Here is a 72,089-nt window from a genome sequence, read left to right as displayed (position 1 = left end):
ACTGTGACAGAGGAAGATGCAGTGAAGCTCATACATGGATTAACATCTCTCTGTAAAAAAGGTGGCTTCCATCTCCAAAAGTGGGTCACAAATAACTCAAATGTGTTTGCACTTATTCCTAGCAACATCAGAGCAGTGGGTTTGGAGAACATGGATTTGGACAGGGACCAACTCCCTGTGGAAAGAGCTCTGGGGATGCAATGGTGTGTTCAAGGAGATACGTTCAGCTTCAGGACTGCAGTGCAGGAACGTCCACACACTAGGAGGGGCATCCTTTCTGTGGTGAGCTCTCTTTACGACCCGCTGGTTTTTTTGTCTCCTTTCATAATCCCTGCCAAGTTACTGTTACAGGAGCTGTGCAGAATGAACTTCAAATGGGATGAGCCAGTTCCCTGTGATGTCTCTGAACATTGGTCTGAGTGGCTCTCTGAACTTCAACATATGAGTGGATTTAAAGTGGAACGGTGCATTAAACCCAAAAACTTTGGAACACAATTGAAAGCAGAACTGCATCATTTTTCAGATGCTAGTCAAATAGGATATGGCACTGTTTCATACTTGAGATTGGAGAGCACTGACAATGTGCATGTTTCATTTATCACAGGCAAAGCTCGTGTCGCTCCTCTAAAGCAACTAACCATTCCACGCCTTGAGCTTGCTGCAGCTGTGCTTGCTGTTCGAGTGAACACAATGCTGTTGAAAGAGCTACAGTTGCCATTGCAAAGGTCATTCTTTTGGACCGATAGCACTACTGTTCTCAAGTACATCTTTAATGAAACAAAGCGCTTTCACACATATGTTGCCAATCGTGTCAGCACCGTAAGAGAATCCACAGACAAAGATCAGTGGAGGTATGTAAACACCAAAGACAATCCTGCAGATGAAGCTTCTCGAGGACTAAGAGCTCAGGAGTTTGGAAAAGGAAAATGGCTAAAAGGACCGGACTTTTTGCACTTGCCCCCCACCAGATGGCCGAAACTCGACTTGGACGCCTCTTCCATTCCATCGGATGATGCAGAGGTGAAAAGGGAACTTAAGGTGAATGCTGTTACAATACACAGTGACAATCCCCTCAGTCAGCTCATTCACTATTTTTCATCCTGGAGAAAGCTTAAAACATCAGTGGCCTGGCTGTTGGAGCTTAAAGAAAGACTTTTACTTTTGAGCCGAAAGAGAAAAGAATATGTGGTCAACCAGAATGAGAATGTGGAAAAGGAGATTAAAAAATTCAAAGCCGCACTTGGAAAATCCAACTTGACACCAGAGCGGTTGGAGGAAGCCGAAAAGGCAATAATTCAGTTTGCGCAAAACCAAAGATTCAGTACTGAAATTTCCTCATTAAAACATGACCCAAAGACTGTTTTTAAAGACAGTCCTCTGTATCGCCTCGACCCCTTCATCGAAGATGGCATCCTCAGAGTTGGTGGACGTCTGTTTAAGTCTGTTCTGCCGTGGGAGGTAAAGCATCCTGTGATTCTGTCAAAGGATTTGCATGTTTCCCAGCTCATATTGCGTTACATCCATTGCCAACTTGGACATGCTGGACGCAATTACATGCTGCACAGATTGAGACAGAAGTATTGGATCATAAATGCCAACTCTGCGGCCAGGAAGATTCTCTCACAATGTACAGTGTGCAGAAGGTACAGAGGAAAGCTTGGAGAACAGAAGATGTCCGACTTACCGGAGGAACGAGTTGTGCCTGATAACGCACCCTTTACAAATGCGGGAGTGGACTATTTTGGACCATTGGAGGAGAGGGAGAACTGTGCTGAAGCGATATGGAGTGATATTTACCTGTATGAGTAGCCGCGCAGTACACCTTGAGGTGGCACACTCCCTCGACACAGACTCCTGCATTAATGCTGTGCGAAGATTTATCTGCAGAAGGGGACCTGTGACAAGTATAAGGTCAGATAATGGCACAAATTTTGTTGGTGCGAAGAAGGAACTGAGGCAGGCATTGGCCGCTTTAAATCACTCTAAAATTGAAAGGACTTTTGTGCAGGAAGGAATGACGTGGAGTTTTAACACCCCAGCTGCATCTCACCAAGGTGGCGTTTGGGAGCGTCTGATTCGCTCTGTGCGCAGTGTACTTACCTCTGTTATTGGACATCAACTGCTGGACGAGGAAGGCCTGCAAACGCTGTTTTGCGAGGTGGAGGCGATACTCAATGACCGGCCAATAACTAAGGCTTCAGAAGATCCCAATGATTTAGAAGCGCTTACTCCAAATCACATTCTCCTGTTAAAAGGCAAGCCCATTCTGCCATTAGGTCTGTTTGAGAAATCTGATCTGTACATTAAGAGGAGATGGAGGCAAGTGCAGTACGTTGCGGAGCTTTTCTGGAAAAGATGGACAGCGGAGTATTTGCTTGTAATGCAAGAAAGGCAAAAATGGACGAAGCAAAAGAGAAACTTTATTCCAGGAGATATTGTCGTAATCGCTGATGCCACAGCTCCAAGAGGCTCATGGATGATGGGCAGAGTGCTAAGCGCCATAGCTGACTCCCGAGGACTGGTTCGCTCTGTGAAGGTCCAAACGAAGATCAGCGTCCTGGACAGACCAATAACCAAGCTCTGTCTTCTCTTGGAGGCTAATAATTGACTATACAACTCATTCTTTCTCCTATCTCTGTCTTCCATCTGTTTGTTTCTTTCAGATATGGAGAATCCGAAGATGTGAAGATTCCAGTTTAATGCTTAAGCTACAATTAGAAAATAGCTCCTTTGTGTTAAAGCTAAGGTTAATTGTGGGTAAAGTACCGTTACAATTAGGGGCTGGGTTGTTGGAGCTATATTTTTATTTTTGTTTATTTTGGGTTTAAGTTAATTTATAGCCTTACTTATTGTTGGAATGCATTAACGATGCATTCCAAGTATTGTTCTTCGAATCTTTATTTCAACTTCTTCTATTTCTTCCGCGGCACCTTTCAACTCCTTCACACTTTCAGCTATTAAAACCGTTCAAATATTAAAATGTTCAGCTCCTTTCTGGCTTGAGGGCTATGACTTTTCAGCTTTCTACCTCTTATGCTTGAATTTATATAAATCAATAATCATTAATATTTTAACATGGTTTTCAAATGGAGTTTGTATTCAAATCCTCCTAAACTTCTTCAACTCTCAGATTTTTCAGCTTCGCAAATCTTTCAGCTACAGACACCATTTAAACTTTCAAATGTTGACACAAGTCTTAACTATTTTATGAAAAAAACTGCTTCTTGATATCTATTGTACTTTTTTCATAATCACTGATTATGTTTCACTAGTTCTTCGCTCCGTTTCTGACTTTTACATGAGTGTGTATTGCGTCTGCTAGAGTGGAGAGCTCGCGGGCTAGAGTGTGGGGCATCGCAGGAATCTGGTTAAAAAAAGATGGAACTTCTGTCCTTGCAGCCAAAGTATACACTCTAGAGGCTTAATTTCTTCAGATTAATGAGGGTATGGTTGTGCTGATTGGATTAATGCGTTCATGGAATCCCAGAGTTTTTTAGTTTTGGCGCAAGGAGTGTTTGAGTGACACAACCTCTGCCAAAAGCCCCATAGGCTCCAATACAAATCTGCCGACATATTTCTCACAAAAATCCACAAGGTACACGTTTTGTAAACGGCCATAGGAGCCGTATTTATTACCGGACAGACATAAAAACACATCCACGCGTTCGGTAGAGTCTTGGGTCTCATACAAACGCCGTATTTTTTAGATAGCTGTTATAGTTTTGCGCTGGTTCTCATTTGTTTGAGGTGTGGATTCTGTGTAACTTGCTGTTCTGTGTCTGCCCTCTTGCAGCCGCACAGGTGCGGCGTTGTCGTGGTTACGAGCACTCACATGCTGCAGGATCTGTCTGTGGCTCACAGCTGCTCCTTGTGACCTGATTAGTGGAGTCACATGACGCAGCTATGCTTTCTGTCAACAGACCAATTTGATAAAGACACTGGCCCCCCCTCCCCCCTCCACCCTGACCTCTTCTCACTGTTAATCACTCAGTCAGTATGTCTGTCTATTTCTCCTCCTCTCTCTCTCCCTCTATCTCTTCCTCACCACCCCTCCCTTCCTCACCCTCTCACCCTCCCTCCCTCTATCTACACCCCCCCACCCCACCCAATCCAATAATTTCAAAATAAAAGCCCCATGGAGGGAATTTTTACTGTAATGTTTGTGATGAGGCCTATTAATTAAAAACTTCTTAGTTTGAATAACAAACATTCTGTCTCCCAACCCCCCCTCACCCAATTCCATCATTACAAACTAAAAGCCTCAATGATTATCTGTACCTTAACCATGAAGTGGTTTCGTTGAAATACGCATTGCTCTTTCAAATACTACTATAACCACTACGAATATTACTAGTACTTCTAGTAGAACTACAACTGATACCTCTACTACCATACTACTAGTATTTCTACTGCTATTAATACAACTACTACTAATGTTATTAAAAATACTACTATGGCTAATAGTATCAGTATTCCAGCTGTTTCTACTGCTATTGATACTAAACCGACTTCTACTGCTAGTACTAATACCCAAATTACAACTAACATTACTACAAACAATTTTAAACCTCTTTTTATTCATCTCAGCTTTTGTTATTTCTGTACTTTTTAAAATTCATTTAAGCTCCTGCAACTTCTGTTTTGCAATATTTCACATTTATTTCAGCTGTTTTCATTTCTGCTTTTTCAGCAAATCTATTGAAATTCCTTTCAGCTTCTCCCATTTCTGTATTTTCAACTATTTCAAATTAATTTCAGCTTTTCTAATATCTTTTATTTCAGCAAATGTATTCAAATTCCCTTCAACTTTCTGTATTTTCAGCTATTTTTAAATATTCAGCAAATGTATTCAAATTCCCTTCAACTTTCTGTATTTTCAGCTATTTTTAAATATTCAGTGCAGCTTTCAGCTTTTTGCATTCCAACGCATTTTCAGCAGGAAATGCTTTTTCTAGTTTCTTTTTCTTTTCCTGTTAAAGTTAATTTGGTGTATTTTGTATTTATGCTTTACTCGTATTGTCGTTTATTGGTCACATGGTGTTATGTTCATTTGCATAAGTAGGTCAAGGTGGGAGGTACTTCAGGCACGAGGGCATATGGTTTTTTACCAGCGTGAGAGAGGCAGCAGAAATGTCTGTGAGCTTGCTTATGTGTGTGAATAAACCGCCTCAAACTCAATCTTGTTATGGACTTTGCTTTGGTACCTCTGAACCTGCGTAAAGCCTAACCATGACGTAGCCTCGAGTGGCCATTTGAGAAGTTTGTTATTATTTGTTTTTGTTTAAATTTATGGACAAATAGCCACTACAGTCGGGTTTAAGGAAGTTCCTGTGTTTCCACAGCACCCCAAAATCATGTACTACACCAAACGCATAGCGAGAGTCTGTGAACTGTGACCGTTTTACCCGTAGCCAGTTTACAGGCCTCGGTCAGAGCGATGAGCTCGGCTGCCTGGGCTGAGAGGTGACATGGCAGAGGACCTGAACACAGCACACCTGAGTCAGAAACAACAGCAAAACCAACACAATTTTCACCAGACTGAGGATCGCGGGAGGCGGATCCATCCACATACATTACCATGTCGCTGTTAGTTAGTGGAGCGTCCACTAGGTCAGGGCGAGGAGTGCACTGAGCTTGGAGCTCAGCCAAACAGTTGTGGTCCTCCCCATCCCCAGGAATAGGAAGTAATGATGCAGGGTTTAGGTTAGTACAACGTTTATAGTGACATTCGGCATGTCCAGGTGTGTAACGCAAATAACGAGCCGCAGAGAGGTGAGATGATTTCTGTTCGAGGAGAATCAAAGAAACCGCGTGCGGAACGAGCAGAGTGAGTGGTGCGTAACCCACTATGTCACGTGAGGCAGTGAGCGCCTCTTCAGCCGCGGCCACAGCGCGCAAACATTGTGGCAGTCCTGCAGCGACAGGGTCGAGTTTTGCGGAGAAATACGCAACCGTGTACACAGTGAGTTCTGTGAAACCCTGTAGAGGCGGAGCGCAGAACGAGTGGATCGATTGTCTCCTCCCAGTCAGTGAGAGATTCACACTGAGCCACAAATGGTCCCAAATCCCTCCATTGGTCAAGGCGTCCTTTAGACAGTGAGACATGGGGATAGGAGCCGGGAACTTGAAACAGTTCTTTCTGTGTGGGAGACAGAGAAACAGAGACAACAGATTTACAAGTTGACCAGTACAAAGTAGAACAGGCAATTGCATCATTGAGGGCCTCAAAAAATGTCTCTTCAAAAGAGCCGTCTGGACCCTCTGAGACACATGTTGTGCAATGCAGGTGTTCAGGGTTCATACGTCTGCATGAGGAGAAACCCGTGCTTCACCAGCCTGGCTCAGCCTCCGAGCTTCATCGATCGGGATCCACCACTGATACACAAAAAGAGGATTAGAGGGAGCCTTTTGCACCATTTGGAGTGCTGCTCTACGCCGAACCACTTTAAGGCCGTCTGGAGATGACGTCAAACAAATACCACATGAACACATCAAGTCTCTGCCCATCTGATTTATGGGACAGAGTGAAGAGAGTAAAAAAGAAAAAAGTTTTACTTTTATGTCAGGGTTTAGGTCAGTCTCGTCAGAGTGTACACTCGCCATAGGTGCAGTACATTTTTCTGTCACAGTCAAACCAGAAGCCCCTTGAGAATATACATATCGCCCACTCATTTTTTGATTTGGAAAAGGTTTTTCTTGAATTACTGAATGAGTAGCTCCGGAGTCTACTAAAAACGCCAATTCTTTCCCTTCCACAATTACTCTTGTAGTTGGCATATCTTTGTATGCATCTGATGAAAACATAGCATACGTGAGTGGTGGTGGTGTGGATGTATTCTGTTGCTCTAAGTGAGAAATGATGCTGAGCAAAACAGCATGTTGTTCTGTAGTGTGCGTGCGAGGAAGCAGGTCTTCATTGCAGCATTGTGTGTGCATGTGTATGTGGGTGTGCGTGCGAGGAAGCAGGTCTTCGTTGCAGCATTGTGTTTGTGTGTGGTGTGTTTCACTTCCCTGTTTTGGAGAGGCAGCAGTAGTCATCCCTTCACACGTGCAATCTCCATCCCACACACACCGTCAGTCTGAAGTGCCGAATTGTTGACCCCCTCTGTCGTCCATGTGGCTGACGTACCTGGTTTGAACGGTAGGGGCAGTCTTTGTACCAATGTCCTGTTTTGCCACAGAGGAAGCATTCATCGGGTTGCACTTCTCGTGGGGCCCCTCCTTGAAAACGCCCTCTTCTCCCATGATTTATTCCATACGCTCGTCCTCTCTGTTGGTCCCTCCCATAAGTATTTCCGGATGGGTGGGGGTCTCGTCCTCCTTCTGCACCCAGTGTCAACTGTTTTACGGCTTGGAGCATCGGAAGCTGGGCTTTCTCCTGAGTCTGCTTGCTGCGTTTGTCTTGACACATTTGATTTTCCCCATGCATTTTATAATTGTGTCGTGCATGTTTTACCACTTCTGTGAGCCTTGCATCTTCCAGACCCACGACAGAGTGTTCAGTGGCAGTTTTGACGTCTGGCAGAAGCCCGTTCATGAAGGCGTTCTTGAGATGAGTTTCCCACACAGTCATGTTGGTTATGTCTGTGGGCTCCTCGAGACCGATGTGAATCTGGAAGGCAGCCACAAGACGCTGATAGTAAAATGTTACATCTTCGGCTTTACCTTGTTTCGTGCTGTTGATGAGGGCCATGTTGACTGGGAAGGCCGCAACCACAGCAGCACAGATGGCTGTTATGTCTTTGCATAACGTCAGGAACTCTTTTCCAAAAGCCACGCCATTTTTTATGGTGGGCAGATGGGAGGCAGGTGGTCCATCCTGTGGCCCTGGAACTTGAAACATGGGGGCTTGAATATAAGACCCGTCCAGTTTACTGTCCATGGTGGTGTTAAGAAAATCCACAATTCTGCCGGCTGTGCCCCTCCAGGGGGATAGGTCGTGGATTGACCATGCAGAGTCGGGTGGACTGAGCTGTGGGGTCAGGTCTGAATGGGTTGAGGGGTGAGCATGATTTGACGTCTGCACGAACTCACGTTTGGTTAACAAAAACAGTGATATCGTTTTGAATGTTTTTCAGCGTAAAACTCACGCTTCGATATTGCCACGATCTTATTCTAAGGGTAATTCAGTAGAACTCACGTTTGGTTATCAATAACAGTGATATCGTTTTACCTGCTTCAGCATAAAATTCACGTACGCTATTTCCACGATCTTATTCCACAGGTGGAATTCACGTTTGGTCAATAACAACGGTCTTATTTTACCCGGGTAGTCAAGCGATCTGCGTTACGATCTCGGAGAATTTGTTCCGAGTGAAATCTTTACCGTAAGCAATCCTGTCTTCTACTTGTAGTCTAGCGACGTTACGATCTCGGAGAATTTGTTCCGAGTGAAGTCGAACGATCCTATCTACCTTCGCATAAAATGATGCATTAGAAATATCCCGGAATCATGTACTAAATAATAAAAAAATAAAACAAATAAAAACCCAAAATGTTTAAAAAAAAAATAATGATAATAATTGTATTCCCCAGACTATAACAACCACTTGATCAGTCATCCGTTTCCGTTATGTTCAACTCTTACTGTTACTTTATAATTGGAATTTCAACTTCTTACCCGAGTTAGTAGAAATTAATTCTTTTTCGCTGGATACACGTGACGTCAATCAGGACTCCTCTGGTTTCCGCCGGTCCTTTCTCTCTTGTCTAAGGAGGTATGAGGCAGGATCATCAGCTGGTGATCCTGGAAAAGGCCTTTTTCCCCGGACGGTCCCCTGGAGCCTGACGGACGGTCAGCGTATCCTGTTCGTGACGCCAAATTGTTGTGGAATATTTCAATAAAAGCTCGGTAGAAGAGAATGATTTGTCTGATAAAACAGAGTCTTGATGAATGATCAAAGTTGCAAAAAGTCCATTTATTGCTTGCAAGCAGGAGGTCAAATACACAGGCACGTATCACAGTGCTCTGTGGAAATGGCGTCTCCGAGCACAAAAGACACTGAGTTTTTATACACATATGAAGGACATTCTCCGTGCCAGCCACGAGAAGCTGCAAAGCAGGTTGAGATAAGAACCCAGGTGAAGCTGAGGGTAGCACACACACAAGATCCTCCTAAATGGCCGCTGCAAATCATTGTTACTTGACATGAAAGTAAAACTTGGATCCAGAACTTTCGTGCAGAATAAGATATCAACCAAGGCCATGAAGAGGAGTCCTTTGTTTTGAAGCTTCTATGAGATCGAGTCAACCGTCCTCCCTTCTCAGAGCACAGCTGCAAACCAACATTTTGTATCATACTGCTCTTTGCACATCAGGGTCAAATACAGGACACTTGAGACACGGCTTTAGCAGAAAACAATCTTATAACATATTTTTACCATTACAGTACCATAATGACAACCATAATGTCAGTTATAATGTCAGTTAGCAGAATTTAAAGACAGAAAGGTTTTTATCAGAAACTCAGAAATGTACTTAATCTTCCTATTGAATTCCAGGCAGTCAACTATCGAGTAGCACAGCTGGCTCAAGAAAACCAGGTAACCGTTTAAAATTTCATCCATTTATTATTATTTTATATTGATGCTTTTATATGTTCGCACACACATTAATTACATGTTCTCTGTTGTAGTGTGGTGCTTTGGGTACCTTTGATTTCATTTTGTGGCACCGACAATGGAACAACAGTGGAGCAGTCAGTGACCGTGTTGTTAAATGCATTCCTGTAGGTACTTTTAATAATGCTTTATGCATAATGAAACAAATTGTACAAATAAACAAAACACATCTGCCCTGATCATGGATGTTGTAATACATTATATTATTGTTGTGCTATAGGTTGCAGACAAAGTATTTCTGCCGAGAATTGTGGGCCATGCCACTCCAGAGACAGGGAACCATTTCATACTTTGGGTGAGCTATCATTGATTTAAAGGTTTTCATATATATTTTGTCTTATACAACTTGACAGGTAGACATGTTGGTTTTAAATTTTTGGTGACTGTGGGTCTGTTCATCTACATTGTCAGTCAACAAAACTTCACTGCCAGAAACATAGTTTTGGTATTTTATTCTAACTTAAGCTTTAAACCAAAATCACACAGTCCAGTGTCCTTTAATTTAAAATCGCTTTCAAAGTAAACCCAATTATCTCGCACCCTAACCCTGGAAAAAGTAAGTCATGCATCCATCATAACTATTTTAAAACTCATTTACTGTAACTCCCTCCTTTCAAAATGTTTACCCCACACCCCCACCTGCTGATCCCTTCTTATAACAATATTTTGCAGACTGGCTTTGGATGTTGATGATGTTTTGATTATTATTTAAGAAAATAATGTCATTTTTTAGAATGTAGTTTTGACTGAATTACTTCCTCGTAGGTGTTTGACTTCAAAGCCAAACAGATTCGAGTGTATGATTCATTGAGGATCTTCCCCAGAATCACTGACATGGATCTCCTCAGGTAAAGGGAGAGACACATAACGTGTATGTATTTATCAATTCTCGGCATGGCAATATAACAATATGATGACTAAAAAATGATTGTTACTTGTTTCTTTTGTAGAAATGCCTTCAGATGTTCGGGCAGCCTTCAAGATTGGACTGTTACATGTCCTACACAGTGGAAGCAGAACGACTGTGTTAATTGTGGAGTGTTTGTCTGTTCTGTGAGTTGCTTGTTGTCTGAGCTGCTTGTCCAACTGTTCAGTGCATGTATGTTTTGTGGGAATGATCTAAGCAAATTGTTTCCATAGGCCGCAGAAAATGAAGTGGGAAATCTAGAGGTCACTGGGGAGGCTCTCACTTTGAACCAATGCAGGACCCTTCGATTGCACCACGCAGCCCACATGATAAAACATGTCGATGCTGAGGTAAGACTAACTAATTTTAAGTCTCTTAAAATGTATAATGTTAAGAGAAATACTGTGACTACAACAAAGGTCATGATTACACAGGACTTCCCACCAACGGCAGAAGAAAGGATGAAGAAGAAAGTCTGTGAAACAAGACTTCAGGAAGCTGAAGCAAAAAATACAGACTCCAGCAGCCATTGCCTGGCCTGGAAAAAAAATGTTTGTTCCAGCGAGAAACTGGGACAACTAGGTATGTGCAATATTGGTGACAACTCAAACATACTTAATTTATTTCACACACAGAAAAGTTGAAAAGTTCGGTTTTATGTAAGTAACTTATCTTTTAAGGGAAAATGCTCTACATGTGGGAACATTTGCTATTGACGAACCTGATAGTATTTTAAAATGATTGTGGAATAAGTTGTCCCACTTCTGTTTTTTCGTAGGCTTTTCCACAGCCACATCAAGCAAAACAAATGGGTTCAGTGCTCATCTTGCAAAAAATGGCTGCATTTTGAGTGCGCCGGGGTGGAAGGTTACTGCGCATCAAAGGATTTCTTTTGTGGATGCAACATTGTCACAGATGTGTAAGAATAATCTCATGGCTCCTTACATATATGATATAAACATTGTGATATTGGAGTATGTTGGGAAAGTACCACATGAAAAGATTGTTGTCAAATTCAGCCTATGCTTTTCTCTTAAACAGAGACAACATCTTGGAGTCTGTTAAAGCAGAAGAAATACTGAAGGATGAAGAGATAAAGGTAGAGACATACATTGTACATTTTCTCAAGTGAGCTGTAAAACGTTTTTTCATATAAAATGGTAGTTAACAATCATACACACTGTTCAGACTGGTTAAAAACTAAATTTATAAAACATTCATCTTATGTTGCAGGACTTGGAGAGAAAACTGCAGAGTGGGCATCTTCTCTCAAACAGTTCTATTTTTGGGATGGTATATGAAATGCTTTTTGACGTTTTTCCTATTTACTTGTTTCCACAGACAGAACAGATTGTCCAGCGTCTGGACAGCATACTGTCGGTAACTGGAACTGTAGCTGAGAAGCAGCTATTTATTACAGAGGTCATTTTGCCGGAGGTGAGATATAGAGGAAATTAACCAAATCAGCCACTACTGCAACTATTATGTTTACAGCGGAAAATAATCACATTTATTTGTGACTTAAGTAGTTGAGAGATCAAGTATCAATGGACAATTGAAAACACCATTCAGAGAATATAACCCAAACTTACAACTGCAGGATGACTGAGCATCAATGTCTAGCTGCAAGAAGCATAACTTAACTGGGTACATAGGTAATGGAAAGTATCCATTTCAGTGAAATAAACATGTATGATAAGATTCTGAATATTTTTATTGTTTTTGTAGGGCTTGATTGAGTGGTTGCAAAGGACCAGCAACATGTGTCGATACCAGGCAGAATCTCTGCTGCTGGAGAACACATCAAAAAAAAGGTAGACACAACTTTCATTTTAATTGTGGGCGAGCATGAATATGTGCAACATCCCTAAATTGACTGTGACAATGCTGGCTAACAGCGTTTTGCACGTCAAGTTGACATCATTGTAATCACAGAATGTGGTAGCAGTTCATTCAAAGACCTAATTTTTTTCTCAGTGCTGAAGACACGTCAGGGAGTGACCGAGAAAGCAGTGGTAAGAAGTGTTCAAATCGTTGCAGTACATAACCAAGACACAATTACAGAGATGATTTTGAGCACATTTATTTCTGCATTAAAAAACAAAGCAGAGATTATTTTATTTCACCCACTACTAATATTATATATTTTTGTCAAGATTACTAGGCTTAAAACAATACTGTTTTACGGACTTATCTGCTCAAACGCAACACTTGATGGCAGATATCATTCAGCGCATTCACAAAACATCAGAACTTGATTTATGCATTGCATTCATGCACAGTAAAAACAACGGACGTAAAAAAACACCATATAGATGAATCTAGTGATTCTTTAATAAAATACTTTTTAAGAAATACACGTTTGTCTCCCTAGTAAACAATGAAAAACTGTTTATAGCATGATATTGTCATAAACCGGGTACCTTCCTCTTTTTCCTTTCCACCCCTTTCTTGTCATTTACACACACTCGCACCCCCCCTTCACTTAATTACACCTGCTCATTCATTCCCAGCTGCTTCTCATTCTCTCATCTCATCGTCCTCTCTTCCTGCTTCCTCTAATTAGACACTATTTCTAGCCTCCCTCTTCCCCTTGTTCTCCGCCAGAGCATTACCTGTGCACCCGACGTACCTGAGCTCGTTGTCCCGTATCGCCTGCCTTGTTGTGTCCTGACGGTTCTTGCTGAACTATTATTGTCCCGTTGCTAACCTCTGCTTTACACAGCTTCCTGTTTGACGTGAGCTGACTGCTGTCTGGTGCGTCTCCCTCGGCCTGGACCTCGTTCTCTGCTCACTGGGCTTCACCGTTGCCGGCCAAACGTCCGTATTCTTCTGTTTGTGTTTGTGTTCATTAAAACACTTTACGTTCCCTTGCGTTTGGGTGGTCGCTTCTTCACAAGCACAACAGATATAGTCAAAAGGAAATAAATGTCATTTAAAGAATGTCATTTTTCCTTTTACGGAACATCCATCATGAAGGTACTGTCTGTTGCCTGATCATGAAACAATATAGAATAAGGTTAATACTTTAATCCAGCAGCTTTTGTGCAATCACTGGATATCTAAAAACAGTCATGCACACAATCTAGCTCAGGCAAATTCTTTTGTCAACAATTGTAGTCAACATTAATTTAAATGAAAATACTGGTAACTCCTATTATATACCGACATTCAATTTTAGACACGTCTTGATGGCACCCACCCAGTGTTATTGTTTGTTCATATAAATCACATACCCATTGATTAGTTCCCAAAGTAGAGATTGTAACCAGGGCGGCAAGTGATCTTAGTCCATATTCGCTTAGCTGCACTAAAATGGGAAGCCGTTGTATCACTTACTGGCTTTTTATTACTAAAACAATAGATAGATAGATATTTTATACTTTATTCATCCCTCAAGAGGGAAATGTTGGTATCACAGCACCATGTACAGGGAAGAAAATAGAATATAAAGATAAACATAATGTCACATTATATACAATATAATAAGATAGAAATATTCAATTATTAAATTAAATTAAATAAACTCAAACAAAAGAATAACCTTCCAAAAGTCACAATAATAATAATTTGTAGAAGAGGAAAGAGCAGCAACATCACAGCAGTACAGGGTTATTATTGTCATTATTTAGCATGGGATGATTTATTGTGTTATTGCACTGGGCAGGAATAATAATACTAGTTAATAATAGTTAATAGGTAATAATAACTACCAACACTAGTACTTTTAAAGGCAGTATTGTATTATCACATATTGGCAAATTATAAAACAAACATATAACATATTTGGGAAATAAAACGGCAACTGTCGTGGCGCAAAGTCGCGGTAGCTGTCGTGAAGCCGCGTCAATTGCCTCGAAGTTGTGGCAAGTGTCTCGACTTCGTGGCAACTGCCTCGTGAAATCGCGGCAAGTGCCTCGAAGTCGTGGCAAGTGCCTCGAATTCGTGGCAACTGCCTCGTGAAATCGTGGCAAGTGCATCGAAGTCGTGGCTAGTGCCTCGAATTCGTGGCAACTGCCTCGTGAAATCGTGCCAAGAGCCGCAGTGTCGAGGCAGTTGCCACGATTCACTGCGGCACCGCAATCTGCAACAGGAAGTGCCTCGGCGGGTTGCCAGTGCCACGAATAGCTCCTACTGGGACGAAGTGAGAGAGCTTGAGTTTTTGTGACAGGTTGGGAAGTAGGTGTGGATTGCCGTTAAATAGTGGTGGATGTCTCTCTCACAGTGAACCAGGTGGTGGTGGTGCAGCCAAATCTCACCAACACTTGACTAGACAAAAGATGTGTCCCAACTGCCGAAACACTGGTATGACTCAGCTCAGGTACATCAATGGAACGCTCACCTGGCTGATCTGTGGCGTGGTGGGAATCTTCGGGTAAGTAAAGTAGCCTTACACACACACACACACACACACACACACACACACACACACTTTGTAAAGAACCATAATGACCAAATGACAGTTTATGCAACTGAGTCTCTCAAGTGTGTTGAATTTGTGCTTATACTTAATTCAACTTTTCTCTGTGGGTTTTTAGCTATTTAAAAACTCACATGACAATTTAGAACCTCTTATACCAGATTTCAGTTTACTTTAATTTTAAGCTGGAGGAAATGTTGTTATAAGTATTATTTTAACATTATTCTTGATTCAGGTTCTTGCCTTGCATGTGCATTCCCTTCTGTGTGAATTCATGCAAGGATGTGGAGCATTCCTGGCCCAGCTGTGGCCACGTCCTGTACGTTCATAGACGCACTTGAAACAACTCTGCTGAAGCAACAACAAATAAAAATCTGTTTTGTGTTGTTTTGTTCTTTTTTTGTCTGGGAAAATATGTACTGGACATGAATACTGTAGAGAACAGACAAAAAACACCTGAATCTGCTACAGTTCTTTAAAAAAAAAGAAAAAAATCTTGCTTTGTTCTAATTATACACAGCTCTTTCACATCTTTCTGTTTTCCCGTAAGTCTTCACTTATTGTATATGTGTGTTCTTTGTTTTACACTCGACTTTTCAGTAATAAGGGTTTAACTCCCATTTTATCTGCTGGAGTTCTACTCAGAAGAACCTGATCAAGAGCTCTTCCTATAAAGCACATACAGCTTTGCCTTCTGGCTCAGCTCCCTTTTCGTCACACCGGTGCGGTAAAGCGAGTGGAATACCGCCCCTGCTGCTCCGATTCTCCGTCTAAACTCAGACTCCATCTTCCCCTCACTTGTAAACAAGACCCAGACGTACTTGAACTTCTTCACTTGGGGTAAGGACACATTCCCTACCCGGATGAAGCAATCTATCGGTTTCCTGCTGAGAACCATTTCCTCAGATCTAGAGGGGCTAGTCATCATCCCAACCGCTTCACACTCGGCTGCAAACCGGTCTAGTGAGAGTTGGAGGTTGTGATGGATCTACAAGGCGCAGGGAACTTGCGTAAACGCGTAAACGCCACTTAGAGGTGCGTAAACGCTATTTATAGGTGCGTAAACGCTATTTCCAAAATTCTAGAGGTGCGTAAACGGCGTTTATGTGCGTTTACCCTCCACTACAGCCCTGCGTGTAGTTGAGGAACACCCAATCCTTCAACTTGAAGTCCGGCTCCGTGGCGTTGGCTGTAGAACACATGACAAGAGGAGGTGTTAATATTCTGCCACCTGAAGGGCAGTGCATCGTGTGAATGAAAAGGCTGCACCCTCACCCTGCTCTTGATTGCGATGGAGATGGCTGCAGGACGCTCCCTGTGGGGACGAGATGCAGAAATCACAAGCATTAAACTCGTGCTTTTGAGTTGAGCTAAATAATGGCATTTTCCTTGAATTACATTACATGTCATTTAGCTAACGCTTTTATCCAAAGCGACTTACAGTAAGTGCATTCGAACATAGGGTACAAACTCAGAAGAACAAGAAACAAGAAAGTGCAATTTCCTCTAATAAGCCAATTTACAATTTGCTATAGATAAGTGACGTTACAAGTACAATTTAAGTGCTACAATTTGTTAGTCTTTTAGTCGAGGTAGAGTCTGAAGAACTTGTGTGTCTTTAGTCTGAAGATGTGAAGGCTCTCTGTGGTCCTGGTGTCTTCAGAAATTGCTTTGACTAAATTGTCGGCTGATCTTCAAATCATGTTTTCAAGCATCGTTATTTTTCTTTCTTTGCTCATTGATGGACTGTTTGTTGTGTGCAGAGATACATCGCTATCAACAGTACTGAGCACAAATTCTAGGCCTGCTGTCTTTTTGTGGTTGGAAATAAAATGTCAAATTTGGCTCGACAGAAACAAGACCAACCAAGCAGCAGATTCTGTTTCTATACATTTATTCCTTGATTTGTAAACAGTAGCCATATGTTGTTGTTATTTTGCAGCCTTTCAGAGGCTACATATTGAAAACGTTATGTTGTATGTGATGCTGTGGAAACAATATATCCTACCCTGTTGTCCTCCTGTGTGCCCCACTAAGAAACTGAAGACGTGGAAAGAATGGCTCCCTTGGGTGCTGTTGGAAAACTGGAAGAGGCTGGAGAAGGTGGGCCTGTTGTCGGACGTGTCGGCGAAGATGGCGTCCTGAAAGTTGACGCCGTGGGGGAGGATGTTGTAGTTCTCATCCATCCTGCAGAGGAGATTGTCCAGAAGAAACTGTGAGGAGGGAGCTGAAGCGGCTGAGGGAATTATTGGTGTTTTGGCTGACATTGTAGCAAATGAAGTATGTTTTTGCAAATGGCATAGGCCGATGCATTTATGTTTAAATGAGCCTTTTTGCTTTGCAGGTAAAATGTTCGTTTGCAAAACAACTCGCACCGCGATCAAAGATGCAGAAGATAAAAATCTCAAGTCTCCCCTGCTGGAAATACTCTTGGCATACCAAATATTTATATTTAACCATTGCTTATAGAACTGATCAGTGCTCCAAAACAAACAGACAAATGAAAATAACTTTTAGTTGCTATTCAGATAAAATAACTTTTAGTTGCTATTCAGCGTAATGGACTTGATTGTGACCACAATTAAACGTCTATAAACTGTTAAAATAATGTTTAGAGTCCAAAAGAGTGTTGGTACTTGAATTAGGTTCTGCACTTACACACCTAAGGAAGAAGAAGTAGGAGTAGTTCTCCATCACGGTGTGGGACTGGCAGCACAGGAACCCCAGTCCGGTCAGGTTGAGCCTCGATCCAGAAGGCACCTCCAGCGCGCTGCCCCAGGCCTGATCGCACAGCAACTCCACCTCCGCTGTGTACAGCAGCCCTTCCTCCGCGCCCTCGTACCCGAACCCGAACCCGAAGATGCGAAGTTCCTCGTTGAAACGAGTTGAATCTGCGTGTAGTCAACTACTGTTGCTGACGCACTCCCATTGGCCACAAATGATTTATTTATATTCATAAAATACCTTTTCTTCTAATGTTACGCTTGCATCACAGACGAATCATATTAGCGTTCTGTTGCGCCTGCTTTTACTTTGAAAATCTAACGTGCGTACTTCCGATTTAACTGCTGCGCTTCATATTTTGTTTTATGACGTTAGGTAAAGAATGCATGAATTGATTTAACACAGACCTCATACAGCTACTTAACAATTCAACGTCACGTTTGATTGCTATGTTTTGGTCTAGTTTTGTTTTTTAATTAGGCCGCTGGCGGTGATGCTAACGTTAGCTGGCGTCCTCCAGTCCATTGGAACACACACAAAGTAAATCGTCAGCGACGAATAGCGATGTCCAGATTGCACCTTCGTTCACAGCTGAGGAAAAAGTCCGATCCATCTAACTTCTTTAGTTGTGACGCATTTTGTAATGACGATAATCGCTCTGACAGTATATCAGCTGTCAGTCGGTGACGCAGTCGTCGCCTAGCAACCGTTGCACGTCATCGCATTTATCCTTTGATGTGTAACATCTGGTCATAACTTGAAGCTAGAAATATAGGTAAGCCTAGCAACCGTTGCACGTCATCGCATTTATCCTTTGATGTGTAACATCTGGTCATAACTTGAAGCTAGAAATATAGGTAAGAGGAGGTCGAGAAGTGCTTTAGTAAACAGGGAAGATGGAGGACTCAGAATACAGCGTGAAGCCATTTATTGAGTCCTTTCTCAACAGTTTGACTCCAGGACAGATTGAACTGTTGCGAAATGGCACCCCAGACAGCACCACCAAAGTGCTGTTGGCCGACATGATAGAAAACATGGTCACGGTCTTGACAGAAGCCATGCTCAACAATCTAAGGACCAGAAACAGGTCCTAAAGTCAAGGACGTGGGTGACACTGTGATGCAAGGCTTCAAAGATGTCCTGGAAGTCAAAGACGAGATCAGGGATCAGAGCTCAGAAATGTTTAGTAGCATGATCAATGAAGAGGTTAGAGCCAGAGTCAATTCTAACACCTCTGAAACCTTACTGTCTGGGGACATCACTCCACCCACAAGACTCAACGAAATGGTTAATCATGCCTTAAAAATGATAAAAAGGTTTACAGCAAAGCTGAAATTCACAATTCGAGAGCGAAGACAGGGAACCACTTTCAGAGACAGGCTGGTGCCTGACCTGAATGGGACAGATGACGAGTCTCCAGAAACCTCACACGCAGTTGACAACCACAAGAATGTCCCATCAGGCGGCCAGACTGATACGGGAAGCATTCCCCTCCCTCCCCTAGCCCATCAGGTGCTCACGCCTCTTCATCATTATCACCTTCCCCTCCCCCACCAGCAACGACCCTCTCTATTCTGGAGAGAGACGTTAACCGGCTCTTTAGAAGACTAAATCCCCGTAAGGCAGCCGGTCCGGACTCCGTTTCCCCTCACTCCCTGAAGCATTGTGCTGACCAGCTGTCTCCGGTGTTCACTGATATCTTCAACACCTCCCTGGAGACATGCCACGTACCAGCCTGCTTCAAGGCCTCCACCATCATCCCTGTCCCCAAGAAGCCCAGGATCACAGGACTCAATGACTACAGGCCCGTCGCCCTGACCTCTGTAGTCATGAAGTCTTTTGAACGGCTAGTCCTGTCCCACCTGAAGTCCCTCACCGACCCCCTCCTGGACCCCCTGCAGTTCGCCTACAGAGCCAACAGGTCTGTGGACGATGCTGTCAACATGGCCCTCCACTACATCCTCCAGCATCTGGACTCCCCAGGAACCTACGCCAGGATCCTGTTTGTGGACTTCAGCTCTGCTTTTAACACTATCATCCCTGTACTCTGAGAAACTCCAACAACAGTTCTCAGCAAGTGACTCTGCTTCGGTTTGGAGAGTTCTAAAACACCTCACCAACTACAAGCCAAAAACCCCCCACTCCATGAATGACCTCCGCCTGGCAGACGAGCTCAATGAGTTCTACACCTCACCAACTACAAGCCAAAAACCCCCCACTCCATGAATGACCTCCGCCTGGCAGACGAGCTCAATGAGTTCTACTGCAGATTTGAAAGACAATGTCCTCATCCCATCCCCCACAGCTCCACCAACCTGCTGCAGTCCCCCTCCCCTCCCTCCCCTAGCCCATCAGGTGCTCACGCCTCTTCATCATTATCACCTTCCCCTCCCCCACCAGCAACGACCCTCTCTATTCTGGAGAGAGACGTTAACCGGCTCTTTAGAAGACTAAATCCCCGTAAGGCAGCCGGTCCGGACTCTGTTTCCCCTCACTCCCTGAAGCATTGTGCTGACCAGCTGTCTCCGGTGTTCACTGACATCTTCAACACCTCCCTGGAGACATGCCACGTACCAGCCTGCTTCAAGGCCTCCACCATCATCCCTGTCCCCAAGAAGCCCAGGATCACAGGACTCAATGACTACAGGCCCGTCGCCCTGACCTCTGTAGTCATGAAGTCTTTTGAACGGCTAGTCCTGTCCCACCTGAAGTCCCTCACCGACCCCCTCCTGGACCCCCTGCAGTTCGCCTACAGAGCCAACAGGTCTGTGGACGATGCTGTCAACATGGCCCTCCACTACATCCTCCAGCATCTGGACTCCCCAGGAACCTACGCCAGGATCCTGTTTGTGGACTTCAGCTCTGCTTTTAACACTATCATCCCGTCTCTGCTGCAGGACAAACTCTCCCAGCTGCACGTGCCCGACTCCACCTGCAAGTGGATCACAGACTTCCTGTCTGACAGGAAGCAGCACGTGAAGCTGGGGAAACATGTCTCAGCCTCTCGGACCATCAGCACCGGTTCCCCCCAAGGCTGCGTTCTTTCCCCTCTGCTCTTCTCCCTGTACACCAACGGCTGCACCTCCAGTCATCAGTCCGTCAAGCTCCTGAAGTTTGCGGATGACACCACCCTCATTGGACTAATCTCTGGTGGGGACGAGTCCGCCTACAGGTGGGAGTCTGACCATCTGGTGTCGTGGTGCAGCCAGAACAACCTGGAGCTCAACGCTCTAAAGACAGTGGAGATGGTTGTGGATTTCAGGAGGAACAGAGCCCCACCCTCCCCCATCACCCTGTGTGACTCCCCCGTCACTATTGTGGATTCCTTCTGTTTCCTGGGCTCCATCATCACCCAGGACCTCAAGTGGGAGCTGAACATCAGCTCCATCACCAAGAAGGCTCAGCAGAGGTTGTTCTTCCTGAGGCAGCTGAAGAAACTCAACCTGCCAAAGACGATGATGGTCCACTTTCACACGGTCATCATCGAGTCCATCCTCTGCTCCTCCATCACCGTCTGGTACGCTGCAGCCACAGCCAAGGACAAGGGCAGGCTTCAGCGTGTCATCCGCTCTGCAGAGAGGGTGATCGGCTGCAATCTGCTGTCCCTGGAGGACTTGTTCGCTTCCAGGTCTCTGAAGCGAGCTAAAAAGATCGCGGCCAACCCCTCCCTCCATTCCACTTTATTTTATTACCTGTGCACTGTTGTCTTGTCTGTCTACTGTCGCGCACTAACCGCCAAGACAAATTCCTTGTATGTTTGACATATTTTGGCTAATAAATGTTTCCTGATTCCTGATTCCTGATATACATACATATACATATATGTATGTATATGTATATATATATGTATATATACATATATATGTATATACATGCCTTTGTGATCTAAGCACTTGCAACTAATAAACTGGTTATACAAATGAAGCATTTAAAAGGGTCACATATCATTTTCCTATTACATTCCACTCTTTTGATTACATAATAATCACAAACTATGCAATCAATTTAGAATGCCTACTCAAAAAATGTACCATCTGATATTTACCTCATCAATTATCACAATACATGAACATCTGAACATCGCTCACAAAACTTTGCCTGCCACAGAACAAAAACTCCCTAAAAAACCCCTCCGAAATGGGAAAATAGGAAGAAATCTGTTAGGAGAAGATAAAGACTGGAAACCTTCTCACAGGATTTGAGCGTTACACCCCAGATGTCATGTTTACAGTATTGAAATAAAAAAGAAATGAAAACATGTTTAAATCACAATACCGGAACTTGATTCCTTTTCACACAATACAGATATAGAATATTGTGGAAAGGTCATTATATCAATCCTATTTACGTTACATACTAATAAATGCAGGGATAAAAGCTGTTTTTGTGAGAATGTTATTTCTCATTGTTTTAGCAAGCTACTGTGAAACAAAAAACATTTAGAACACCAGGAATGCACACAGACAGTGTGTCACTATGTCACTACGCGTATGTGTCGAGGTCGTAAGTGTTCAGCTCGTCAAGGGAGTCCGAGTCACTGTTGGGGTTATCGTCAGAGTCACGTCTAGGGAACAAGTTTGGTGGTGAGTCATCAGGTGACCCCAGGCTGTACATAGCTATTTGTTTCTTCAAGAGTTGGGCAATCGTATGACACATCAATGGGATACCGCAAATTACGAATGCGAAGAGAACACAGAGGATAGTAGCTGCTTGTATTAGTGTTCCTTTCCATGAATACCACAACCGTGTGATAGGTACAAACTCAGAAGAACAAGAAACAAGAAAGTGCAATTTCCTCTAATAAGCCAATTTACAATTTGCTATAGATAAGTGACGTTACAAGTACAATTTAAGTGCTACAATTTGTTAGTCTTTTAGTCGAGGTAGAGTCTGAAGAACTTGTGTGTCTTTAGTCTGAAGATGTGAAGGCTCTCTGTGGTCCTGGTGTCTTCAGAAATTGCTTTGACTAAATTGTCGGCTGATCTTCAAATCATGTTTTCAAGCATCGTTATTTTTCTTTCTTTGCTCATTGATGGACTGTTTGTTGTGTGCAGAGATACATCGCTATCAACAGTACTGAGCACAAATTCTAGGCCTGCTGTCTTTTTGTGGTTGGAAATAAAATGTCAAATTTGGCTCGACAGAAACAAGACCAACCAAGCAGCAGATTCTGTTTCTATACATTTATTCCTTGATTTGTAAACAGTAGCCATATGTTGTTGTTATTTTGCAGCCTTTCAGAGGCTACATATTGAAAACGTTATGTTGTATGTGATGCTGTGGAAACAATATATCCTACCCTGTTGTCCTCCTGTGTGCCCCACTAAGAAACTGAAGACGTGGAAAGAATGGCTCCCTTGGGTGCTGTTGGAAAACTGGAAGAGGCTGGAGAAGGTGGGCCTGTTGTCGGACGTGTCGGCGAAGATGGCGTCCTGAAAGTTGACGCCGTGGGGGAGGATGTTGTAGTTCTCATCCATCCTGCAGAGGAGATTGTCCAGAAGAAACTGTGAGGAGGGAGCTGAAGCGGCTGAGGGAATTATTGGTGTTTTGGCTGACATTGTAGCAAATGAAGTATGTTTTTGCAAATGGCATAGGCCGATGCATTTATGTTTAAATGAGCCTTTTTGCTTTGCAGGTAAAATGTTCGTTTGCAAAACAACTCGCACCGCGATCAAAGATGCAGAAGATAAAAATCTCAAGTCTCCCCTGCTGGAAATACTCTTGGCATACCAAATATTTATATTTAACCATTGCTTATAGAACTGATCAGTGCTCCAAAACAAACAGACAAATGAAAATAACTTTTAGTTGCTATTCAGATAAAATAACTTTTAGTTGCTATTCAGCGTAATGGACTTGATTGTGACCACAATTAAACGTCTATAAACTGTTAAAATAATGTTTAGAGTCCAAAAGAGTGTTGGTACTTGAATTAGGTTCTGCACTTACACACCTAAGGAAGAAGAAGTAGGAGTAGTTCTCCATCACGGTGTGGGACTGGCAGCACAGGAACCCCAGTCCGGTCAGGTTGAGCCTCGATCCAGAAGGCACCTCCAGCGCGCTGCCCCAGGCCTGATCGCACAGCAACTCCACCTCCGCTGTGTACAGCAGCCCTTCCTCCGCGCCCTCGTACCCGAACCCGAACCCGAAGATGCGAAGTTCCTCGTTGAAACGAGTTGAATCTGCGTGTAGTCAACTACTGTTGCTGACGCACTCCCATTGGCCACAAATGATTTATTTATATTCATAAATTACCTTTTCTTCTAATGTTACGCTTGCATCACAGACGAATCATATTAGCGTTCTGTTGCGCCTGCTTTTACTTTGAAAATCTAACGTGCGTACTTCCGATTTAACTGCTGCGCTTCATATTTTGTTTTATGACGTTAGGTAAAGAATGCATGAATTGATTTAACACAGACCTCATACAGCTACTTAACAATTCAACGTCACGTTTGATTGCTATGTTTTGGTCTAGTTTTGTTTTTTAATTAGGCCGCTGGCGGTGATGCTAACGTTAGCTGGCGTCCTCCAGTCCATTCGAACACACACAAAGTAAATCGTCAGCGACGAATAGCGATGTCCAGATTGCACCTTCGTTCACAGCTGAGAAAAAGTCCGATCCATCTAACTTCTTTAGTTGTGACGCATTTTGTAATGACGATAATCGCTCTGACAGTATATCAGCTGTCAGTCGGTGACGCAGTCGTCGCCTAGCAACCGTTGCACGTCATCGCATTTATCCTTTGATGTGTAACATCTGGTCATAACTTGAAGCTAGAAATATAGGTAAGCCTAGCAACCGTTGCACGTCATCGCATTTATCCTTTGTTGTGTAACATCTGGTCATAACTTGAAGCTAGAAATATAGGTAAGAGGAGGTCGAGAAGTGCTTTAGTAAACAGGGAAGATGGAGGACTCAGAATACAACGTGAAGCCATTTATTGAGTCCTTTTTCAACAGTTTGACTCCAGGACAGTTTGAACTGTTGCGAAATGGCACCCCAGACAGCACCACCAAAGTGCTGTTGGCCGACATGATATTAAACATGGTCACGGTCTTGATAGAAGCCCTGCTCAACAATCGAAGGACCAGAAACATGTCTGAAGTCAAGGACGTGGGTGACACTGTGATGCAAGGCTTCAAAGATGTCCTGGAAGTCAAAGACGAGATCAGGGATCAGAGCTCAGAAATGTTTAGTAGCATGATCAATGAAGAGGTTAGAGCCAGAGTCAATTCTAACACCTCTGAAACCTTACTGCCTGGGGACATCACTCCACCCACAAGACTCAACGAAATGGTTAATCATGCCTTAAAAATGATAAAAAGGTTTACAGCAAAGCTGAAATTCACAATTCGAGAGCGAAGACAGGGAACCACTTTCAGAGACAGGCTGGTGCCTGACCTGAATGGGACAGATGACGAGTCTCCAGAAACCTCACACGCAGTTGACAACCACAAGAATGTCCCATCAGGCGGCCAGACTGATACGGGAAGCATTCAATCTCCGGAAGCAGTAATTGTGAGGGAGGTGAATAAGACCATGCTTCCTTTCTTGGACGACATGTCAGACGCTGACTTTCAGAACTTGCAGGTCGACAGCTCCTTGGAAACAACTGTTCCTCGGGGAGTTCTCGAAGAACTGCAGGAATCGGAGGGGACAGACAAGAAAACACAAGGCAGCAGTGTCAAGGGCTTTTTTACATTGCACTTTAGTAAAACATGGCTAAATCGCATACTGAATCAAATGAAGAGAAAATTCAGGAAGGACTCAGACAAGGAATGCAGCCCCGTATTGATGAAGCACATAGAGGACATTTTCCCCAAGCTGCTAAGATTGGATGATGACGAAGCACAATTTGGAAAACAGAAGCGTACGCCTCCAATGTTGAAGGGAATTCCAAGAAGCAAATCCCTGGTCATCACACGGACGCTGACCAACATGCTCTTCCAACGAATGATGGGCAGTTTAACGTTCCCCCATAGCGCATCCTCATCAAGTGCTACCATGTACCATGAGATATGGTCTAGCGTGTGGAACTTCACAGGGCTTTTGCAGTGGTGGCAGAAAACTCAGGTCGCCCCACTGGCTCAGAGGATGAGAAGTGCTTTAGTAAACAGTTTGACACCGTCACCGGTTGTCGACCACCAGAGCAGCATTCCTCTAGAGACGCCTGCAGGACCTGCACAGGACAACCTAGTGCATATGCAAAGAAACAGGAATCGAGTAGAAACATCACAGACAGGGAAGATGGAGGACTCAGAATACAGCGTGAAGCCATTTATTGAGTCCTTTTTCAACAGTTTGACTCCAGGACAGTTTGAACTGTTGCGAAATGGCACCCCAGACAGCACCACCAAAGTGCTGTTGGCCGACATGATATTAAACATGAACACGGTCTTGATAGAAGCCCTGCTCAACAATCTAAGGACCAGAAACATGTCTGAAGTCAAGGACGTGGGTGACACTGTGATGCAAGGCTTCAAAGATGTCCTGGAAGTCAAAGACGAGATCAGGGATCAGAGCTCAGAAATGTTTAGTAGCATGATCAATGAAGAGGTTAGAGCCAGAGTCAATTCTAACACCTCTGAAACCTTACTGTCTGGGGACATCACTCCACCCACAAGACTCAACGAAATGGTTAATCATGCCTTAAAAATGATAAAAAGGTTTACAGCAAAGCTGAAATTCACAATTCGAGAGCGAAGACAGGGAACCACTTTCAGAGACAGGCTGGTGCCTGACCTGAATGGGACAGATGACGAGTCTCCAGAAACCTCACACGCAGTTGACAACCACAAGAATGTCCCATCAGGCGGCCAGACTGATACGGGAAGCATTCAATCTCCGGAAGCAGTAATTGTGAGGGAGGTGAATAAGACCATGCTTCCTTTCTTGGACGACATGTCAGACGCTGACTTTCAGATCTTGCAGGTCGACAGCTCCTTGGAAACAACTGTTCCTCGGGGAGTTCTTGAAGAACTGCAGGAATCAGAGGGGACATACAAGAAAACACAAGGAAGCAGTGTCAAGGGCTTTTTTACACTGCACTTTAGTAAAACATGGCTAAATCGCATACTGGATCAAATGAAGAGAAAATTCAGGAAGGACTCAGACAAGGAATGCAGCCCCGTATTGATGAAGCACATAGAGGACATTATCCCCGAGCTGCTAAGATTGGATGATGACGAAGCACAATTTGGAAAACAGAAGCGTACGCCTTCAATGTTGAAGGGAATTCCAAGAATCAAATCCCTGGTCATCCCACGGAAGCTGACCAACATGCTCTTCCAAAGGATGATGGGCAGTTTAACGTTCCCCCATAGCGCATCCTCATCAAGTGCTACCATGTACCATGAGATATGGTCTAGCGTGTGTAACTTCACAGGGCTTTTGCGGTGGTGGCTGAAAACTCAGGTCGCCCCACTGGCTCAGAGGATGAGAAGTGCTTTAGTAAACAGTTTGACACCGTCACCGGTTGTCGACCACCAGAGCAGCATTCCTCTAGAGACGCCTGCAGGACCTGCACAGGACAACCTAGTGCATATGCAAAGAAACAGGAATCGAGTAGAAACATCACAGACAGGGAAGATGGAGGACTCAGAATACAGCGTGAAGCCATTTATTGAGTCCTTTTTCAACAGTTTGACTCCAGGACAGTTTGAACTGTTGCGAAATGGCACCCCAGACAGCACCACCAAAGTGCTGTTGGCCGACATGATATTAAACATGGTCACGGTCTTGATAGAAGCCCTGCTCAACAATCTAAGGACCAGAAACATGTCTGAAGTCAAGGACGTGGGTGACACTGTGATGCAAGGCTTCAAAGATGTCCTGGAAGTCAAAGACGAGATCAGGGATCAGAGCTCAGAAATGTTTAGTAGCATGATCAATGAAGAGGTTAGAGCCAGAGTCAATTCTAACACCTCTGAAACCTTACTGTCTGGGGACATCACTCCACCCACAAGACTCAACGAAATGGTTAATCATGCCTTAAAAATGATAAAAAGGTTTACAGCAAAGCTGAAATTCACAATTCGAGAGCGAAGACAGGGAACCACTTTCAGAGACAGGCTGGTGCCTGACCTGAATGGGACAGATGACGAGTCTCCAGAAACCTCACACGCAGTTGACAACCACAAGAATGTCCCATCAGGCGGCCAGACTGATACGGGAAGCATTCAATCTCCGGAAGCAGTAATTGTGAGGGAGGTGAATAAGACCATGCTTCCTTTCTTGGACGACATGTCAGACGCTGACTTTCAGAACTTGCAGGTCGACAGCTCCTTGGAAACAACTGTTCCTCGGGGAGTTCTTGAAGAACTGCAGGAATCAGAGGGGACATACAAGAAAACACAAGGAAGCAGTGTCAAGGGCTTTTTTACACTGCACTTTAGTAAAACATGGCTAAATCGCATACTGGATCAAATGAAGAGAAAATTCAGGAAGGACTCAGACAAGGAATGCAGCCCCGTATTGATGAAGCACATAGAGGACATTATCCCCGAGCTGCTAAGATTGGATGATGACGAAGCACAATTTGGAAAACAGAAGCGTACGCCTTCAATGTTGAAGGGAATTCCAAGAATCAAATCCCTGGTCATCCCACGGAAGCTGACCAACATGCTCTTCCAAAGGATGATGGGCAGTTTAACGTTCCCCCATAGCGCATCCTCATCAAGTGCTACCATGTACCATGAGATATGGTCTAGCGTGTGTAACTTCACAGGGCTTTTGCGGTGGTGGCTGAAAACTCAGGTCGCCCCACTGGCTCAGAGGATGAGAAGTGCTTTAGTAAACAGTTTGACACCGTCACCGGTTGTCGACCACCAGAGCAGCATTCCTCTAGAGACGCCTGCAGGACCTGCACAGGACAAGCTAGTGAGTGAAAGAGTAAAGGCGGAGATAATCATGGAGAAGCTCTTTACAAAGTTATTAGAGAACTGCGAAAGGTGCATCAGTGGAAGTGAAATCCTGGTCCTCGTACAGGGCCTTGTTGAAAAAATTGTGAAAAGAGTCAACCTGCACTTTGATTTCACAGAAAAAAACGTCAATGACCTCAACAAGACTATTCTCAAGAAGCTGTCGAAGATGATTGGCAATAAAGAAATGGTGCTGTTGTCCTTGAAATTAGGGGACGTCGCAGTAGAAAACTGCATCATCTCTGCTATCAAAGATTACAGGACGCCAACAGAGAGAATAAGAAGCTGGATGAGCCGGTTATTCTGCTGCATGCGCGCAAACTAAGGTAAGCGCTCAAGGTAAATGGTATATGTATGTTGTCCATATATACATACATATACATATATATGTATATATATATATATTTATGTACATATATATATATGTATATGTACATACATATATATATGTGTATATATATATGTATCTCGGCCCCGAGACTCGTTCCCCCGACCTCGTTCCCCCGACCCGACCTATATACATATATATATATATACGTATATATATATGTATATGTATAGCGTCTATGTATGTATATATATATATATATATATATACATACATAGACGCTAAACGACTGTACTCTGAGAAACTCCAACAACAGTTCTCAGCAAGTGACTCTGCTTCGGTTTGGAGAGTTCTAAAACACCTCACCAACTACAAGCCAAAAACCCCCCACTCCATGAATGACCTCCGCCTGGCAGACGAGCTCAATGAGTTCTACACCTCACCAACTACAAGCCAAAAACCCCCCACTCCATGAATGACCTCCGCCTGGCAGACGAGCTCAATGAGTTCTACTGCAGATTTGAAAGACAATGTCCTCATCCCATCCCCCACAGCTCCACCAACCTGCTGCAGTCCCCCTCCCCTCCCTCCCCTAGCCCATCAGGTGCTCACGCCTCTTCATCATTATCACCTTCCCCTCCCCCACCAGCAACGACCCTCTCTATTCTGGAGAGAGACGTTAACCGGCTCTTTAGAAGACTAAATTCCCGTAAGGCAGCCGGTCCGGACTCCGTTTCCCCTCACTCCCTGAAGCATTGTGCTGACCAGCTGTCTCCGGTGTTCACTGACATCTTCAACACCTCCCTGGAGACATGCCACGTACCAAGCCTGCTTCAAGGCCTCCACCATCATCCCTGTCCCCAAGAAGCCCAGGATCACAGGACTCAATGACTACAGGCCCGTCGCCCTGACCTCTGTAGTCATGAAGTCTTTTGAACGGCTAGTCCTGTCCCACCTGAAGTCCCTCACCGACCCCCTCCTGGACCCCCTGCAGTTCGCCTACAGAGCCAACAGGTCTGTGGACGATGCTGTCAACATGGCCCTCCACTACATCCTCCAGCATCTGGACTCCCCAGGAACCTACGCCAGGATCCTGTTTGTGGACTTCAGCTCTGCTTTTAACACTATCATCCCGTCTCTGCTGCAGGACAAACTCTCCCAGCTGCACGTGCCCGACTCCACCTGCAAGTGGATCACAGACTTCCTGTCTGACAGGAAGCAGCACGTGAAGCTGGGGAAACATGTCTCAGCCTCTCGGACCATCAGCACCGGTTCCCCCCAAGGCTGCGTTCTTTCCCCTCTTCTCTTCTCCCTGTACACCAACGGCTGCACCTCCAGTCATCAGTCCGTCAAGCTCCTGAAGTTTGCGGATGACACCACCCTCATTGGACTAATCTCTGGTGGGGACGAGTCCGCCTACAGGTGGGAGTCTGACCATCTGGTGTCGTGGTGCAGCCAGAACAACCTGGAGCTCAACGCTCTAAAGACAGTGGAGATGGTTGTGGATTTCAGGAGGAACAGAGCCCCACCCTCCCCCATCACCCTGTGTGACTCCCCCGTCACTATTTTGGATTCCTTCTGTTTCCTGGGCTCCATCATCACCCAGGACCTCAAGTGGGAGCTGAACATCAGCTCCATCACCAAGAAGGCTCAGCAGAGGTTGTTCTTCCTGAGGCAGCTGAAGAAACTCAACCTGCCAAAGACGATGATGGTCCACTTTTACACGGTCATCATCGAGTCCATCCTCTGCTCCTCCATCACCGTCTGGTACGCTGCAGCCACAGCCAAGGACAAGGGCAGGCTTCAGCGTGTCATCCGCTCTGCAGAGAGGGTGATCGGCTGCAATCTGCTGTCCCTGGAGGACTTGTTCGCTTCCAGGTCTCTGAAGCGAGCTAAAAAGATCGCGGCCAACCCCTCCCACCCCGGACATAAACTGTTTGTGCCCCTTCCATCTGGCAGGAGGCTGAGGTCCATCGGGACTACGACCTCCCGCCACACGAACAGTTTCTTCCCGTCGGCAGTCGGGCTCATCAACAGAGCCCGGTCCCCCACTGCCTGACTATAACACTCCACCGGTCACTCCCCCTCATACTGCACATGTCACTTTAACTGCAATTCATCACTTTGTCACTTTGTCTCTTGTCTGTTACTTGTTTGTTAGTGCACTTTATGCTTAATATTTTTCAACTTTTTAATATTTAAAATTTGTTTAACTTTATTCCCCTGTTTTATACTAACCCATAGCCTTAGCCTTATTCTTACTAACCCATTGCATTAGCATTTCATTCCACTTTATTTTATTACCTGTGCACTGTTGTCTTGTCTGTCTACTGTCGCGCACTAACCGCCAAGACAAATTCCTTGTATGTTTGACATATTTTGGCTAATAAATGTTTCCTGATTCCTGATTCCTGATATACATACATATACATATATGTATGTATATGTATATATATATATGTATATATACATATATATGTATATACATGCCTTTGTGATCTAAGCACTTGCAACTAATAAACTGGTTATACAAATGAAGCATTTAAAAGGGTCACATATCATTTTCCTATTACATTCCACTCTTTTGATTACATAATAATCACAAACTATGCAATCAATTTAGAATGCCTACTCAAAAAATGTACCATCTGATATTTACCTCATCAATTATCACAATACATGAACATCTGAACATCGCTCACAAAACTTTGCCTGCCACAGAACAAAAACTCCCTAAAAAAACCCTCCGAAATGGGAAAATAGGAAGAAATCTGTTAGGAGAAGATAAAGACTGGAAACCTTCTCACAGGATTTGAGCGTTACACCCCGGATGTCATGTTTACAGTATTGAAATAAAAAAGAAATGAAAACGTGTTTAAATCACAATACCGGAACTTGATTCCTTTTCACACAATACAGATATAGAATATTGTGGAAAGGTCATTATATCAATCCTATTTACGTTACATACTAATAAATGCAGGGATAAAAGCTGTTTTTGTGAGAATGTTATTTCTCATTGTTTTAGCAAGCTACTGTGAAACAAAAAACATTTAGAAATCCAGGAATGCACACAGACAGTGTGTCACTATGTCACAACGCGTATGTGTCGAGGTCGTAAGTGTTCAGCTCGTCAAGGGAGTCCGAGTCACTGTTGGGGTTATCGTCAGAGTCACGTCTAGGGAACAAGTTTGGTGGTGAGTCATCAGGTGACTCCAGGCTGTACATAGCTATTTGTTTCTTCAAGAGTTGGGCAATCGTATGACACATCAATGGGATACCGCAAATTACGAATGCGAAGAGAACACAGAGGATAGTAGCTGCTTGTATTAGTGTTCCTTTCCATGAATACCACAACCGTGTGAGCCAATCTGGGGGGGGAGATTTGTCTCTTGTCATAGATTCCTGAAGTTTTGTCATGTTTTGTATCGCCTGATGGATAATGCCTTCGCCTTTGTCATTTTAAGGGATAAACGTACAGCAATATTCTCCTATGATAGCACAAACACCTCCTTGGGTAGCGGTCAATTGGTCTAGTACCATGCGGTTCTGCATAATCATTAAACGCATGGCGGTCATTTCCTCGCGAATACCCTTAAGGCCAGCTAGAGTCATGTTTACAAAGCTTTTGAAACGGTAATCAACGGTTTCCAGTCGTGGCGTGTTTTTTCCCACTCCTGTCCATGGAAACAGTCCCCACAAAACTTTAACTGACGTACTGGCGTGTTTGAACTCGTCAGGCACATCGCTGCCCCAGATTGAGTTGTGTGGTGCAAAATTGACTTCCGGGTTAAGGCCAGTGTCCAGTGCGGCCATTCGTTTTGGTCGTTTGCTTGACCCTGTTGTAGCTGTGAGAATAAAAGTATGATCAGTAACGCGAACAGTAGTACATATTCCGCTCCACTGAGGGGGGGGAGACACGCGGAGGGTGGTGCGACACAGCCACCATCCCTCGGTCACTGGATAAGTACCGTTCTTCCCAGGGAGGAAAGCGAAATGGAAAACAGAACAATTAACATTGGGCGGGCAATCTCGTGGATTTCCTGGAGTGAAAGTCCAGCCAGAATGGGCACTTTTGCGGCCCTTTCTGCAGTGCCCTTAGCTTGGCAAAAGCTCCTGTTTTGGTTTTTGGCGCAGTCGTTTCGGAAAGGTGGGAAATGGTCTTTATTGCAATTTAAATCATTAAACGCATGGTTTCCTGCAATGAGGATCGTGTCACACCTTGCAGGGTCTGTTTTCCCCACTGGATGTGTCCCATCGCGAGCATAACAGAGAGGAAACCGTGTTGGGCTTTCCTGAGCCTGGAGGGCGAATGTAGACGGTTGGTTAGCCGTGTATCGTTTGATATCGTGATATTGTGCACAGTCCAAATCATCTATCGTTTCCCATGGGGATAACTCATAAATAAACAAAGAGTCTTTGTCGCTATCGTTGGATATATACAGGACAATGGGGGGCACATACCACCCACTAACCGAGAGCCCGCAGAAACATCCTTCAGACTTCCCCAGGGGGGCTACGGCTAGCCGTGGTTGATTAGTGCTGATGGGTAGCGGAGAACATACGTAACAGTCGGAAGCATTTTCTTTTGTCGCTACGTGTTGAGTATAGCGCCTCCACATATTTGCAGAATATTTGTTCAATGGGTTTATCACATTTTCAAACCGGTTGTCAGGTCAGTGCTCGCTTGGTGCGGTTGCGAATGGTCGAGTTAGAGTGAGTTGAGTTGTTGCGTCGGTCAAGTAAGTCGTCTAAATGTTTCTGGTGGAGGACAAAATATGGAATCAACACAAATAGAGTGACACCTGCAAATAAACACATGGTTACACGAGTCCCCTCCAGTCGTCTGAGGGGGTTCCATGAACGCTGTCGTTCCATGATAAGAGAGAACCACTCTTTAGGCAGCGGACTACGGAATCACAAAAAGATGCTGAGATATAATGAAACTGAAGCAAGCAATAATATGAATAAAACTGTCGTGGCACAAACGACTACTGTGTCTATGTGGAGGGGTCCTGGCCGTGTTCTTCTTCTTGTGTTGGTCCGCAGGTACACGTTGGGATGTGGAGTCTGCCAACCTTCTTTCTTGTGAGGCATCCGCGTTGTAGACAGTCAACACAGATCACAATGCACTGTGTGTCTGTCGGTCAACTGCCCGTCCGTGGTCACTGGATCGGTGGTGTCGGTTGATTGACACTTGTTGTGGAGGTAGGGTCGCCTGAGCCCACTGCTGGTACTGGATCTGGAACCTTCTTGCAATGGGATGCGTGGACCCAAGTTGCCCCTTCAGCTACCTTGACCGCTGTTTGGGTGACCAGGAGAATCTGGAATGGACCCTGCCACCGTTTAGCTTTCCAACTTTTCCTCCTGAAGTCCTTCACCACCACAAAGTCACCTGGTTGCAGACGGTGTAGTGGACCCGTTGCTTCTCTTGGAGGTGCAGCTACAACCTGTTTTCTTACATCAGACAAAGTGGCAGACAGTCGAATGCAATAGGTTAACATGTCATTCTCGCACATTGTGGTGGAAGGGAGTGGTGTTCCTGGAGCTTCCACAGCTATATGGGGAGGAACTGCGAAAAGGATTTCAAATGGGCTTAGGTTGCTGCGTGTTCGTTTCCTCATCCGCATGTACATCAGAACCAAGGGCAGTGCTTTTGTCCACGATAGACCTGTGTCTGTGCAACATTTGGCCAGTTTTGTTTTCAATGTTCCATTCTCTCTCTCTACCGCTCCTCCACTAGCTGGATGGTATGCGCAGTGTGTTTTTAAGTCAATACCCAGGTATGCACTTAATTCTGTGATTGCTTGGTTGACAAAATGTGAACCATTGTCGCTAGAAATTTTGCTTGGGATTCCCCAGCGGGGAATGATCTCTGAAATCAAGGCTTTAGCCACTGTGGAGGCTGTCTGCTTACTGGAGGGAAACACCTCAACCCATTTGGACCACATGTCTACCATTACAAGACAGTGTTTCCGATGGGGAGAGTTCCACAAAATCCATCATTACATGTTCAAACGGTCTTGCAGGCGGTGGATGTGCTGCATGATGTGACACCTGTACTGAACGACCTACATTGTGAGTTGCACATGTGATGCATGCTTGGCAGAACCTTCGTGCGTAAGCTGCAAAGCCTTTTGTGAACCATGTTGCCTCAATGATACTTAACATTCCCCCTTTTGACACATGGTCTAACCCATGAGTCAATTTCGCATAGTGAGGGAAGAAATGTTTAAGTAAGCATGGATTACCATTCGGACCATACCAGATGCCGTCTATGAATTTGGAGCCTGAGGAGGACCAAAAACGTCTCTCATCTGAAGTAGAGAGGGACTGCACGGCTGCAAGAGAGGAGGGAAGAGAACACATGGCAGGAACTGCGCGTGATGGTTTGGGAAGAGGACGTCTAGCAGCCGCTTTTGCAGCTAAGTCTGCTCGCTCATTCCCCTTTGCGATCTCGCCTGTGCCGGATGTACATTACAACATGCATTTTCCCCTCGTGGTCAGTTCTCTCTATGTCCATGGATTGCGCATGCGCAGCATGTTTTTTTACATCCGCGAGTCGCGAGTCTTCCATTCCAGCAACAGAACGCTGCACATTCATTTTATGTCCGCCAATAGTCAATCAACATACTGCAAAAGAGCTGTTCCTGGAGACAAAGTGAGGCTCTTCAAACTTTCCCTGAGTGCCTCGTTGTAGATCGTACGTGATTCTGTGTAGCCCTGACACAAGCGTGTGAAAGTGTAAGGCTTGCCATTGAAATTAAACGCAAACCAAAACTGACTGTCAATGTCCACAGGGACACTGAAAAAAGCATTTGAGAGGTCAACCACGGAAAACCATCGAGCATCAGGTGGAACCTGTGCCATAATGGTGTAAGGGTTGGGAACATTTGGGGCTCGTGCGTGGACGGCTGCATTAACTGCATTTAGGTCCTGCACGAAGGGCCACTCAGTTGGTTTGCCTGCATCTCTGATCTTTTTAACTGGAAAAATAGGTGTTCTTACCGGCGAGTCAGGACATGGAACAATGACTCCGGCCTTTAAGAGGGAGTTGAACACCGATGTTATACCGTCAATGGCCTCTTGGCGCAGTGGGTATTGATGTTTGTGGGGACGGAAGTCTGATCGAGGACTGATGACCACAGGTTGACATTTTTTGATGAGTCCCACGTCATATTTATGCGCTGCCCACAAGGTGTCTGGAACAGAACTGAGGGCAGGAGAAATAGAGGAGACATAAGTCAAAAATGTATCAGTGTGTGTGTCAGAAAATATGTTTTTTTTTCATCCATGACATAAACAGATCTGAGAGCAGGTGTGCAAAATGCGAATGGCTGTTTAAAGAAGCCTGTCGACGGAGAGCGCATCACAATTGGATCTGGTGTAGCCTCCCAATCTGCATTTAAGTGTGGACCAAAACAATGCCATACATGCAATTTGATCATTCAGATCCTGTAGAAATAATGCATCATATTGCTTATCTGGCCCATGTGACACATGAGCTGTGCAGAGATATGAAGCATCCATGCACTCTGCCTCAGGCTGGATGCGTGATGCTGCCAGGTGGGACAGTTCTGATTGTGAGTCAACCGGAAGCCACCACTGGTACACAAACATTGGATCACTCATAACTGTCTTTGCCATCTGGTCAATGGCTCTGCATCTCACCACTTGCAACCCTGTAGGAGTGGAGATGAGGCTAATGCTGAAAGAACACATGAGGTCTCCCATTAGATTAATGGGACAGCAAGAGGACAGCAAAAAGGAATGTTTTACTGTGATGTCTGGTTCAGGGTCAGTTGAGTCAGTGTGTGTACTGGTCATAGGTGCCGTAAATCTCTCTACAATAGTCATCCCTGAAGCTCCTTGTGAGAAAACCTGTTTTCCACTAAGTTTTTGACCTGGAAAATACTTTTGTTGTATTACAAAATGTGTAGCCCCCGAATCAACCAAAAACGATAAAAGTTTCCCTTGAATTTGCACCATAGTGGTGGGCATATTTTCAAATGATTTTCCTGAAAATGTGTGTTTAAGTGAAAGCTTTTGTTGTGTTCTCAATTGCTCTGTGATGTCCATGAGAGCTTGTTGTTGCTCCGGTGTGTGTGTGTGTGTGAGTGTGAGTGTGCGTGCAGAAAGCATTTCTTCATTGCAGGCTGCGGTGTGTGTGTGTTTTACTTCCCTTATCATGTGAGGCCTCAGCATGGTTGCCGTCTCCCCCTCACATGCAGCCTTCTCCCCCTCCGCCTCACGTCAATCGGAATGTGCGTTGCCACCCCTTCCTCGTCTGGCCAGTCCACCCCCCCATCCTCTACGAGGTGCATTTTGTGGACATTCTCTGTGCCAATGTCCTTGTTCGCCACAGCGCAGCATGTTTCTTTACATCCGCGAGTCGCGAGTCTTCTATTCCAGCAACAGAACGCTGCACATTCATTTTTATGTCGGGCAATAGTCCATTCATGAAAGCATTCTTCAGGTGTGATTCCCATGTCCCCAGAGCGTCTCCTAACACGGCGGGTTGTGGAATGCCACTGTTAAGATCAAACACTGTGAGAAGTCTTTGGTAGTAATCATGGACGGACTCAGCTGTTGCCTGCTTGGTATTGTTGATGGGAGTCATATCCACTTTGTCCGGGAACAATGTCCTTATGCCGTCGCTCAAAGCCGTGAGTGCGTCTCTGTACGGCTTATTTTGATTTGAACTCCATTCATCATCGGCCGCACTGGTGTCTCCTGCAACCAGCTGGTTGAGCTTTTGGTAGTGAGTCGGACCCACGTGACTCATTAGAACACGTCGAATTTCAGCAAAGTTGGGCTTACAGAAGTCCATGAATGCTTCAGCAAACAGTCTTCCCGAGTGTTGTATCGGTGGGAGATGAGCCATTGCAGCTCTAATGTCCGTATCAGTCCATGGCCGGAAAACAAGTATGGGACTTGAGTGTCCTGGTACTTGAATCATTGGGGTTTGGAGCACAGATTTTGCATCCGGGGGAACTCCCTCAGGGGCGAAAGAGGGGGAAAAACATCTGATGTAGATGGTTGCTCTGCAATCAGTTTGTTGATGGCAGAAGTGTCCCCTCCGGTTGCTCCTGGAGAGCGAGATTGAGTGAGGAGAGCAGCCTGTCTCTTTTCCTCCTCTTCGCCGAGGAGTCGTTCCTGTGCTGCTTTCACTGCCGCTTCCTTTTCCTCCCTCTGCCGGGTGTAGTGAACTTTTTGAGCTTGTGACCATGCAGACGAAGGTTGCTGGTTCGCAGATGAAGCAGGGTACGGTGGTGGGCATGTGTTGAGGAGAGGGCCGCCAGCCCCTGTGAGACACGGATACAAGGGAGAAGAAGCACATCGGCCATTTTGTTCAATAACATTTGGAACTGGTTTTTCAACCAATGTGGTTTTTGCGCATGTCAATTCTTTAGCCATTTGTTTCCTTTCTCTACATTCACATTCTGTCATGATCCGGATTCCTCCTTGTTTTGTTTTTCTACTCACACACACTTACACCCAGCTGATACTCATTAACACACCTCCTCATTCCCATTCATGCTGTCACTCGCCCTAAACGCCCACAGCCGCTTTCCATAGCAATCAACTCTCACACTGATTCTCAACTAACCTCTTTCACTGCTTAATTTGTTTGACTATTTCTAACCACTGTTTCTCTACTCCCCTGTCAGACTGTTGTTGAACGCTGAGCTGTTGCCTTGTCCCTGTGTTACCAATCCAGCGTTGTCTTTTTTCGAGATCTACTTTAAGTTTTGTCCCGGACTGCGTCTGCTGACGGCAGCCCCCTTAGTTCGAGTTTGGGAAGAATAAAATACATTTTTCCCGCACCTCTGCATCTGGGTCCTCTGTTCACCTCGTAACAGAACAGTCTGACTAAGATGGACCCAGCGGAGGAGGCACCTTTTCGCTCGGCGATCGAGGCCCAGGGAGCGCTTCTTGGAAGACATGATGGGGAGATTTCCGAGACACGCCGTGTGGTGGAGAGTCTCTCCGCCCAAGTTTCAGACATGTCATCACGGCTCCAGTTCCAGCTGGAGGCCCCCAGTGTTCGCGGAGGTTCTGCTGAACCCCGAATCAACAATCCCCCGTGCTATGTCGGTGAACCTACTGAGTGCCGCTCTTTCATCACGCAGTGTGAGGTCGTTTTTTCCCTGCAGCCAACCACCTATGCACGTGATTCGGCGCGCACCGCTTTCGTTATCTCCCTGTTGAAGGGGAGGGCGCGCGAGTGGGGAACTGCCGTCTGGTGAATGGATTCGGATCTGACTGAGCGCTTTGAGTTATTTAAGGAGGAGATGATCAAGGTGTTTGACCGATCCGTCCACGGACAGGAGGCTTCTCGAGCCCTCGCCGTGCTTCGACAGGGTAGACGTCCAGTTACAGATTACGCCATTGAGTTTTGTACTTTGGCCATCTCATCTGGCTTGAACGAACCAGCCCTGGTTGCTCACTTCTTGGAGGGTCTTAACTCTGCCCTTAAGGAGGAGATATATGCCCGTGAGATTCCTGATCGGCTCGACCAGTTGGTGGAGCTCGCTATCCGTCTCGAGAAGCGCTTGGAAATGCGCCGCCACGCTCGAGGTTGGAGAGAGGAACAACCGCTGCCTTGTCCCTGTGTTACCAATCCAGCGTTGTCTTTTTTCGAGATCTACTTTAAGTTTTGTCCCGGACTGCGTCTGCTGACGGCAGCCCCCTTAGTTCGAGTTTGGGAAGAATAAAAGACATTTTTCCCGCACCTCTGCATCTGGGTCCTCTGTTCACCTCCTAACACATTCATCCTCCCACCATTTCAACCATTTACTTTGTTTCTCAATGTTCTCCAAGTCTTTGCCTTTTATCACCCTCTGAGTTTTTATACCCTTCTCTTTTCCCTCTAAGCATGTTCAGTTTTATTCTACTGAAAGAACCATTTGCAGGGAACCCAAAATCTTTTGACCACTCGGGCAAAAACTCTAGAGATTAATCTCCATATTTCCTTCTCATCAGATCCACAATGGGTCAAGGGTCACAATTATGCGTTTTCAGAGTGTTAGTCTGAATACAATCGGAATACGCACATTGCTCCCTGTCTTCCTCAGTAAAAAGTTGGATGCTGATGAACCAGAAATACTGTATAATTACTCTTATAATTTTATACACATTTTTCAAATAACCGGATAAAAAGACAAGTTGTCATCATTAGAAGCCCAATCAAATAACCGAAATTTGGATTTTCTAAGAGAGAAAAAATAATTTAAAAAAAAAGGACTAAATACCCGTCTTTGTAATCTGTTATCACCCGTTATAATTCAGAAAACCCCGTTTGAAAATCAGAATATCAACTTACCCGATTCGTGTGAAAATCTTCCTCATCGGATCGTGTTTAAACCAATCAGGTCTCTTTTGGTCGCCGGTCCCCTCTCTCTGAGTGTGATGAGGTATAGGGCAGAATCACGTTTTGGTGGATCCTGAAGGGGTCCCTTCCCGGACGTCCTCGGAGTCCCGACGGAGCTTCAAACGATCCCACTTCTGATAACAAATTGTGGTGGAAGATTTTGCACAGACAATCGTTAAGTAAGAAAGGCTCTGAGTCAAGTATGTCTTTTCTCCGTTTATTTCCTTGCAAGGGAAAAAGGGTCACAACAGCTACGTGGTCAGTAGACTGTCAAGAACCTCCTTTTTGCCCCCAACACATCGAGGCAGTTCTTATACCTAAGTTTAGATATCGGTGGCGTCAACAGAAACCTTTGACCATCTTGTTGAGTCTCTACAGCCAGGGTACTGGGAACATCTTGTCCATGTGAGACACGTCAGTTCTTTGACCGTGTCCTTGCTCTCCCAACATGCTAAAACAAAGGTGGTCATAGACATAACAAACACTTTGTTCCATCTCTACAGCTATGATTTGGAACCATCTAATCGAAGTGGGAGACATCAGTGCTTATGTCAGGGCCTTTGTGATCTAAGCACTTGCAACTAATAAACTGGTTATACAAATGAAGCATTTAAAAGGGTCACATATTATTTTCCTATTACAATATACATATATATATATATGCCTCAGAGATCTTATATATACATACATACATATATGTGTACATATATATATATATATATATGTATATGTATATATACATACATATATATGTATATACATATATATGTATATACATACATACATATATATGCACATACACATATGCATATATGCATATACATATATATGTATATATATATATATATATATATATATATATATGTATCTCGGCCCCGAGACTCGTTCCCCCGACCCCTCCAGTCCCGGCCCAGAGACTCCTTCCCCCGATCCCCCCTCCAGTCCCCGCTCCCCGACTCAGGCTCCCTCCCTCCCATCCCGTGGTCCTCTCCCACCCTCCCGTTGGTGATTTGAGGGCTGTATGGGATAATCATTAATATTTTAACATGGTTTTTCAACGTTTTTCAAATCCTCTTAAACTCTTCAACTTTCAGACTTTTCAGCTTCGCGAAACTTTCAGCTACAGACCCCATTTCAACTTTCAAATGTTGACACAAGTCTCAACTATTTTATGAAGCTTTCTGTAATTTCAGCTATTTTTTAAAATTCTTTTCAGCTTCAGCTTTTTGCATTCCAACGCATCTTCAGCAGGAAAATGCATTTTCACACAATTTAACATTTGCACACTACCATAAAATCAAATATACATTAAAAAAGTGCACAATAACTAAATCCAACATGCTTAAAAACACACACACACACATTAACATTTTTCAGTTCTCACAAACACGTGCAACTTCCTTTGTCTTCTTTCCCAATAACGGTGTCATTGCACTTTACTGCATTGACTATCAAAGGGGCGCTCACACAGTTTATTGTTGCATTTGACTCTTAACAAGTCGTTGTCATGGGGACACTGGTCAGCTCGGGGCCCCAAGCAATTGCTTGGTTTGCCTGTCCTGTTGCCACGGGCCTGATACCACCACCCCGGTCTGCCACTCTTTTGGCACTGTCCCAAACTTCCACGCAATGTTGAAGAGGCGGGTCATCCAAGACAACCCCCCAACACCCATTGCTTTCAGCATCTCCGGACGGATCTCATCAATCCCCGGGAATTTGCCACTGCAGAGTTGTTTGACTACCTCAGTGACCTCCACCAGGCAAATTGACGATGATCCCTCCTCTGCCTTCAGCTCTGCCTCTACCAAAGAGGGCGTAGTAGTTGGATTCAGGACTTCCTCAAAGTGTTCCTTCCACCGGCCGATAACCTCAATTGCGCTCAACAGTAAACAGTTACTGTTAACAGCTTGGATGGTTCCCCATTTCCCCATCCTGAAGTGCCACTGGGTTAAACTCCAATGTAGCAGCACTCAGCCGGGGACTTGTGAGTATCCCCACACTGGCCTCTCACCTCACACTATGGGCCACTCCAGAGTAGAATAGAGTCCGTCCCCTATCCAGGAGTGTGGTTCCAGAGCCGAGGCTGTGCGACGAGGTAAGCCCCACCAGATCCAACTGATAATGCTCCACCTCCCGCACATGGGAACGTATGTATATAGGCACTACAGGCAGTTATTCAGGCTCCACCTACACTAAGACACTGTGCATTTCTTACCTTATCTCTCTTCTTCAGTTGTTGTCAATCAGAGGAAGAAGCAGTACCAGGCTCTCACACTCTCTCCTGGTTTATTAAGGTAAGCATTATATTCATCCTCAAAATGAAATATACACACATACGAGTCAAAAGAAATATTACTCGATAGCTGAACCTGAAGGCTTCTTGTTTGTCTCATTTTGTTCATTGTTATCTTGGAAACATTTTTTGTTATCTCCACATTACCACATTATTACACTCACTATTTCTTGTTTGGGCTTTCCGTCACAAGAAAACAAAGAAACTACTAGAAAGCTCAAGAAAGAAAAAGCAGACTTTCAAATATTACCTTTAAAACATTCCTATTGTGGCAGATTGTCAGATTCACAAACAGATGTTATTGGATATATTAAATAACACAGCATTAGCCGTTTACTAATAAATAGCATGTTACTGTAGTGAGATTTTAGTGTCCTATGGAATAAAAAGGTACATGAGTGGCATCCAGTCACCTTCTACAACGTGTTCTATTTTAAAGGAAAGGTGCAATGTCACCAAACCAGCTTTACCAGCACATTCCTGAGATTACAGAGAGAGAGAGAGAAAGAGAAAGAGAGAGAGAGAGTTTCTTCACTTCCCTGAAATGGTCCTGAACTTTAATTAGCAAGTGATGATGCTTTCCGAAAGCATTTTGTTCTTTCTCTTTTCTTTCTTGTTCTTTTCTCCTAGCTGGGAGAAAAAGTGGGCAGGCTGTGTTGGATCGATTTATTCTTTATTTATAAATGTTAACAAAAAGCTGAAAATCAAAGGAAATGTTAGATAAAGCACATGTTTAATGCATTCTGTCTCAGAAATTTCAGATAATACATTTTTAGATTAGGAGGATCATTTTGGTTCCCATTTTTAAAATATTTTTTCCTGCTTGCAGGCTTTTTCTCAGGCTCCTTCAGCACATATCATGGCGATGGCTCAGGGACCTTTTCTTGTAGGAACAGCACCACCGTTCGCTCCAGTCCCCAACCCGGGAGTCACTCAACCGCAGCAGCCCAGTGTAAATATCGGCGTCTCATCGCAACAGACCGTTCAACAACCCCTTCAACAACAAGTTCAACAACCTGCTTACATCCAACAGCAACCTCAATTTGTGCAGCCAGGTGAGTATTTCCAAAATGTAACTTTGCGAATGCCGAATATATAATACAAAGTGAGAAAGCTTTGCAGGTTCAAAAAGATCATTCCTCAATATTTGCGCTGCATTATTAGCTGCAATTTATTTCTTTTACTTTCTCAATAATTCCAAACAATGACTAACATAAATGTGTTGAGGAATACTGAATACTATGATACAGCAAATGAAACATTTTTACTGTACAAATTTAGAGATTCTCCAAATTAAAAGTCCCATATTTGCATGTTCTCAATATATATAGTCTCTCAACCTCAACCGACCACCCAACCCGATGTAAATATCGCTGTCTCATCGCAACAAACCACTCAACAAGTTCAACCACCTGCTTACCAGTACATCCAACAGCAACCTCAAGTTGTGCAGCCCGGTGAGTATTTGAAATCTATAGGACGAAGGAGAGAGGGCTAGCGCAAATTGTGGCACCGGCAACTTGCTGAGGCACTTCCTGTTGCAGGTTGCGGTGCCACGGCGAATCGTGGCAGCTGCCTCGAGTTTACGCCAACTGCCTCGCCTGTTGCCTCGGCTGAGTGAGGTACCTCGAGCGGTACCACAAATTCAGGGGCCGGTTCATCGGTTGAGAGAGGTACCTCCAGCGGTACCTCGAGTTAAGGGAGTCTTGCCACGACCTAACGGAGGCATGCAACGACAAAAGGGAGCGGTGGATCGGCTGATAGAGGTACCGGGAGTTTAAGGGAGAGATGCCACGGCTGTTAAGGGAGAGGTGCCACGGCTGTTAAGGGAGCTGCGCCTCGGCTGGTAGACGTACTGGGAGTTCAAGGGAGAGATATCACGGCTGTTAAGGGAGCGGGAGTTTAAGGGAGAGGTGCCACGGCTGTTAACGTAGCGGGAGTTTAAGGGAGAGGTGCCACGGCTGTTAAGGGAGCAGGAGTTTAAGGGAGAGGTGCCACGGCTGTTAACGTAGCGGGAGTTTAAAGGAGAGGTGCCACGGCTGTTAAGGGAGCGGGAGTTTAAGGGAGAGGTGCCACGGCTGTTAATTTTAGTATTCCTATGTATGCAACATGTGACAGTATAATACAGTTTAAGTACGACTGTTATCTGCGGGTTGAGTTGCCGTGGCGAGTCGTGGCAGCGGCCACAACTTCACGACAGCTGCCTCGACTTTGCGGCAATGATGCCTCGACTGTTGCAGTTTTCTTTTCATATTTTGACAAAATGTGACAATACTATCCTGCACTATCCTGTACTATCCTGTACTCTGTGCTTAAGAGTACGAGTTTTGTTGGTTGTAATTGGTTTAGTCATAAAACGCCGATAAGTGATGCAATAGCTTCCCGTTTAAGTTCAGCTAAGGTAATATGGGCTAAGACCACTCGTAGCCTTGGTTACGATAACCACTTTCCGGCAGCGCCCCAAATTAATGCAAATTGTAAATATTGATGCATTGTAACGTTGAAACTAACTGAAAAGCACTGAAAAGTGGTGAAAGCTATTTGGATATATATGTATGGTATGTATATATATATATTATATATATATATTATATATAGGTGTGTGTGTATATATGTATGATACAGTAATAAAGGATATTGATTTGTATATTATATCTGTTCATCATCGTATATATTAATTTTATGTGTCTGTGTTTATATGTATGTATGTTTATATATTTTATCTCACCTTTTTAATAATTTTTTTTCTGTTTATCTCAACAGGACTCTTGTTTGGGGAGGCAGTAAGAACAATGTGACCGCATGAGGCCTAAACAGCATCATTCCAGCTATTGTAAACATGACGTGATCAATCAGTTTGCCACAGTTCCTGTCTTGCAGGTCCTCTGGCGAGCGCAACTGCCACGACTTGCCGCGGCAGTCACCATGACATGCTGCAGCAGCTGCCACGGCTTGCAAAGCAGTTATCTCGACATGCAGCTATACCAGGGGTGGGCAAACTATGAGTATTATGAATTAGAAATTATAGTAACGACCGCTGTAACACTTCTCCGTTCCCGACTTGAGTTTCCTAAAGCATGATGAATGCAAAAGACCAGCATAGACGTTTCTTGAATGGATGAACACCTCAGATCTGTCCTGAGAATTGCCAGAACAAAGCTGACACCAAACTATCTGCACTGGCAAAAAAGGGGGACCAACAACACTGTACCCACTGAAATGCAATGTAATGTAAAAATGTATGTTCACTTTACTTTTTAAGTTAAGTTTTAGATTTTACTTATAATTTATATTGGTTGACAATATAACTCTCTATCCATCTGACACCGGCCGGCCCGTCTGTCAAATTTTAAAAGTCAATGTGGCCCCTGAGCCAAAAAGTTTGCCCATCCCTGAGCTATACAATAAGAAAATAATGTCTTTGAGAGTCAGTTTGTCGCTGTAATTGTGTTTTGCTGTTGATATTTGTAATAGTATGGCTACTTTTAAATCATATGTGTTTGTGGGTTTTTAAATGTTTTTTGTTTATTTATTTGTTATTTTATTTTATTATATTTAATATATATATATCCCCGCGGGGACTGGTCGGGGGCATGGAACGTGGGGCCGGTACCGGTCGGGTTGGGGGCGTGGAACGTGGGGCCGGTACCGGTCGGGGGAATGGACCGTGGCACTGGTACCGGGGGCATGGATCGTGGCGCTGGCTCGGGGGTCGGGGGCATGGATCGTGGCGCTGGCTCGGGGGCATGGATCGTGGCGCTGGCTCGGGGGTCGTGGACCTTGTTAGGGGCGTCGGATCAGGGGTCATGGGCTTGGGTCGGGAGGCCGGGACGGGAATCTGCTGCGGCCCAGCGCTGGACGTTGTGCGCTGCGGCCCAGCGCTGGACATTGTGCGCTGCGACCGAGCAGGGTCGGGATGTTGCTGCGGCCCAGCGCTGGACACTGTGCGCTGCGACCGAGCAGGGTCGGAACGTCGTCGCGGCCCAGAGCTGGACGCTGTGCGCTGCGGCCGAGCGTGGGGACCGTAGGTAGCCTGGAGCCGGACCGCATGGTCCATCACCCGCTCCCAGGAAGAATCGCCGCCGGACGACCACGAAATGGCCTCCTCTTCTGGGGACCATGTGGTGGGCGGTGGATGGTGACCCAGATGCCTACTGAGGGCTCCAGATGGGGAGACGGAGTAGTACAAGTACCCAGCTGGAACCCCCGGGAGGACCGTTCCCCCATTACGGGCAGCCCGCTGGAGACTCCGTGGACCGCCCATTGCCAGACGGGTTCCCCTGAACTCGTCCAGGGGAAAAAACTCTGCGTAGTCCTTTCTAGGTTGCGTCATTCTGTCACAGGTGCGGGTGGGAGGCAGGACTCAAATGCAGACTTGCAGGAAACAAAAAGCTTTAATAGTTAAAAGATACAAAAATCCAAAAGGCCAAGGGGCAAAAACACACAGGCATGAAGTACGGACATCCAAGACAAAAGACAAGGACAGGCGTAGCAAATGACAATGACGCGACAAGTGACACAAGAGACACACGGCTTAAATACACAAGGGAGGTGCAGGTGATTGGACACAGGTGGAAACTATTAAGACGATCACAGGGGATGACGGGACAAGGCAGGAAGTGAAGTTACCCGGGGACACGAGTGGCAGAAAACTACAAAATACAACAGGAAGTGAACCACACCGTGACACCTACATTCATTTATGATCAACAATCTTATAATAGTTCTTTAGTTAGTCTTCCAGGAGAATATGTACTGTGGTGTCTTTCAGATGTGTATGACATATTGTAAAAATAAACAGTTTGCCATAATATTGCTGTTGAGGTAAATAACCTCACAGTGGTTTTGGTTCTGCATATCTCGTGCTTTGGGACATGAAACAATCTAATAAATTATTGCCGTCCTATAAACGCACTGTCGGCTGCATGTCTTGGCAGGTGGCACAAACAGACTAAGCATCATATTTTGGCAGCATGTACTGCTAGGATATGCTATCCCTATTTGTTATTACACATTAGAGCCAAAACTACATACTGACGAAGTTTGTGAAAACATAGTTGTATAGAAAACCTTCACATTTAAAGGCATTAGTCAAGGATTATGTTTATATTGACAGCTGTGATAATATATCTTGTTTTTGTTTTTGCAGAGAAGCCAAGCACTTCCAAGCGAAAAGCCAACACAGATGATTCCATAAATGATACAAATCCCAACAGTTCTGCTTGTCCACATTGCACGGCTGTGCTAAGTGCCCCCAAAAACTTAAAAAGGCATATAAGAGATGTACATAATCTTGATACATCTCCCATGATGTGTATTGACATAAGAAACGGAATCTACGTCACTGCAAAGTACGACCATAGTCCGTTTTTTCCAATTCATGTGATCAAATCCACACAGCCACCACAACTCGATTGTGAGGTGGAGAAGTGCGGCACGTTCATGAAAATTGCCTGGTCATCAGGCAATCCTGGAAAGGAATGTGTTCACTTGGAAAGGACAAAGACTGCTAGGCCGTATGTCAAACCAGCAGTCCTGCAAACTACTTCACTGCAGGACATGGTTAGCAAAGGCCTAATGTCATCTGAGTGGGGGGGGGGAATGTGAACAACACAACATTGCTGCCACCAATGACGGAGTCAATAGTGTTTTTCCTATCTTCTTTGAAGATGAGAGATACTCGAAACGGTGGTATTTCTTTTCGGTGTTCACAAATGAAACGGACAACTGGTGTCACTTTGGGAGGACAAGGGTGACGTTTGATTCAGTGGGAGGACAGTGGAACTGTCAGTGTCGGGGAACTGGTCGATCGCACCGCTGCATCCATCGTATGATGGGAATGTGGTGGATTTTCCAGCAGTCCCCAGGCACACTGGCATCCTCGGACATCCAAATGAAGGACATTGCTGACTTGGAAACTCACATGGTGGAAAGCAGCATCACATGTGAGCCACACAACCTCAACACGCAAAACATCTGTGTAATGACTGAGTACCTGGCAACAAAAAAGCGGATCCCATGTCTGCAAGACTTGCCAGTTAAGCTGAGGACTCAGGAGGAACAGCCACCAGAATGTTTTGTGCCTTCGGAAAGTACCTGCCCCTACTGTCCAGGCCCCACACCTCCAGCACTGAATCCTTTAAAGATTATCACCACTCAGGCAATGGTGTACGGGATAAGCTATGTCCATAAAGGTAAATCAACAATTATTTCTTACATGGATGTTCCCCTGATGAGATCACATTATATCTGGCCTCAACAGCCAGACTGCTAAAGAAGGCTTTGTGTATGCATGATTCAACTTTTAATTTTCTTTATAGGTGTTTCAGTTGCGGAAAAACATTGCCCGACGTGTGCTAACGTTGTGAGATTCCAGGATTATTCTTCCGGATTTCACAACTTTAACAACCGTGTGATCGTAACACTGCCATTGTGTGAGCTTCTCCTGTCGGGTTTGTCGGTAACACATCTGTTAATGTTTTTTTTGCACTTTAGTCAAAGACAACAGTGTCTTTCATGAAAAGGTTAAGCATATTAAAGCATGTACAAAATTATGTACAAATGGATATTTGTTTATCATGTTTTTCAATAACAGAACAAGACAACCAGTTGACGGATGCTTGACACTCTGTCATTTTTCAATGACAACCGGTACCACCATCAAATAGTGTGGAGAGCATTCCATCACTTCCTTTCACTGTCAGACTTCAAGTTTGACTTCTTCTGTTACCAGTGTGGATACCACCCAGCCGTCATTGTAGCAGATGCAAATTGGAAACTGGCCTTCGATGTCCCTCGTAAGAATATTTTAGCTTTCTGTTATATCTCCCTGCTAAAATTAAAATTATAATGAAGATTTCAACAGATGCAAATATGTGCCTGTATTAAGGGTGTTAGATTTACAAGGGCTCTATAATAAATGACTTGCTTGTACATCCAGTTTTGTATAATGGTCAATCTTGTTTAATTTAAACAAAGTTAGAGGTTATGTTTTTCTATGAGAGTTCTATGTTCAGCACGGTTTTGTAATTATGTAAACAAATTCATTTGCAGTTGGGACATTTAAAAGGCCTGATCCAGACACCATAGCGGACAAGGACCTACAGGTGGACATTGTCAAGGTGTGGTCGGATCTGGACCGGTCACAAATTGCTGAGGGCCTCATATCAGGTTTGGACCAAATTGTTAAAGTGATATATATTATAATTATGTAATTATGTATATGCTCCACTAACTAAACCTTTGAACAAATGAATGTTCAATATGATATGTTTTACAAATAGGGTCTTCGGTGGCGAATCCATATTGCTTATCTGTTGGCCACTCCACTTTGGCACCTTGGATGGGAGAGCACACCAGAGTTGGAAACGTTCTCCCTAAAACAGAAGTTAAAAAGGCAATGAAAAGGAAAACTGGAGATTTCAAACATCCTCCCAAAAAAATAAATGAGGACATAATACTCAAACTGATTGAGTCAAAGAAGGTACACACATTGACAATCTTACTATTTTGATGTATGCAAGTTATTTATTCTCCATACGATAGATATTTCTACTATTGATAAAAGATGTGACATAATTATATTTGTGTTTGAAAGTACTGAAATGGGCCTCTGGAATTTTTCAGCCACAGAAAAAGGATCTCCAGGAAGCTTGTGACACCCTGGGTGTCTCCTCAGAGGGGTCCATAGCCGACATGCTGAACAGGCTTCAGGAATTATTAAACTTCAAAGATGTTTACCCAAAGCTGTTTGTGAAACTGCAGAAAGCTGGTGGTGTGATATTATTTGTGAAAATTCTTCTTCTTTTTACATTCTATAAACTTTAGTTATATGATTGCCATTTAAAATCTTGTTTTTTATTCTGAAGGTGGAGTACTTCACTTCAGCTGTCCGCATGGCGTTGTGTATTACGTCAACATTCTCTTCTGGACAGAGTCCGCTAGAGATCACACGGACGGGCTGCTGAGTTTTAAACACTTCGGACATTTCGGACGTTGCAGGACAGGTTGCTCGTCACACAAACAACCGCACAAAACAGCAATATTTCCAGCCATTTGACGGAAGACTCTGTGGCACAACATCAAACAACAGGAAACTGGCGGCTGATAAACAATTAAAGGTTGACCTGCAGTGGGTGAAGGACCTGCAGTGGGTGAAGAACCTGCGATCAACATTACCACTGCAGGAAATGCCAGATAGTGTTAGGATGGCAGCAAGGCATCCTATCACAAAGACATCAGACAGGTACTCCCTGTACGACAGATTCCACCAGAAAAACCAAAGAAGGCCAGAAGAGAAGTTGAGAAGCCTCAACATCTGCCCTAGTTTACGGAGAGAGGTGAACTCATCTGTTGCAGAGCAGTTCAATCGTGTACTTTCTTCGGTAAAATATTCATTGTGCCAAATGAACGAGCCACACTTCAAACAAACCTTAAGGGTGCTCATCGACCTGCATAATGAAAGAATAAACACAACCTTCAACTTCATGGGATGCTGGGACTGCAGTCTGCCGGTAAGTTTGATTAGTATATACTATGCTATAGTAATTCTTCTAAATAATACTTGATAAAATATACAGCTTAACCTATATTTTTAATTGTTGAGGATCATAATTATCAATCTTTGTTTTTCTTTGTTATTTTGTTCGAAGCAAAGGAAAATCCACTTCTTCCTTCGGTGGGCCAAAACATTGAACATAAACGAATGAAGTCGTCATTTGTTGCACGATCCTATGCAATCACTGTAAAGGACCAGGTAATCTGTAAATATTTGTGTTATTTCTTGTTTGTCCAAAATGAAGCGATAAATTAAACACTCATTTTGTTATCATATGTGTGTGTTAAGGAAAAACTCAAAGAACTATTCACAGGATGCCGTGCCGAAACGGCAACTATAGTTGAAATATCGAGGCGATATGCAGTGTCTTTAAAAGACATTCGGAGTGTTTGCCCACCAGAACTGTTGGGGCAAACTTCAATGCTCATGCCGTGGCTGACTGATGATGTAAGTGTACTGTTGTGGAATATTTCAATAAAAGCTCGGTAGAAGAGAATGATTTGTCTGATAAAACAGAGTCTTGATGAATGATCAAAGTTGCAAAAAGTCCATTTATTGCTTGCAAGCAGGAGGTCAAATACACAGGCACGTATCACAGTGCTCTGTGGAAATGGCGTCTCCGAGCACAAAAGACACTGAGCTTTTATACACATATGAAGGACATTCTCCGTGCCAGCTACGAGAAGCTGCAAAGCAGGTTGAGATAAGAACCCAGGTGAAGCTGAGGGTAGCACACACACAAGATCCTCCTAAATGGCCGCTGCAAATCATTGTTACTTGACATGAAAGTAAAACTTGGATCCAGAACTTTCGTGCAGAATAAGATATCAACCAAGGCCATGAAGAGGAGTCCTTTGTTTTGAAGCTTCTATGAGATCGAGTCAACCGTCCTCCCTTCTCAGAGCACAGCTGCAAACCAACATTTTGTATCATACTGCTCTTTGCACATCAGGGTCAAATACAGGACACTTGAGACACGGCTTTAGCAGAAAACAATCTTATAACATATTTTTACCATTACATTCCACTCTTTTGATTATTATTTAATCACACGTAATATTGCAAAAAAATATGTTTAGCAAGCAAGTGTAAACCACTCTTTAGATGGCTGATTACAAAATCACAAAAAGATACTTAGATAATGAAACTGAAGCAAGCAATAATATGAATAAAACCGTAGTGACACAAACAACTTCTGTGTCTATGTGGAGGGGTCCTGGCCGTGTTCTTCTTCTTGTGTTGGTCCGCAGGTACACGTTGGGATGTGGAGTCTGCCAACCTTCTTTCTTGTGAGGCATCCGCGTTGTAGACAGTCAACACAGATCACAATGCACTGTGTGTCTGTCAGTCAACTGCCCGTCCGTGGTCACTGGATCGGTGGTGTCGGTTGATTCACACTTGTTGTGGGGGTAGGGTCGCCTGAGCCCACTGATGGTACTGGAACCTTCTTGCAATGGGACGCGTGGACCCAAGTTGCCCTCTCAGCTACTTTGACAGCTGTTTGGGTGACGAGGAGGATCTGGAATGGTCCCTGCCAGCGTCGTGCTTTCCAGTTTTTTCTTCTGAAGTCTTTCACCATCACAAAGTCACCAGGTTTCAGCTTGTGGAGTGGTCCTTCAGCTGGTTTTGGGAGGGCGGCTGCAACCTGTTGTCGTATGTTAGACAGAGCAGAAGACAGTTGTGCACAATATTTTAACATTTCATGTTCGCATAATGCGGTCGAAGGGAGTGGTGCCTTCAGTGCCTCGGTTCCTACGTGAGGAGGAAAACCAAACAATATCTCAAAGGGACTCAGGTAGCTTCGTGTTCGTTTTCTCATGCACATGTACATCAACACTAGAGGCAGGGCTTTTGTCCAGGGCAGACCTGTGTCTGCACAGCATTTTGCCAATTTGGTTTTGAGTGTGCCATTTTCTCGTTCCACAATCCCTCCACTGGCTGGATGGTATGCGCAGTGTGTTTTTAAATCAATACCCAGGTATGCGCTTAATTCTGTAATGGTCTGGTTGACAAAATGAGAACCATTGTCACTTGATATTTTAGAAGGAATGCCCCATCGAGGGATGATTTCAGAAATTAGGGCCTTGGCTACTGTTGTAGCGGTATGTTTGCTTGATGGAAAAACCTCCACCCACTTGGAAAACATGTCCACCATCACTTGACAGTGTTTCTTACCTTGTGATGGAGACAACTCCACAAAATCCATCATAATGTGCTCAAACGGGCGGGTTGGTGGTGGGTGTGCAGCCTGGCTGGACACGCCCACGGGCCTGCCTACATTGTGAGTAGAACAGGTGACACATGCAGAACAGAATTTTTGTGCATATGCTGTGAACCCTTTTGTAAACCACGTCTCATTAAGTGCACGTAACATTCCCCCTTTTGACACATGGTCTAACCCATGAGTCAACTTAGCATAATGGGCAAAATAGTGTTTAGGTAAACACGGCTTGCCGTCGGTGTTGGAGCTATATTTTTATTTTTGTTTATTTTGGGTTTAAGTTAATTTATAGCCTTACTTATTTCTTTTTCTTTTCCTGTTAAAGTTAATATGGTGTATTTTGTATTTATGCTTTACTCGTATTGTCGTTTATTGGTCACATGGTGTTATGTTCATTTGCATAAGTAGGTCAAGGTGGGAGGTACTTCAGGCACGAGGGCATATGGTTTTTTACCAGCGTGAGAGAGGCAGCAGAAATGTCTGTGAGCTTGCTTATGTGTGTGAATAAACCGCCTCAAACTCAATCTTGTTATGGACATTACTTTGCTTTGGTACCTCTGAACCTGCGTAAAGCCTAACCATGACGTAGCTTTGAGTGGCCATTTGAGAAGTTTGTTATTATTTGTTTTTGTTTAAATTTATGGACAAATAGCCACTACAATAAGTAAAAAACCCGCCCTGGATATATCGTTGGTTTACGTGGATACTGGACTTGTCGTTTGCTGGATTACCGTTTCGAAAGTGGATTACTCACCTGGATGCGGGAGACAAACAAAGAAAAGGGCCTAGGAGTGACGGAGGTGTGGGCTGGATACAGTGCAAACATCGAATAATACGACCCATCCGACAGTGTAAAGTTTCCCTGGACACCGTACTGGATAACGGTGAAGCTACTGGAGCGCTGGAGCTGCACTACGGAGTGGAGGATATTATTTGCTGCAATTTGAATTCGCAAAGGCCCAAAGCCTTTACAGGTAACGCGCACGGCCGCGCGCAACAACAGCTACTGCGTGCATTCAACTCCGTGTACAAAGGCAACCACCGCAACAAACAAAGTTCCACAAGGTATGTGCTGTATTCAATCTTTGCAAACAACTGTGTGTGTACATGACCGGCATCAACAAAGGGTAAAATGTCTGACGTTGCATCTAAAGCCAAAAGCGACACGGCGCTTCCTACAAGAAGACGCACAAGTTTTACTGCTAAAGGAATGATGTTTTTTATGCAAACGTGTCAGGAAAAGAGATCGATGCAATGCAAACGAGCCAAATCGTACATGAATCAGATGGATAAGTTGATGCATTCTGCAGACAATATTGATGCAGTCAAGTCTCTTTTGGATCAAATAATAATATGTGTTGATGAGGCAAAACAACATCATTTATCATTTGTGTCACTGGACATACCTCAGGATGAGAAGGAGAAACAAGATAAATATTTTGAACGAAAGGAGAAGTGTTTTTCAAGCTTTATTGATGACGTCAAATGCTGGTTATCAAATACAGGCCATTCATATGAACTTCCAATTAAACCACCTGATAATCAAACTGATATTGGGCCTGAGGACAGTGTATCCAATAAAGGTTCTGCAGCGCGTTCAAAGGCTGGCTCTAAATTGTCAAGGATTTCATCCAGTGCATCTGCAAAAATATTAGCGCAAGTAGAGAGAGCAGCATTACAGGAGCGCATGGCTGCTCTAAAACAAAAGCACACTTTGGAGGCGCAGGAGGAACAAATAAGACTTGAACAAGAGGAATTACGGAAGAAACGGGAACATTTAAGGAGAGAAAAGGAACAACTTGCTCTGGAGGCAGAATTAAAGGTGACAAATGCAAAATTGGAGGTTCTGCAAGTAAGCTCAAAGTGTGGCTCTAAAGTGTCAAGATGTGCATCTCAAACATCAGATGGCATGAATTCTTACTTGAAAAGGTCAGAAATTCAAGGGACATATGAACTAAATCCGAATGCTGAACGCTATGTGCCCACCAATAAAAGCTCTGAACCTACCTCCAGTCGCTTGTTAAATTCTGTCCCTGTTGGTGTTCAACCCAAACATGTTGTAAAACAAATACCCATACCTAATGTCATTTCTGTGTTTCAAAGGCAAGGTACACAATCACTTGGTTCGCAAGATGTTTGTGACGATAATCAACCCACCAATTCTCCGGACATTTTGAATATCATGCAGCGTCAAAATGAAATAACTGCGCTGTTGGTCCAACAAAACACAGCCTCTGCTCTACCTATGAGAAATATACCTGTATTTGATGGTGATCTCCTGTATTTCAAATCTTTTCTCAGAGCCTTTGAAAATTGCATTGAGGATAAAACTCAAAATTTCAGTGATTGTCTGTACTTCCTAGAACAGTACACTAGGGGGCAACCAAGAGACATTGTAAGAAGTTGTCAGCATATGCCCTCTGAACCAGGTTATCAAAGAGCAAAAGCGCTTTTGATTGAACATTTTGGCAGTGAACATAAAATCTCTTCTGCTTACATGGACAAAATCAACAACTGGCCCTCAATAAAACCTGAGGATGTTAACGCTCTGCAGTCATTCGCTTTGTTCCTTCGAGGTTGCTCCAACATAGTACATCATATAAAGTACATGAAGGAGTTGGACATGCCAGCTAACCTCAGGACAATCCTAATGAAACTCCCATACAAGCTGAGGGAAAAGTGGAGAAATGTGGCATGTGACATACTGGAGCAAACTGGAAGCAGAGCAGTGTATGTTGATTTTGTGAATTTCATTGAAAAACAAGTCAAAATTGTTTCAGATCCTCTGTTTGGAAATATTAATGATGTTTCTCCAGCCAGCTATACAAAGCTATCCATGCAAGTTAAGCAGAAAAGGAAAAGTGGTACATTTGCCACGAGCATTAATGCACCAAAGGATGGACATAAAGAAATGGAAAACTTGACAGCTCACAGTAACCAGCTCAAATGTATGTTCTGCTATCTTACCAATCACACTCTGGAAAAATGCTTTCAGTTTAGAAGAAAGACACAACAGGACAAGATTCAGTTTCTAAAGGAGACGGGCGTTTGTTTTGGGTGCTTGAAACATGGACACACGAGCAAAGACTGTAGGGGTCGGTTGGATTGTGAAGTGTGTCCCAGGAAACATCCATCTGTCCTGCATGTGGAGAAGGAGGATACTACAAGGATAACCTCCAAAGAAACTGTGAGCACTGTATCCGGGAAGCAGCAGACGTGTGGTCATATTGGGGCTGGTGAAGAGGATATTGCAGTTTTTTCCATTGTGGCTGTGCAGGTGAAAAGTCGGAAAAGTAATAAAGTTGTGCATACTTATGCTTTCCTGGATCCTGGGAGCTCTGGGACTTTCTGTACTACAAGTATGGCTGAAAGGCTGGGAGTATCAGGAAAAAACTGTAATGTAGTGTTGAGGACAATGGGGCAGACTAAAACCATTAGCACTACTATAGTAACTGGTCTGGAGGTGTCTGGATTTGACACCGATGACTTTATTGAGCTACCATCTGTTCTGACACAAACAAAAATGCCTGTATCTAAAATCAATGTGCCATGTCAGGATGATGTTGCCAAATGGGCGTATTTGAGCAGCATTAGGCTACATGAAGTAGATGCAGATGTAGACTTGCTCATTGGAACCGACTCGCCTAAAGTTTTGGAGCCATGGGAACTGATAAATAGTCAATGTGGTGGACTGTATCCAGTGAGGACCAGAGTTGGCTGGGTCATAAACGGGCCTCTTCGTGCTGGAAACTCTGAAGGTACTGGTGTCAAATCAGGATGCGTTGTTGTAACTGCTAATCACATATCTGTGGAACACTTGGAAAGTATGTTGATGCAACAGTATAATCATGACTTTACTGAAAGAACAAGTGATGAACAACTTGAGATGTCAAGAGAAGACATTAAATTCATGAAAATTGTGGAGAGTACGACAGTGCTTAACAATGAACATTATTACATTGACTTACCTTTCAGAATTGACGATCCTGTTTTGCCAAATAATCGCTGCATTGCACTACAAAGACTCCAAAGCCTGAAGAGGAGATTTAATAGAAATAGTTCATTCAAGGCTCAATACGTTGATTTCCTTAACAACATGTTAGAGCAAGGATATGCAGAAAAGGTTCCCACAAATGAGCCCACTCTGGAATGCGGCTGTACCTACAAAGGTACATCATTGAACAGTCAGCTCTTGCAGGGCCCAGACTTCACTAACACGCTAATTGGTGTCCTTCTTCGGTTTAGAGAAGAGCCCATCGCTGTTATGGCTGATATCAACGCCATGTTCCATCAGGTCCGGGTGCCATATAAGCACGTTAACTTCTTGCGCTTTCTATGGTGGCCCAATGGAGACACTACAGCGGAGCCAGAGGAATACAGGATGTGCGTGCATTTGTTTGGAGCTGTATCCTCTCCAAGCTGCTCAAACTATGCACTGAGGAGAACTGCTGAGGATAATGCACTGCAATATTCACCCGATGTCCTTCGTACAGACAAGACAAATTTCTACGTGGACGACTGTCTTAAGTCCACTGTGACAGAGGAAGATGCAGTGAAGCTCATACATGGATTAACATCTCTCTGTAAAAAAGGTGGCTTCCATCTCCAAAAGTGGGTCACAAATAACTCAAATGTGTTTGCACTTATTCCTAGCAACATCAGAGCAGTGGGTTTGGAGAACATGGATTTGGACAGGGACCAACTCCCTGTGGAAAGAGCTCTGGGGATGCAATGGTGTGTTCAAGGAGATACGTTCAGCTTCAGGACTGCAGTGCAGGAACGTCCACACACTAGGAGGGGCATCCTTTCTGTGGTGAGCTCTCTTTACGACCCGCTGGTTTTTTTGTCTCCTTTCATAATCCCTGCCAAGTTACTGTTACAGGAGCTGTGCAGAATGAACTTCAAATGGGATGAGCCAGTTCCCTGTGATGTCTCTGAACATTGGTCTGAGTGGCTCTCTGAACTTCAACATATGAGTGGATTTAAAGTGGAACGGTGCATTAAACCCAAAAACTTTGGAACACAATTGAAAGCAGAACTGCATCATTTTTCAGATGCTAGTCAAATAGGATATGGCACTGTTTCATACTTGAGATTGGAGAGCACTGACAATGTGCATGTTTCATTTATCACAGGCAAAGCTCGTGTCGCTCCTCTAAAGCAACTAACCATTCCACGCCTTGAGCTTGCTGCAGCTGTGCTTGCTGTTCGAGTGAACACAATGCTGTTGAAAGAGCTACAGTTGCCATTGCAAAGGTCATTCTTTTGGACCGATAGCACTACTGTTCTCAAGTACATCTTTAATGAAACAAAGCGCTTTCACACATATGTTGCCAATCGTGTCAGCACCGTAAGAGAATCCACAGACAAAGATCAGTGGAGGTATGTAAACACCAAAGACAATCCTGCAGATGAAGCTTCTCGAGGACTAAGAGCTCAGGAGTTTGGAAAAGGAAAATGGCTAAAAGGACCGGACTTTTTGCACTTGCCCCCCACCAGATGGCCGAAACTCGACTTGGACGCCTCTTCCATTCCATCGGATGATGCAGAGGTGAAAAGGGAACTTAAGGTGAATGCTGTTACAATACACAGTGACAATCCCCTCAGTCAGCTCATTCACTATTTTTCATCCTGGAGAAAGCTTAAAACATCAGTGGCCTGGCTGTTGGAGCTTAAAGAAAGACTTTTACTTTTGAGCCGAAAGAGAAAAGAATATGTGGTCAACCAGAATGAGAATGTGGAAAAGGAGATTAAAAAATTCAAAGCCGCACTTGGAAAATCCAACTTGACACCAGAGCGGTTGGAGGAAGCCGAAAAGGCAATAATTCAGTTTGCGCAAAACCAAAGATTCAGTACTGAAATTTCCTCATTAAAACATGACCCAAAGACTGTTTTTAAAGACAGTCCTCTGTATCGCCTCGACCCCTTCATCGAAGATGGCATCCTCAGAGTTGGTGGACGTCTGTTTGAGTCTGTTCTGCCGTGGGAGGTAAAGCATCCTGTGATTCTGTCAAAGGATTTGCATGTTTCCCAGCTCATATTGCGTTACATCCATTGCCAACTTGGACATGCTGGACGCAATTACATGCTGCACAGATTGAGACAGAAGTATTGGATCATAAATGCCAACTCTGCGGCCAGGAAGATTCTCTCACAATGTACAGTGTGCAGAAGGTACAGAGGAAAGCTTGGAGAACAGAAGATGTCCGACTTACCGGAGGAACGAGTTGTGCCTGATAACGCACCCTTTACAAATGCGGGAGTGGACTATTTTGGACCATTGGAGGAGAGGGAGAACTGTGCTGAAGCGATATGGAGTGATATTTACCTGTATGAGTAGCCGCGCAGTACACCTTGAGGTGGCACACTCCCTCGACACAGACTCCTGCATTAATGCTGTGCGAAGATTTATCTGCAGAAGGGGACCTGTGACAAGTATAAGGTCAGATAATGGCACAAATTTTGTTGGTGCGAAGAAGGAACTGAGGCAGGCATTGGCCGCTTTAAATCACTCTAAAATTGAAAGGACTTTTGTGCAGGAAGGAATGACGTGGAGTTTTAACACCCCAGCTGCATCTCACCAAGGTGGCGTTTGGGAGCGTCTGATTCGCTCTGTGCGCAGTGTACTTACCTCTGTTATTGGACATCAACTGCTGGACGAGGAAGGCCTGCAAACGCTGTTTTGCGAGGTGGAGGCGATACTCAATGACCGGCCAATAACTAAGGCTTCAGAAGATCCCAATGATTTAGAAGCGCTTACTCCAAATCACATTCTCCTGTTAAAAGGCAAGCCCATTCTGCCATTAGGTCTGTTTGAGAAATCTGATCTGTACATTAAGAGGAGATGGAGGCAAGTGCAGTACGTTGCGGAGCTTTTCTGGAAAAGATGGACAGCGGAGTATTTGCTTGTAATGCAAGAAAGGCAAAAATGGACGAAGCAAAAGAGAAACTTTATTCCAGGAGATATTGTCGTAATCGCTGATGCCACAGCTCCAAGAGGCTCATGGATGATGGGCAGAGTGCTAAGCGCCATAGCTGACTCCCGAGGACTGGTTCGCTCTGTGAAGGTCCAAACGAAGATCAGCGTCCTGGACAGACCAATAACCAAGCTCTGTCTTCTCTTGGAGGCTAATAATTGACTATACAACTCATTCTTTCTCCTATCTCTGTCTTCCATCTGTTTGTTTCTTTCAGATATGGAGAATCCGAAGATGTGAAGATTCCAGTTTAATGCTTAAGCTACAATTAGAAAATAGCTCCTTTGTGTTAAAGCTAAGGTTAATTGTGGGTAAAGTACCGTTACAATTAGGGGCTGGGTTGTTGGAGCTATATTTTTATTTTTGTTTATTTTGGGTTTAAGTTAATTTATAGCCTTACTTATTTCTTTTTCTTTTCCTGTTAAAGTTAATTTGGTGTATTTTGTATTTATGCTTTACTCGTATTGTCGTTTATTGGTCACATGGTGTTATGTTCATTTGCATAAGTAGGTCAAGGTGGGAGGTACTTCAGGCACGAGGGCATATGGTTTTTTACCAGCGTGAGAGAGGCAGCAGAAATGTCTGTGAGCTTGCTTATGTGTGTGAATAAACCGCCTCAAACTCAATCTTGTTATGGACTTTGCTTTGGTACCTCTGAACCTGCGTAAAGCCTAACCATGACGTAGCCTCGAGTGGCCATTTGAGAAGTTTGTTATTATTTGTTTTTGTTTAAATTTATGGACAAATAGCCACTACAGTCGGGTTTAAGGAAGTTCCTGTGTTTCCACAGCACCCCAAAATCATGTACTACACCAAACGCATAGCGAGAGTCTGTGAACTGTGACCGTTTTACCCGTAGCCAGTTTACAGGCCTCGGTCAGAGCGATGAGCTCGGCTGCCTGGGCTGAGAGGTGACATGGCAGAGGACCTGAACACAGCACACCTGAGTCAGAAACAACAGCAAAACCAACACAATTTTCACCAGACTGAGGATCGCGGGAGGCGGATCCATCCACATACATTACCATGTCGCTGTTAGTTAGTGGAGCGTCCACTAGGTCAGGGCGAGGAGTGCACTGAGCTTGGAGCTCAGCCAAACAGTTGTGGTCCTCCCCATCCCCAGGAATAGGAAGTAATGATGCAGGGTTTAGGTTAGTACAACGTTTATAGTGACATTCGGCATGTCCAGGTGTGTAACGCAAATAACGAGCCGCAGAGAGGTGAGATGATTTCTGTTCGAGGAGAATCAAAGAAACCGCGTGCGGAACGAGCAGAGTGAGTGGTGCGTAACCCACTATGTCACGTGAGGCAGTGAGCGCCTCTTCAGCCGCGGCCACAGCGCGCAAACATTGTGGCAGTCCTGCAGCGACAGGGTCGAGTTTTGCGGAGAAATACGCAACCGTGTACACAGTGAGTTCTGTGAAACCCTGTAGAGGCGGAGCGCAGAACGAGTGGATCGATTGTCTCCTCCCAGTCAGTGAGAGATTCACACTGAGCCACAAATGGTCCCAAATCCCTCCATTGGTCAAGGCGTCCTTTAGACAGTGAGACATGGGGATAGGAGCCGGGAACTTGAAACAGTTCTTTCTGTGTGGGAGACAGAGAAACAGAGACAACAGATTTACAAGTTGACCAGTACAAAGTAGAACAGGCAATTGCATCATTGAGGGCCTCAAAAAATGTCTCTTCAAAAGAGCCGTCTGGACCCTCTGAGACACATGTTGTGCAATGCAGGTGTTCAGGGTTCATACGTCTGCATGAGGAGAAACCCGTGCTTCACCAGCCTGGCTCAGCCTCCGAGCTTCATCGATCGGGATCCACCACTGATACACAAAAAGAGGATTAGAGGGAGCCTTTTGCACCATTTGGAGTGCTGCTCTACGCCGAACCACTTTAAGGCCGTCTGGAGATGACGTCAAACAAATACCACATGAACACATCAAGTCTCTGCCCATCTGATTTATGGGACAGAGTGAAGAGAGTAAAAAAGAAAAAAGTTTTACTTTTATGTCAGGGTTTAGGTCAGTCTCGTCAGAGTGTACACTCGCCATAGGTGCAGTACATTTTTCTGTCACAGTCAAACCAGAAGCCCCTTGAGAATATACATATCGCCCACTCATTTTTTGATTTGGAAAAGGTTTTTCTTGAATTACTGAATGAGTAGCTCCGGAGTCTACTAAAAACGCCAATTCTTTCCCTTCCACAATTACTCTTGTAGTTGGCATATCTTTGTATGCATCTGATGAAAACATAGCATACGTGAGTGGTGGTGGTGTGGATGTATTCTGTTGCTCTAAGTGAGAAATGATGCTGAGCAAAACAGCATGTTGTTCTGTAGTGTGCGTGCGAGGAAGCAGGTCTTCATTGCAGCATTGTGTGTGCATGTGTATGTGGGTGTGCGTGCGAGGAAGCAGGTCTTCGTTGCAGCATTGTGTTTGTGTGTGGTGTGTTTCACTTCCCTGTTTTGGAGAGGCAGCAGTAGTCATCCCTTCACACGTGCAATCTCCATCCCACACACACCGTCAGTCTGAAGTGCCGAATTGTTGACCCCCTCTGTCGTCCATGTGGCTGACGTACCTGGTTTGAACGGTAGGGGCAGTCTTTGTACCAATGTCCTGTTTTGCCACAGAGGAAGCATTCATCGGGTTGCACTTCTCGTGGGGCCCCTCCTTGAAAACGCCCTCTTCTCCCATGATTTATTCCATACGCTCGTCCTCTCTGTTGGTCCCTCCCATAAGTATTTCCGGATGGGTGGGGGTCTCGTCCTCCTTCTGCACCCAGTGTCAACTGTTTTACGGCTTGGAGCATCGGAAGCTGGGCTTTCTCCTGAGTCTGCTTGCTGCGTTTGTCTTGACACATTTGATTTTCCCCATGCATTTTATAATTGTGTCGTGCATGTTTTACCACTTCTGTGAGCCTTGCATCTTCCAGACCCACGACAGAGTGTTCAGTGGCAGTTTTGACGTCTGGCAGAAGCCCGTTCATGAAGGCGTTCTTGAGATGAGTTTCCCACACAGTCATGTTGGTTATGTCTGTGGGCTCCTCGAGACCGATGTGAATCTGGAAGGCAGCCACAAGACGCTGATAGTAAAATGTTACATCTTCGGCTTTACCTTGTTTCGTGCTGTTGATGAGGGCCATGTTGACTGGGAAGGCCGCAACCACAGCAGCACAGATGGCTGTTATGTCTTTGCATAACGTCAGGAACTCTTTTCCAAAAGCCACGCCATTTTTTATGGTGGGCAGATGGGAGGCAGGTGGTCCATCCTGTGGCCCTGGAACTTGAAACATGGGGGCTTGAATATAAGACCCGTCCAGTTTACTGTCCATGGTGGTGTTAAGAAAATCCACAATTCTGCCGGCTGTGCCCCTCCAGGGGGATAGGTCGTGGATTGACCATGCAGAGTCGGGTGGACTGAGCTGTGGGGTCAGGTCTGAATGGGTTGAGGGGTGAGCATGATTTGACGTCTGCACCTCCCTGGTCTCCCAGCCGGGTTTGACTGCGTGTTACAGGTCTGCCAACCGTAGGATCGGGGTTGTACGGTGGTGGTGATTGTTGGACTGGAGGTGGTGCAGGAATTTGATAACACGTGTTCAGGAGAGGACCGCCTGCCCCTGTCAGGGATGGATACAGTGGAGAAGACACACATGGATTATTCTGTGTTTCAATGTCAGGTTTTTCAGTTTTTAAACACGTCATTTTCTTCATCATTCGTTTTCTCTCCCTGCATTCACATTCCATTTCCCATTGTGCCAGACATGTCTGTTTTTTCTCTATTATTTCCAAGTCTTTAACTTAGATCTTTTTACCACTTTCCATTTTTTTTTTTTTTTTAACCTTTCTTCCAACCTTCCAAATCCCCTCTTAACATTTTAAGTTTAGCGGCACTCAACGAGCCGTTTTCTGGAAACCCAAACTCTTTTGTCCAGTATGGGAGACACTCTGTACATGTTTTCCCGTATTTCTGCTGCATCATTGCCACAATCGGACCCGACGTTCCGTGTGTTCTGCGGACTGGCCACCCATCTTTTACTGGTGGACCCTACCGGTTTACTTATTACAATACAGTCGTCACCGTAAGGCTTAGTTTCTTTACTCGAGGAAAAACTTTGCAAAAACCCCACTCAAAAACTCACGCTTCAATTTTGCCACGATCTTGTTCTAAAGGTAATTCAATAGAACTCACGTTTGGTTAACAAAAACAGTGATATCGTTTTGAATGTTTTTCAGCGTAAAACTCACGCTTCGATATTGCCACGATCTTATTCTAAGGGTAATTCAGTAGAACTCACGTTTGGTTATCAATAACAGTGATATCGTTTTACCTGCTTCAGCATAAAATTCACGTACGCTATTTCCACGATCTTATTCCACAGGTGGAATTCACGTTTGGTCAATAACAACGGTCTTATTTTACCCGGGTAGTCAAGCGATCTGCGTTACGATCTCGGAGAATTTGTTCCGAGTGAAATCTTTACCGTAAGCAATCCTGTCTTCTACTTGTAGTCTAGCGACGTTACGATCTCGGAGAATTTGTTCCGAGTGAAGTCGAACGATCCTATCTACCTTCGCATAAAATGATGCATTAGAAATATCCCGGAATCATGTACTAAATAATAAAAAAATAAAACAAATAAAAACCCAAAATGTTTAAAAAAAAAATAATGATAATAATTGTATTCCCCAGACTATAACAACCACTTGATCAGTCATCCGTTTCCGTTATGTTCAACTCTTACTGTTACTTTATAATTGGAATTTCAACTTCTTACCCGAGTTAGTAGAAATTAATTCTTTTTCGCTGGATACACGTGACGTCAATCAGGACTCCTCTGGTTTCCGCCGGTCCTTTCTCTCTTGTCTAAGGAGGTATGAGGCAGGATCATCAGCTGGTGATCCTGGAAAAGGCCTTTTTCCCCGGACGGTCCCCTGGAGCCTGACGGACGGTCAGCGTATCCTGTTCGTGACGCCAAATTGTTGTGGAATATTTCAATAAAAGCTCGGTAGAAGAGAATGATTTGTCTGATAAAACAGAGTCTTGATGAATGATCAAAGTTGCAAAAAGTCCATTTATTGCTTGCAAGCAGGAGGTCAAATACACAGGCACGTATCACAGTGCTCTGTGGAAATGGCGTCTCCGAGCACAAAAGACACTGAGTTTTTATACACATATGAAGGACATTCTCCGTGCCAGCCACGAGAAGCTGCAAAGCAGGTTGAGATAAGAACCCAGGTGAAGCTGAGGGTAGCACACACACAAGATCCTCCAAAATGGCCGCTGCAAATCATTGTTACTTGACATGAAAGTAAAACTTGGATCCAGAACTTTCGTGCAGAATAAGATATCAACCAAGGCCATGAAGAGGAGTCCTTTGTTTTGAAGCTTCTATGAGATCGAGTCAACCGTCCTCCCTTCTCAGAGCACAGCTGCAAACCAACATTTTGTATCATACTGCTCTTTGCACATCAGGGTCAAATACAGGACACTTGAGACACGGCTTTAGCAGAAAACAATCTTATAACATATTTTTACCATTACAGTACCATAATGACAACCATAATGTCAGTTATAATGTCAGTTAGCAGAATTTAAAGACAGAAAGGTTTTTATCAGAAACTCAGAAATGTACTTAATCTTCCTATTGAATTCCAGGCAGTCAACTATCGAGTAGCACAGCTGGCTCAAGAAAACCAGGTAACCGTTTAAAATTTCATCCATTTATTATTATTTTATATTGATGCTTTTATATGTTCGCACACACATTAATTACATGTTCTCTGTTGTAGTGTGGTGCTTTGGGTACCTTTGATTTCATTTTGTGGCACCGACAATGGAACAACAGTGGAGCAGTCAGTGACCGTGTTGTTAAATGCATTCCTGTAGGTACTTTTAATAATGCTTTATGCATAATGAAACAAATTGTACAAATAAACAAAACACATCTGCCCTGATCATGGATGTTGTAATACATTATATTATTGTTGTGCTATAGGTTGCAGACAAAGTATTTCTGCCGAGAATTGTGGGCCATGCCACTCCAGAGACAGGGAACCATTTCATACTTTGGGTGAGCTATCATTGATTTAAAGGTTTTCATATATATTTTGTCTTATACAACTTGACAGGTAGACATGTTGGTTTTAAATTTTTGGTGACTGTGGGTCTGTTCATCTACATTGTCAGTCAACAAAACTTCACTGCCAGAAACGTAGTTTTGGTATTTTATTCTAACTTAAGCTTTAAACCAAAATCACACAGTCCAGTGTCCTTTAATTTAAAATCGCTTTCAAAGTAAACCCAATTATCTCGCACCCTAACCCTGGAAAAAGTAAGTCATGCATCCATCATAACTATTTTAAAACTCATTTACTGTAACTCCCTCCTTTCAAAATGTTTACCCCACACCCCCACCTGCTGATCCCTTCTTATAACAATATTTTGCAGACTGGCTTTGGATGTTGATGATGTTTTGATTATTATTTAAGAAAATAATGTCATTTTTTAGAATGTAGTTTTGACTGAATTACTTCCTCGTAGGTGTTTGACTTCAAAGCCAAACAGATTCGAGTGTATGATTCATTGAGGATCTTCCCCAGAATCACTGACATGGATCTCCTCAGGTAAAGGGAGAGACACATAACGTGTATGTATTTATCAATTCTCGGCATGGCAATATAACAATATGATGACTAAAAAATGATTGTTACTTGTTTCTTTTGTAGAAATGCCTTCAGATGTTCGGGCAGCCTTCAAGATTGGACTGTTACATGTCCTACACAGTGGAAGCAGAACGACTGTGTTAATTGTGGAGTGTTTGTCTGTTCTGTGAGTTGCTTGTTGTCTGAGCTGCTTGTCCAACTGTTCAGTGCATGTATGTTTTGTGGGAATGATCTAAGCAAATTGTTTCCATAGGCCGCAGAAAATGAAGTGGGAAATCTAGAGGTCACTGGGGAGGCTCTCACTTTGAACCAATGCAGGACCCTTCGATTGCACCACGCAGCCCACATGATAAAACATGTCGATGCTGAGGTAAGACTAACTAATTTTAAGTCTCTTAAAATGTATAATGTTAAGAGAAATACTGTGACTACAACAAAGGTCATGATTACACAGGACTTCCCACCAACGGCAGAAGAAAGGATGAAGAAGAAAGTCTGTGAAACAAGACTTCAGGAAGCTGAAGCAAAAAATACAGACTCCAGCAGCCATTGCCTGGCCTGGAAAAAAAATGTTTGTTCCAGCGAGAAACTGGGACAACTAGGTATGTGCAATATTGGTGACAACTCAAACATACTTAATTTATTTCACACACAGAAAAGTTGAAAAGTTCGGTTTTATGTAAGTAACTTATCTTTTAAGGGAAAATGCTCTACATGTGGGAACATTTGCTATTGACGAACCTGATAGTATTTTAAAATGATTGTGGAATAAGTTGTCCCACTTCTGTTTTTTCGTAGGCTTTTCCACAGCCACATCAAGCAAAACAAATGGGTTCAGTGCTCATCTTGCAAAAAATGGCTGCATTTTGAGTGCGCCGGGGTGGAAGGTTACTGCGCATCAAAGGATTTCTTTTGTGGATGCAACATTGTCACAGATGTGTAAGAATAATCTCATGGCTCCTTACATATATGATATAAACATTGTGATATTGGAGTATGTTGGGAAAGTACCACATGAAAAGATTGTTGTCAAATTCAGCCTATGCTTTTCTCTTAAACAGAGACAACATCTTGGAGTCTGTTAAAGCAGAAGAAATACTGAAGGATGAAGAGATAAAGGTAGAGACATACATTGTACATTTTCTCAAGTGAGCTGTAAAACGTTTTTTCATATAAAATGGTAGTTAACAATCATACACACTGTTCAGACTGGTTAAAAACTAAATTTATAAAACATTCATCTTATGTTGCAGGACTTGGAGAGAAAACTGCAGAGTGGGCATCTTCTCTCAAACAGTTCTATTTTTGGGATGGTATATGAAATGCTTTTTGACGTTTTTCCTATTTACTTGTTTCCACAGACAGAACAGATTGTCCAGCGTCTGGACAGCATACTGTCGGTAACTGGAACTGTAGCTGAGAAGCAGCTATTTATTACAGAGGTCATTTTGCCGGAGGTGAGATATAGAGGAAATTAACCAAATCAGCCACTACTGCAACTATTATGTTTACAGCGGAAAATAATCACATTTATTTGTGACTTAAGTAGTTGAGAGATCAAGTATCAATGGACAATTGAAAACACCATTCAGAGAATATAACCCAAACTTACAACTGCAGGATGACTGAGCATCAATGTCTAGCTGCAAGAAGCATAACTTAACTGGGTACATAGGTAATGGAAAGTATCCATTTCAGTGAAATAAACATGTATGATAAGATTCTGAATATTTTTATTGTTTTTGTAGGGCTTGATTGAGTGGTTGCAAAGGACCAGCAACATGTGTCGATACCAGGCAGAATCTCTGCTGCTGGAGAACACATCAAAAAAAAGGTAGACACAACTTTCATTTTAATTGTGGGCGAGCATGAATATGTGCAACATCCCTAAATTGACTGTGACAATGCTGGCTAACAGCGTTTTGCACGTCAAGTTGACATCATTGTAATCACAGAATGTGGTAGCAGTTCATTCAAAGACCTAATTTTTTTCTCAGTGCTGAAGACACGTCAGGGAGTGACCGAGAAAGCAGTGGTAAGAAGTGTTCAAATCGTTGCAGTACATAACCAAGACACAATTACAGAGATGATTTTGAGCACATTTATTTCTGCATTAAAAAACAAAGCAGAGATTATTTTATTTCACCCACTACTAATATTATATATTTTTGTCAAGATTACTAGGCTTAAAACAATACTGTTTTACGGACTTATCTGCTCAAACGCAACACTTGATGGCAGATATCATTCAGCGCATTCACAAAACATCAGAACTTGATTTATGCATTGCATTCATGCACAGTAAAAACAACGGACGTAAAAAAACACCATATAGATGAATCTAGTGATTCTTTAATAAAATACTTTTTAAGAAATACACGTTTGTCTCCCTAGTAAACAATGAAAAACTGTTTATAGCATGATATTGTCATAAACCGGGTACCTTCCTCTTTTTCCTTTCCACCCCTTTCTTGTCATTTACACACACTCGCACCCCCCCTTCACTTAATTACACCTGCTCATTCATTCCCAGCTGCTTCTCATTCTCTCATCTCATCGTCCTCTCTTCCTGCTTCCTCTAATTAGACACTATTTCTAGCCTCCCTCTTCCCCTTGTTCTCCGCCAGAGCATTACCTGTGCACCCGACGTACCTGAGCTCGTTGTCCCGTATCGCCTGCCTTGTTGTGTCCTGACGGTTCTTGCTGAACTATTATTGTCCCGTTGCTAACCTCTGCTTTACACAGCTTCCTGTTTGACGTGAGCTGACTGCTGTCTGGTGCGTCTCCCTCGGCCTGGACCTCGTTCTCTGCTCACTGGGCTTCACCGTTGCCGGCCAAACGTCCGTATTCTTCTGTTTGTGTTTGTGTTCATTAAAACACTTTACGTTCCCTTGCGTTTGGGTGGTCGCTTCTTCACAAGCACAACAGATATAGTCAAAAGGAAATAAATGTCATTTAAAGAATGTCATTTTTCCTTTTACGGAACATCCATCATGAAGGTACTGTCTGTTGCCTGATCATGAAACAATATAGAATAAGGTTAATACTTTAATCCAGCAGCTTTTGTGCAATCACTGGATATCTAAAAACAGTCATGCACACAATCTAGCTCAGGCAAATTCTTTTGTCAACAATTGTAGTCAACATTAATTTAAATGAAAATACTGGTAACTCCTATTATATACCGACATTCAATTTTAGACACGTCTTGATGGCACCCACCCAGTGTTATTGTTTGTTCATATAAATCACATACCCATTGATTAGTTCCCAAAGTAGAGATTGTAACCAGGGCGGCAAGTGATCTTAGTCCATATTCGCTTAGCTGCACTAAAATGGGAAGCCGTTGTATCACTTACTGGCTTTTTATTACTAAAACAATAGATAGATAGATATTTTATACTTTATTCATCCCTCAAGAGGGAAATGTTGGTATCACAGCACCATGTACAGGGAAGAAAATAGAATATAAAGATAAACATAATGTCACATTATATACAATATAATAAGATAGAAATATTCAATTATTAAATTAAATTAAATAAACTCAAACAAAAGAATAACCTTCCAAAAGTCACAATAATAATAATTTGTAGAAGAGGAAAGAGCAGCAACATCACAGCAGTACAGGGTTATTATTGTCATTATTTAGCATGGGATGATTTATTGTGTTATTGCACTGGGCAGGAATAATAATACTAGTTAATACTAGTTAATAGGTAATAATAACTACCAACACTAGTACTTTTAAAGGCAGTATTGTATTATCACATATTGGCAAATTATAAAACAAACATATAACATATTTGGGAAATAAAACGGCAACTGTCGTGGCGCAAAGTCGCGGTAGCTGTCGTGAAGCCGCGTCAATTGCCTCGAAGTTGTGGCAAGTGTCTCGACTTCGTGGCAACTGCCTCGTGAAATCGCGGCAAGTGCCTCGAAGTCGTGGCAAGTGCCTCGAATTCGTGGCAACTGCCTCGTGAAATCGTGGCAAGTGCATCGAAGTCGTGGCTAGTGCCTCGAATTCGTGGCAACTGCCTCGTGAAATCGTGCCAAGAGCCGCAGTGTCGAGGCAGTTGCCACGATTCACTGCGGCACCGCAATCTGCAACAGGAAGTGCCTCGGCGGGTTGCCAGTGCCACGAATAGCTCCTACTGGGACGAAGTGAGAGAGCTTGAGTTTTTGTGACAGGTTGGGAAGTAGGTGTGGATTGCCGTTAAATAGTGGTGGATGTCTCTCTCACAGTGAACCAGGTGGTGGTGGTGCAGCCAAATCTCACCAACACTTGACTAGACAAAAGATGTGTCCCAACTGCCGAAACACTGGTATGACTCAGCTCAGGTACATCAATGGAACGCTCACCTGGCTGATCTGTGGCGTGGTGGGAATCTTCGGGTAAGTAAAGTAGCCTTACACACACACACACACACACACACACACACACACACACACTTTGTAAAGAACCATAATGACCAAATGACAGTTTATGCAACTGAGTCTCTCAAGTGTGTTGAATTTGTGCTTATACTTAATTCAACTTTTCTCTGTGGGTTTTTAGCTATTTAAAAACTCACATGACAATTTAGAACCTCTTATACCAGATTTCAGTTTACTTTAATTTTAAGCTGGAGGAAATGTTGTTATAAGTATTATTTTAACATTATTCTTGATTCAGGTTCTTGCCTTGCATGTGCATTCCCTTCTGTGTGAATTCATGCAAGGATGTGGAGCATTCCTGGCCCAGCTGTGGCCACGTCCTGTACGTTCATAGACGCACTTGAAACAACTCTGCTGAAGCAACAACAAATAAAAATCTGTTTTGTGTTGTTTTGTTCTTTTTTTGTCTGGGAAAATATGTACTGGACATGAATACTGTAGAGAACAGACAAAAAACACCTGAATCTGCTACAGTTCTTTAAAAAAAAAGAAAAAAATCTTGCTTTGTTCTAATTATACACAGCTCTTTCACATCTTTCTGTTTTCCCGTAAGTCTTCACTTATTGTATATGTGTGTTCTTTGATTTACACTCGACTTTTCAGTAATAAGGGTTTAACTCCCATTTTATCTGCTGGAGTTCTACTC

At 43.9% G+C, this 72,089-nt stretch overlaps 2 protein-coding genes and 3 long non-coding RNA genes across 10 annotated transcripts; 2 read left to right on the top strand and 3 right to left on the bottom strand.

The window, feature by feature from the left end:
- Nucleotides 1–16,005: 16,005 nt before the first annotated feature.
- LOC144383257 (uncharacterized) lies at nt 16,006–17,215 on the bottom strand. Of its 2 annotated transcripts, XM_078080282.1 has the most exons (3): nt 16,957–17,215; nt 16,224–16,263; nt 16,038–16,137 (listed from the first exon to the last, which is right to left on the bottom strand). In XM_078080282.1, exons 1-3 carry the CDS (start codon nt 17,213–17,215, stop codon nt 16,071–16,073), a joined length of 366 nt encoding a protein of 121 aa, XP_077936408.1. In that variant the 3' UTR covers nt 16,038–16,070. The 2 variants fall into 2 exon arrangements, with proteins under 2 accessions (XP_077936409.1, XP_077936408.1); XM_078080283.1 differs by lacking the exon at nt 16,224–16,263 and having other exon boundaries at nt 16,006–16,137.
- Nucleotides 17,216–24,582: 7,367 nt separating this feature from the next.
- Nucleotides 24,583–28,930, top strand: LOC144383250 (uncharacterized). Its single transcript, XM_078080275.1, has one exon. The coding sequence runs from the start codon at nt 24,583–24,585 to the stop codon at nt 28,918–28,920; it is 4,338 nt and encodes a 1,445-aa protein (XP_077936401.1). The 3' UTR covers nt 28,921–28,930.
- An 8,609-nt stretch (nt 28,931–37,539) lies between these two features.
- On the bottom strand, nt 37,540–42,429 carry LOC144383268 (uncharacterized). The gene is made up of 3 exons (XR_013450633.1): nt 42,309–42,429; nt 40,250–40,431; nt 37,540–38,228 (listed from the first exon to the last, which is right to left on the bottom strand). It is a non-coding gene; the product is annotated as an uncharacterized LOC144383268 (long non-coding RNA).
- LOC144383260 (uncharacterized) lies at nt 42,171–71,832 on the top strand. 5 transcript variants are annotated; one of them, XR_013450618.1, is made up of 12 exons: nt 42,171–42,392; nt 42,531–42,591; nt 43,420–43,645; nt 43,922–44,047; nt 45,354–46,933; nt 47,740–48,784; nt 48,911–49,050; nt 49,186–49,387; nt 49,644–49,760; nt 49,874–50,073; nt 50,217–50,364; nt 50,459–50,738. It is a non-coding gene; the product is annotated as an uncharacterized LOC144383260 (long non-coding RNA). The 5 variants fall into 5 exon arrangements; XR_013450621.1 differs by lacking the exon at nt 42,171–42,392 and having other exon boundaries at nt 42,455–42,591; nt 48,911–49,024; nt 49,186–49,241; nt 49,324–49,387; XR_013450619.1 differs by lacking the exon at nt 42,171–42,392 and having other exon boundaries at nt 42,455–42,591; nt 49,186–49,241; nt 49,324–49,387.
- On the bottom strand, nt 51,679–53,689 carry LOC144383262 (uncharacterized). Its single transcript, XR_013450628.1, has 2 exons — nt 53,323–53,689; nt 51,679–52,792 (listed from the first exon to the last, which is right to left on the bottom strand). It is a non-coding gene; the product is annotated as an uncharacterized LOC144383262 (long non-coding RNA).
- Nucleotides 71,833–72,089: the final 257 nt, after the last annotated feature.

This window comes from Gasterosteus aculeatus, chromosome 9, assembly GCF_964276395.1.
Source record: "Gasterosteus aculeatus chromosome 9, fGasAcu3.hap1.1, whole genome shotgun sequence".
Taxonomy (NCBI): Eukaryota; Metazoa; Chordata; class Actinopteri; order Perciformes; family Gasterosteidae; genus Gasterosteus; species Gasterosteus aculeatus.
The sequence above is the reverse complement of the archived record's forward strand: the minus strand, read 5'-3'. Positions and strand labels throughout refer to the sequence as shown.

Excerpts from the sequence above, each read along its gene's own strand:
- LOC144383257 (XM_078080282.1), bottom strand. The coding sequence starts at position 17,215 with ATGTCAGCCAAAACACCAATAATTCCCTCAGCCGCTTCAGCTCCCTCC. Across the intron at positions 16,264-16,956 it reads GCACACAGGAGGACAACAGG|GGAGCGTCCTGCAGCCATCT; the intron begins GTAGGATATATT and ends TCGTCCCCACAG. Across the intron at positions 16,138-16,223 it reads CCATCGCAATCAAGAGCAGG|CCAACGCCACGGAGCCGGAC; the intron begins GTGAGGGTGCAG and ends TGTGTTCTACAG.
- LOC144383250 (XM_078080275.1), top strand. The coding sequence starts at position 24,583 with ATGGAGGACTCAGAATACAACGTGAAGCCATTTATTGAGTCCTTTTTC.